The sequence below is a fragment of the Triticum urartu genome, chromosome 5 (assembly GCF_003073215.2).
Source record: "Triticum urartu cultivar G1812 chromosome 5, Tu2.1, whole genome shotgun sequence".
NCBI classification, from domain to species: domain Eukaryota; kingdom Viridiplantae; phylum Streptophyta; class Magnoliopsida; order Poales; family Poaceae; genus Triticum; species Triticum urartu.
In genome coordinates this window covers 441,607,010-441,679,098 of record NC_053026.1, presented here as the reverse complement: position 1 = coordinate 441,679,098, position 72,089 = coordinate 441,607,010, and the positions used below count along the sequence as shown (strand labels likewise).

The 72,089-nt window shown below is 44.5% G+C and overlaps 1 protein-coding gene, 2 long non-coding RNA genes and 1 pseudogene across 10 annotated transcripts; 2 read left to right on the top strand and 2 right to left on the bottom strand.

Annotated features, from left to right (window-relative positions):
• Positions 1-54,495: 54,495 nt before the first annotated feature.
• On the bottom strand, positions 54,496-60,842 carry LOC125509632. Of its 6 annotated transcripts, none has more exons than XR_007284160.1 (4): positions 60,595-60,842; positions 59,852-60,494; positions 55,095-55,169; positions 54,496-55,014 (listed from the first exon to the last, which is right to left on the bottom strand). It is a non-coding gene; the product is annotated as an uncharacterized LOC125509632 (long non-coding RNA). The 6 variants fall into 6 exon arrangements; XR_007284164.1 differs by having other exon boundaries at positions 54,496-54,966; XR_007284163.1 differs by having other exon boundaries at positions 60,362-60,494; positions 60,595-60,839.
• Positions 55,464-60,185, top strand: LOC125509631 (putative wall-associated receptor kinase-like 16). The gene is made up of 4 exons (XM_048674648.1): positions 55,464-55,945; positions 57,128-57,569; positions 57,680-57,841; positions 58,664-60,185. The coding sequence occupies exons 1-4, from the start codon at positions 55,517-55,519 to the stop codon at positions 59,839-59,841; spliced, it is 2,211 nt and encodes a 736-aa protein (XP_048530605.1). The 5' UTR covers positions 55,464-55,516; the 3' UTR covers positions 59,842-60,185.
• Positions 60,843-60,987: 145 nt separating the features above from the next.
• LOC125509633 lies at positions 60,988-65,462 on the top strand. Of its 3 annotated transcripts, XR_007284166.1 has the most exons (4): positions 60,990-61,316; positions 61,405-61,689; positions 62,259-63,535; positions 63,648-65,461. It is a non-coding gene; the product is annotated as an uncharacterized LOC125509633 (long non-coding RNA). The 3 variants fall into 3 exon arrangements; XR_007284167.1 differs by having other exon boundaries at positions 60,988-61,316; positions 61,836-65,462; XR_007284165.1 differs by having other exon boundaries at positions 62,259-65,461.
• Positions 65,463-69,055: 3,593 nt separating this feature from the next.
• On the bottom strand, positions 69,056-70,470 carry LOC125507110 (annotated as a pseudogene).
• Between the last annotated feature and the right edge of the window lie 1,619 nt (positions 70,471-72,089).

The following is a 72,089-nucleotide window of genomic DNA, read 5'->3' as shown; positions in this document are numbered from 1 at the left end:
GCTCTCAAACGACAAAAGCCGTACTCTGAATCTGAGCAGCCAACCGTTTATGGTTGTAGGGGGTGGGCTATTTATAGCCACTTGGCAACCTGACCTGATTTGTCCGAAATGACCCTGGGTCACTAAGGAACTGACACGTGTTCCAACGGTCAGATTTCAAACTCACATGGCAACTTTACTTGGGCTTCAAGCAAAGCTGACTTGCCTGACTCTAGACAAGATTCGCTCTCAAAGTCTTCACTCGAAGACATAGGTTTTGTTTAAGCATCACTTCAGTCATTCTGACTGGTTCTCTTGGACCCCACTTAACAGTACGGTGGTTCCTATGAATCAACACAGAAGAAAGAGAACTACAAAAGATCTAAGTCTTCGAGCTCCATAGGCTTCATGTGGTGTCTTCTCTTGTCATAGTCTTCAATGTGAATATCTTCATATACCACCTTTGACTTCAATGTCTTCATACATTTTTAGGGGTCATCTCTAGTAGGAAAACCGAATCAATGAGGGACTTCTACCTGTGTTATCCTGCAATTCTCACAAACACATTAGTCCCTCAACTAGGTTTGTCATCAATACTCCAAAACCAACTAGGGGTGGCACTAGATGCACTTACACCTTGTTTTCCATAAATCTTCGCCCTTATCACGGCTATATAAAGTAGGAAAACACTCCTCGGCTACTGGCCGAAGAGGTTGAAGCCGATGGTCAGTCAACAAAGTTTTGTACAATGCGGATCCGCGCATTAATGATGTAAAGTACTTGGGTACATAGAATCATTACACATAAATTGTGAGCAAAAATCAATTTTTTCTCAGCCAATCTTTTAAAGAGTCAATGGCAGAGTCTCTTTGAGACGCCCGAGCGGCTGACATAACGCTCTCATAGTTCCTTATTGGCATTAATTTCCTTTCTTTTGAGCCCCTTGAGGCCTACCTTGGCGAGCTCAGCTTTCGTTAGCTCTAACTCCTTTATGAGATCTTTATTCTCTTTCCGAGAAGTTTGTGTTACACACAAGCAATTTTTTTCAAATGGATATCGATCCTTAATTCGGCCACCAGTGCCCACATTAAGGCTCGATGGTTGCTGGGCTTCATGCTCATTATTTATAAATATTAAAAGGGGCACATCGATCCCCAGATCTGGTGTTGCCACCCGGCCAGTGTCTCGGGGGCTACTGCATTGCCTATTGCAATGCAGAAAATTCCAACTGCCAAGTGTTCGGCTTGACCGAACTATGGGAAAATGTGTCTTCGGATAACAATAGGTACTATTTGGACCTATCCGGCGTCAAGCTAAATATATGATGGTAACTTTTCAAGACCCTCTCTCAAGGGCCCGTTCGCCGATCACTATTATCTCTAATATATTACACTGCGTTTCTATTCCTACATGTGCTACTAAGCTGGGAATTGATCCTCAGGTCGATTTCGCGCATCGACCTGAGTCTCAGGGGATACTAGGATCAGCGGTTTCATGTTTTCCTTCAGGTGCATCTCGGGTTTTAGACTGACACACACCTTGAGGGCTACTAGTTATACATGTTGACAGTGAATAAATTTACACGCATCAGAAATAAAATCCGTAAACAATCAGCCCAAGCCCGAGGTGATGCACCACATTGGAGGTAGTTCGGCATAAAGCTCGGATTTGAATGGCTGACTCCATAGAGGGCATGGCCGGCATTAAGCTCGGCTAAACTCCTTCAATTCTTTTGAACCGGGATGTTCTATGACACCTCGGATATAGTCCGGCGTTGGAGCTCGGATACGGTCCGGCGTTGGAGCTTGGAAATAGTCCGGTGTGGGGGCTTGGATACAGTCAGGCGTTGGAGCTCAGAAGCGGTCCGACGTGTGTGTGCTCGGCTGCGAAAGATACCTCAAATACAGTCCGGCGTTGGAGCTCGGATGTGAGAAGACACCGCCGCACGGGAAACACTTTAAACCCAAGGTGTGGCGTAAAATATAACAAGGCATTGATAAAGGCCGAGAACTTAAAAGGGGCTCCTCGGATACCCGACGTGTAAACTTTCTGGATTCACTTCAGCGATCCTCATGATCGAAGATGAGAGGATTTGTTGAACCAATTATCAAGACCGACGATTGAAGATGAAGAACAGTTCGGAAGAATCGACGAGCGTCCCCAACTTGAAGACCGGTTCAGGGGGCTACTGACGGTGTCCTGGAATAGGGGGTACTCACCACGTCATCTCCCGATCAGTTGATTTGGGCCGAGGACCCCAGGGCCGAATACTCATGGGCCAGTTCAGACAGCCGATGACATACGCAAGGAAAATTCCACAAGACTTGGTGATTGATACGTCTCCAACGTATCTATAATTTTTGACTGCTCCATGCTATTATATTATCAACTTTGGATGTTTATGGGCTTTATTATACACTTTTATATTATTTTTGGGACTAACCTATTAACCCAGAGCCCAGTGCCGGCTTTTGTTTTTTCCTTGTTTTAGAGTATCGCAGAAAAGGGAAATCAAACGGAGTCCAATTGACCTGAAACTTCACGGAACTTATTTTTGGAAGGAAAGCAACCCAGGAGACTTGGAGTCCACGTAAGGGAAGCAACAAGGAAGCCACGAGGCAGGGGGGCGCGCCCTCCACCCTCGTGGGCCCCTCATGGCTCCCCTGACGTACTTCTTCCGCCTATATATCTCCATATACCCTAAAATGATCGGGGAGCACAATAGATCGGGAGTTACGCCGCCAGAAGCCTTCGTAGCCACCGAAAGCCAATCTAGACCCGTTCCGGCACCCTGCCGGAGGGGGAATCCCTCTCCGGTGGCCATCTTCATCATCCCGGTGCTCTCCATGACGAGGAGGGAGTAGTTCTCCCTCGGGGCTGAGGGTATGTACCAGTAGTTATGTGTTTGATCTCTCTCTCTCTCTCTCGTGTTCTTGAGGTGATACGATCTTGATGTATCGCGAGCTTTGCTATTATATTTGGATCCTATGATGTTTCTTCCCCCCTCTACTCTCTTGTAATGGATTGAGTTTTCCCTTTGAATTTATCTTATCGGATTGAGTCTTTAAAGATTTGAGAACACTTGATGTATGTCTTGCCGTGCGTCTCTGTGGTGACAATGGGACATCACGTGATTCACTTGATGTATGTTTTGGTGATCAACTTGCGGGTTCCGCCCATGAACCTATGCATAGGGGTTGGCACACGTTTTCGTCCTGATTCTCTGGTAGAAACTTTGGGGCACTCTTTGAGGTTCTATGTGTTGGTTGAATATATGAATCTGAGATTGTGTGATGCATATCGTATAATCATACCCACAGATACTGGAGGTGACATTGGAGTATCTAGGTGACATTAGGGTTTTGGTTGATCTGTGTCTTAAGGTGTTATTCTAGTATGAACTCTAGGGCTGTTTGTGACACTTATAGGAATAGCCTGATATGTCTCCAACGTATGTACTTTTCCAAACACTTTTGCCCTTGTTTTGGACTCTAACTTGCATGATTTGAATGGAACTAACCCGGACTGACGTTGTTTTCAGCAGAATTACCATGGTGTTATTTATGTGCAGGAGCAAACGTTCTTGGAATGACCTGAAACTTCACGAAGACACTTTTCAGAAAATAAGAAAAATACCTGCCAAAGATGAAGGCCAGGGCGCCCACCATCTTGCCACGAGGGTGGGGGGCGCCTGCCCCCCTAGGGTGCACCCCCTACCTCGAGGACCCCCTGTTGCGTCTCCGACTCCAACTCCACCTCCATATTTTGAGTTTTGATGAGAAAAAAATTAGGGAGAAGAATTCATCGTGTTTTACGATACGGTGCCGCCGCCAAGCCCTAAAACCTCTTGGGAGGGCTGATATGGAGTCTGTTCGGGGCTCTGGAGAGGGGAATCCGTCGCCATCGTCATCATCAACCATCCTCCATCACCAATTTCATGATGCTCACCGCCGTCCGTGAGTAATTCCATCGTAGGCTTGCTGGACGGTGATGGGTTGGATGGGATCTATCATGTAATCGAGTTAGTTTTGTTAGGGTTTGATCCCTAGTGTCCACTATGTTTTGAGATTGATGTTGCTATGACTTTGCTATGCTTAATGCTTGTCACTAGGGCCCGAGTGCCATGATTTCAGATCTGAACCTATTATGTTTTCATCAATATATGAGTGTTCTTGATCCTATCTTGCAAGTCTATAGTCACCTATTATGTGTTATGATCCGTTAACCCCGAAGTGACAATAATCGGGATACTTACCGGTGATGACCGTAGTTTGAGGAGTTCATGTATTCACTATGTGTTAATGCTTTGTTTCGGTTCTCTATTAAAAGGAGGCCTTAATATCCCTTAGTTTCCGTAAGGACCCCGCTGCCATGGGAGGGTAGGACAAAAGATGTCATGCAAGTTCTTTTCCATAAGCACGTATGACTATGTTCGGAATACATACCTACATTATATCAATGAACTGGAGCTAGTTCCGTGTCACCCTAGGTTATGACTGTTACATGATGAACCACATCCGGCATAATTATCCATCACCGATCCATTGCCTACGAGCTTTCCATATATTGTTCTTCACTTATTTACTTTTCCGTTGCTATTGCTATCATCACTACAAAATACCAAAAACATTACTTTTACTGATGTTACATTTTGCTACCGTTATCACTACTATCATATTACTTTGCTACTAAACACTTTGCTGCAGATATTAAGTTTCCAGGTGTGGTTGAATTGACAACTCAGCTGCTAATACTTGAGAATATTCTTTGGCTCCCCTTGTGTCTAATCAATAAATTTGGGTTGAATACTCTACCCTCGAAAACTGTTGTGATCCCCTGTACTTGTGGGTTATCAAGACCTTTTTCTGGCGCCGTTGCCGGGGAGCATAGCTCTATTCTTTGAGTCACTTGGGATATATATCTGCTTATCATTATGAAGAACTTGAGAGATCCAAAAACCAAGATCTATCCCTCAACTACGAGGGGAGGTAAGGAACTGCCATCTAGCTCTGCACTTGATTCACCTTCTGTTATGAGTAAGTTTGCGACACCTACACCTGCTTCTGCTATTCGTTCTGATATGTCGCATGTTATTGATGATGCCACTTCTGCTATGCATGATACTTATGATGAAACTACATGTATGCCTGATACTACTATGCCACTTAGTGATTTTCTTGATGAACAACTTGCTAGGGCTAGAGAAATTGAAAATATTGAATCTGATGATACTGATGAAAGTGATGATGAAGAACCACTTGCTATTCCTAAGGGTTATGTATTTGATCAAGATGCTTCTTTAGCCATTTTAGCTTGCAGAAATAGAACTGAACTTAAAAAATTATTAGCTAAATGGAGTAAGCAATCCCTAAATGATAGAATGAAACCTAACCCTGCTATTGTTACTTCACCTATCTTTGTTACGGATAAGGATTATGAATTATCTGTTGATCCTAATATAATTACTTTGGTTGAATCTGATCCTTTTCATGGTTATGAATCTGAAACTGTAGTGGCACATCTTACTAAATTGAATGATATAGCTACCCTGTTTCCTAAAGATGAGAGAACTCGCTACTTTTACATCCTCAAAATATTTCCGTTCTCATTAAAGGGTGATGCAAAGATATGGTTTAATTCTCTTGATCCTGGTTGTGTGCGTAGTCCCCAGGATATGATTTATTACTTCTCTGCTAAATATTTCCCTGCTCATAAGAAACAAGCTGCTTTAAGGGATATATATAATTTTGCGCAAATTGAAGAAGAGAGTCTCCCGCAAGCTTGGGGGAGGCTTCTCCAATTACTTAATGCTTTGCCTGATCATCCTCTTAAGAAAAATGAAATACTTGATATCTTTTATAATGGACTAATCGATGCCTCCAGAGATTACGTGGATAGTTGTGCTGGTTCTGTTTTCAGGGAAAGAACACCGGATGAAGCTGAAATTCTATTGAATAATATGTTGGCAAATGAAAATAATTGGACACTTCCGGAGCCTATTCCTAAACCAACTCCGAAGAAGAGGGGTATTCTATTTCTCAGTCCTGAAGATATGCAAGAGGCAAAGAAATCTATGAAAGAAAAGGGTATTAAAGCTGAAGATGTTAAGCATTTACCTCCTATTGAAGAAATACATGGTCTTAATTTACCGCCTGTTGAAGAAACATATAATCTTAATCCTTTACCTATTGAAGAAACTCATGGTCTTGATAACCCGACACAGGTAGTAAAGCTAAATTCTCTCTATAGATATGATAAAGTTGTAATCCCATTTACTAAAATTGCTAGCCCATGCTTAGATGAGTTTGATAGATTTATGGCTAAGCAAGAAGATTTTAATGCTTATTTTGGTAGACAATTAAAATACAACTCAAATATGCTTGGACACTTTGGTGATTATATGGCTAATGTTAAAGGTGAACTTAAACTTATTAGTAAACATGCTTGTATGGTTACCACTCAAGTAGAACAAGTACTTAAAGCTCAGAATGATTTGCTCAATGAATTGAACAGTAAGATAATGATAATGCTATTAGGGTTATGACTAGAGGTGGTAGAATGACTCAGGAACCTTTGTATCCTAAAGGCCATCCTAAAAGAATTGAGCAAGATTCTCAGAGAAATAATATAGAGGTACCTAGTTCTTCTAAAAGAAGAAAAAGAAAAATGATAAGACTTTGCATGCTTCTAGTGATCCTATTGCTCAACCACCTAAGAATCCAAATGCTACTTCTATTTCTCATGCTGAAACTCAATCTGGTAATGAACCTGAAACTAATGATAATGTTAATGATAATGTTCATGATGATGCCCAACCTAGTAATGATAATGACATAGAAATTGAATCTGCTGTTGATCTTGATAACCCACAATCAAAGAATCAACATTATGATAAAAAAGACTTTGTTGCTAGGAAACATGGTAAAGAAAGAGAACCATGGGTTCAGAAACCCATGCCTTTTCCTCCCAAACCATCCAAGAAAAAGGATGATGAGGATTTTGAGCGCTTTGCTGAAATGATTAGACCTGTCTTTTTGCGTATGCGATTAACTGATATGCTCAAAACCAATCATTATGCTAAGTATATGAAAGATATTATTACAAATAAAAGAAAGATACCGGAAGCTGAAATTTCCACCATGCTTGCTAATTATACTTTTAAGGGTGGAATACCAAAGAAACTTGGAGATCCAGGAGTACCCACTATACCATGCTCCATTAAAAGAAACTATGTTAAAACTGCTTTATGTGATCTTGGAGCCGGTGTTAGTGTTATGCCTCTCTCTTTATATCGTAGACTTGATTTGAATAAGTTGACACCCACTGAAATATCTTTGCAAATGGCTGATAAATCAACTGCTATACCTGTCGGTATTTGTGAGGATGCGCCTGTTGTAGTTGCACACGTTACTATTTTAACGGACTTTGTTATTCTTGATATTCCCAAGGACGATAGTATGTCTATTATTCTTGGAAGACCCTTTTTGAATACTGCAAGGGCTGTTGTTGATTGCACTAAAGGCAATGTCACTTTTCATGTTAATGGTAATGAGCATACGGTACACTTTCCGAGGAAACAACCTCAAGTTCATAGTATCAACTCAATTGGAAAGATTCCATCGATTATATTTGGAGGTTTTGAATTTCCTCTTCCTACTATCAAGAAGAAATATGATATTCTTATAATTGGGGATGTGCATATCCCCGTTGAGGTAACATAGTGTTATTCGAAATTTCTCCGGTTCCATGTCATTCAGAATGAGTTCGTTAACAAGACTTGATGAACCTTGTTAGTTGATTCCTTTTGATGATCATGAGATGGATGAAACTAGAAGGCACAACCTTCTGTACCCCACTTTTACTTTCTGCTATTTATATTAAATAAAATAAAAATAAATATTTTCCTGTCTGGTATCTGATTATCCGTGCAATATAAAAATACCTCGAAAATAAAAATTCTCCAACTGTCCTGTTTGATCTTTATGATAAATCTTATACCATGGACTTAGAGGATTTTACCACTACATGCAAACTTCCGCAATGGGGTAGTATAAGGGATCCTCGTAAATCTGAATTTAGAGATTTTCTTGCTAACATAACTGTGGGAGAATCTAGAGATATTACACAAGCTACCATAGGGAGCATTCACTTTCCTGCAATACATTATTTTGCTCTATTTATAGGTAGATGCATAAATGGTAAAGATGAGGCATGTCACATGTGTGTCCCTGACCTCAGTATTCTTAGGAGTGCTGTGTTAGGAGACAAATCATATAATTTGGGAGCCATTGTTGCACGTAGTTTGCATCTTAATAGACGTAATGGAGATTTCTTTGGTGGAATTTATGCAACCCGCGTAGCTAATTTTCTTGGTATAGATGTGCGCGAAGATGATATTGAATTACCTCCTACATATCTAGATTTTAATGCTATGGTTCACCACCAGTTTGTCGAGAGGAACGAATCACCTCTCCAGTATCGACTAATCTTTGATAGACGCCGTGCTGTCCGTATTACTCTCCCCGCTCCTGCTTTCTTTCATTATCAGGCAAGAGTAGGATATACTATTACCAGAGAGGAGGCAGATGAGTACGAGAGGAGAGAGGAGGCCGCTCATCGCCACGCTGCAGCTCAGCAGGCGATAGCTGCTGCATCACAGTATGACCCCAGCTACTATTATGGATATCCGCCAGGCCAGCCGTGACCATAGACCAACTTAGGCCAAAAGCCTAAGCTTGGGGGAGTACGTATTTCCCACCAACATTACATTTATGTTCACACACTCATTGCTAGATGTCGGTGCTCATACTTTTTCATTGTATCATCCATGCTATTTTATTTCCTTTTTTATGCTTTCTTCTTATGTGTTTAATAAACCTTAAGAAAAAAATTAGTTGTAGATTTTAATTAATTTACTTTTCATGCTTGTAGTAGTAATTAAAAACAAAACCCAAAAATATTTCATGTTCTTCTTTAGCTTGTTGGGAGCTTTCCCGTGTAAATAGTTTTATTTATTTTCTTTTCTTTGGGGGTCGATAGGAGAAGACCATGATTAAATTGTTGAAGTGTCTCCTATATGCATTATTGTTTATCTGACAAAATAGCCCATATTTCCTTGTCTTCTCCTGTTTATCGAATGATTGCAGATTCCATCTTAGTCCAATGCACGTGCACTATTATTATTATTCACACTATTCGGTCGTGCAAGTGAAAGGCAATTATGATGATATATGATGGACTGGCTGAGATGAGAAAAGCTGGTATGAACTCGACCTCTTTTGTTTTTGTAAATATGATTAGTTCATCGTTCCTGATTCAGCCTATTATGAATAAACATGTTTGCAATGACAACTAGAGATCATAGTTTCTTGTGCCATGCTTGATTAGCTATGAGTTATAATAGTTTACCTTGCATGCCAACATGCTATTAAAATGGTTATGATGTGGTATGATAGGGTGGTATCCTCCTCTGAATGATTTAAGTGACTTGACTTGGCACATGTTCACGCATGTAGTTGAAACAAAATCAACATAGCCTTCACGATATTTATGTTCATGGTGGATTATATCCTACTCATGCTTGCATTCGGTGTTGATTAATTTTAATGCATGTTCACGACTGTTGTCGCTCTCTAGCTGGTCGCTTCCCAGTCTTTTGCTAGCCTTCACCTGTACTAAGCGGGAATACTGCTTGTGCATCCAATCCCTTAAACCCCAAAGTTATTCCACATGAGTCCACTATACCTACCTATATACGGTATCTACCTGCCGTTCCAAGTAAATTTGTATGTGCCAAACTCTAAACGTTCAAATAAATATCCTGTTTTGTATGCTCGAATAGCTCATGTATCAACTAGGGCTGTCTGTATCTTCCATGTTAGGCGGGTTATTCTCAAGAGGAGTGGACTCCGCTCCTCACTCATGAGATAAATGGCTGGTCACCGGGATGCCCAGTCCCATGCTTTATGCAAACTAAATCAAAATAATTGCAAACAAAACTCCCCCCGGGACTCTTGTTAGTTGGAGGCACTCGTTGTTTCGAGCAAGCCATGGATTGATGCTTGTTGGTGGAAGGGGGAGTATAAACTTTACCATTCTGTTTGGGAACCACCTATAATGTGTGTAGCATGGAAGATATTGCCATCTCTTGGTTGTTATGTTGACAATGAAAGTATACCTCTCAAAATACTATTCACCTCTATTTCAAAACCGAGCTCTGGCACCTCTACAAATCCCTGCTTCCCTCTGCGAAGGGCCTATCTATTTACTTTTATGCTGAGTCATCATCCTCTTATTAAAAAGCACTAGTTGGAGAGCACCGCTGTTATTTGCATTCATTACTGTTAGTTTACATTGAGTATGACTTGACTGGATCTCTTTTACCATGAATTAAAATGTCTAGTCAGTCCTTGGTCTTTAAAGGTGCTCTGCATTTATGTTTTGCGGCCTCAGAAAGGGCTAGCGAGATACCATCCTGTTATATAATATTATGATTGTTTTGAGAAAGTGTTGTCATCCGAGTTTTATTATTATGGCTCGCTAGTTGATTATGCTATTGATATGAGTAAACTTGAGACCTATGCGTTATTGCAAATGTGGTTAGTTCTAATCTTTGTTGAAAACTTGAATGTTGGCTTTACATATTTACAACAACAAGAGCAAACAGAGTTTGTAAAAGTTTTTCTTTATCACTTTCAGTTTGTCAACTGAATTGCTTGAGGACAAGCAAAGGTTTAAGCTTGGGGGAGTTGATACGTCTCCAAAGTATCTACTTTTCCAAACACTTTTGCCCTTGTTTTGGACTCTAACTTGCATGATTTGAATGGAACTAACCCGGACTGACGCTGTTTTCAGCAGAATTACCATGGTGTTATTTATGTGCAGGAGCAAACGTTCTCGGAATGACCTGAAACTTCACGGAGAGACTTTTCAGAAAATAAGAAAAATACCTACCAAAGATGAAGGCCAGGGGGCCCACCGTCTTTCCACGAGGGTGGGGGGCGCCCCCTACCTCGTGGGCCCCCAATTGCGTCTCCGACTCCAACTCCACCTCCATATTTTGAGTTTCAATGAGAAAAAAATCAGGGAGAAGTCTTCATCGCGTTTTACGATACTGAACCACCGCCAAGCCCTAAAACCTCTCGGGAGGGCTGATATGGAGTCCGTTCGGGGCTCCGGAGAGGGGAATCCATCGCCATCATCATCATCAACCATCCTCCATCACCAATTTCATGATGCTCACCGCCGTGCGTGAGTAATTCCATCGTAGGCTTGCTGGACGGTGATGGGTTGGATGGGATCTATCATGTAATCGAGTTAGTTTTGTTAGGGTTTGATCCCTAGTGTCCACTATGTTTTGAGATTGATGTTGCTATGAATTTGCTATGCTTAATGCTTGTCACTAGGGCCCGAGTGCCATGATTTCAGATCTGAACCTATTATGTTTTCATCAATATATGAGTGTTCTTGATCCTATCTTGCAAGTCTATAGTCACCTATTATGTGTTATGATCCGTTAACCCCGAAGTGACAATAATTGGGATACTTACCGGTGATGACCGTAGTTTGAGGAGTTCATGTATTCACTATGTGTTAATGCTTTGTTTCGGTTCTCTATTAAAAGGAGGCCTTAATATCCCTTAGTTTCCGTAAGGACCCCGCTGCCACGGGAGGGTAGGACAAAAGATGTCATGCAAGTTCTTTTCCATAAGCACGTATGACTATGTTCGGAATACATACCTACATTATATCAATGAACTGGAGCTAGTTCTGTGTCACCCTAGGTTATGACTGTTACATGATGAACCACATCCGGCATAATTCTCCATCACCGATCCATTGCCTACGAGCTTTCCATATATTGTTCTTCGCTTATTTACTTTTCCGTTGCTATTGCTATCATCACTACAAAATACCAAAAACATTACTTTTACTGATGTTACATTTTGCTACCGTTATCACTACTATCATATTACTTTGCTACTAAACACTTTGCTGCAGATATTAAGTTTCCAGGTGTGGTTGAATTGACAACTCAGCTGCTAATACTTGAGAATATTCTTTGGCTCCCCTTGTGTCTAATCAATAAATTTGGGTTGAATACTCTACCCTCGAAAACTGTTGTGATCCCCTGTACTTGTGGGTTATCAAGACCTTTTTCTGGCACCGTTGCCGGGGAGCATAGCTCTATTCTTTGAGTCACTTGGGATATATATCTGCTTATCATTATGAAGAACTTGAGAGATCCAAAAACCAAGATCTATCCCTCAACTACGAGGGGAGGTAAGGAACTGCCATCTAGCTCTGCACTTGATTCACCTTCTGTTATGAGTAAGTTTGCGACACCTACACTTGCTTCTGCTATTCGTTCTGATATGTCGCATGTTATTGATGATGCCACTTCTGCTATGCATGATACTTATGATGAAACTATGTATGCATGATAGCTCAGCTGCTAATACTTGAGAATATTCTTTGGCTCCCCTTGTGTCAAAACAATAAATTTGGGTTGAATACTCTACCCTCGAAAACTGTTGCGATCCCCTATACTTGTGGGTTATCATAGCCCAACGGATTGATTGGAAAGAATAACTTTGAGGTGGTTTCGTACCCTACCATAATCTCTTCGTTTGTTCTCCGCTATTAGTGACTTTGGAGTGACTCTTTGTTGCATGTTGAGGGATAGTTATATGATCCAGTTATGTCATTATTGTTGAGAGAACTTGCACTAGTGAAATTATGAGCCCTAGGCCTTATTTCCTAGCATTGGAATACCGTCTATGCTCACTTTTATCATTAGTTACCTTGCTGTTTTTATATTTTCAGATTACAAAAACTATTATCTACTATCCATATACCACTTGTATCACCATCTCTTCGCCGAACTAGTGCACCTATACAATTTACCATTGTATTGGGTGTGTTGGGGACACAAGAAACTCTTTGTTATTTGGTTGCAGGGTTGCTTGAGAGAGACCATCTTCATCCTACGCCTCCTACGGATTGATAAACCTTAGGTCATCCACTTGAGGGAAATTTGCTAATGTCCTACAAACCTCTGCACTTGGAGGCCCAACAACGTCTACAAGAAGAAGGTTGTGTAGTAGACATCAAGCTCTTTTCTGGCGTCGTTGCCGGGGAGGTTAGCGCTTGAAGGTATATCTTTAGATCTTGCAATCGAGTCTTTTAGTTTCTTGTTTTATCACTAGTTTAGTTTATAAAAGAAAACTACAAAAAAATATGGAATTAAGTTTGCCTCATACGCTTCATCTTTTTAATATCTTTCGTGAGTATGATGGAAAGGAAAATTGTGCTCAAATGCTAGAAGAAGAATGCATTAGAATGTTTGGCACTAAATCTTTGAATGATGAGCATGATTGCAATGTTGTTAGTATGAATTCTATGAATATCAATGATGCTAATGATATGCAAAGCCACAAGCTTGGGGAAGCTATGTTTAATGAAGATGATATTTTTTGTCCCCCAAGTTTTGATGAGCAAATTTATTATGATGAAAGCATGCCTCCTATTTATGATAATTATATTGATGAAAGTGGATTTGGAGAGGTCATGACTTTATTTTGTGATGAATCCACTATTCTGGAAGAGGTTCCAATTGATTATGAGAACAAAGTTGCTATCTATGATGATTATTGTGATGACTTGTATGCTATAAAGAATAATGATATCCATGAAACTTGTCATCATGATTTTAGTTTTCAATTGGATTATGCCTCACATGATAATTATTTTGTTGAGTTTGCTCCCACTATTATTCATGAGAAGAAACTTGCTTATGCGGAGAGTAGTAAATTTTCTATGCTTGTAGATCATGAAAAGAATGCTTTAGGTGATGGTTATATTGTTGAATTCATTCATGATGCTACTGAAAATTATTATGAGGGGGGAACATATGCTTGTAGGAATTGCAATAATATCAAGTTTCCTCTCTATGTGCTTAAAGTTTTAAAGTTATGCTTGTTTTGCCTTCCTATGCTAGTGGATTATTGTTCCCATAAGTTGTTTGCTTACAAAATCCCTATGCATAGGAAGTGGGTTAGACTTAAATGTGCTAAGTCATATTCTTCATGATGCTCTCCTTATGTTTTAATTCTTATCTTTTATGTGAGCATCATTGAAATCATCATGCCTAGCTAGGGGCGTTAAACGATAGCGCTTGTTGGGAGGCAACCCAACTTTATTTTTGTTCCTTGCTTTTTGTTACTGTTTAGTAATAAATATTTCATATAGCCTCTTTTATGGTTGTGTTTTTGTGTTTAATTAGTGTTTGTGCCAAGTAGAACCTTTGGCAAGACTTGGGGAAAGTCTCTGCGATCATGCTGTAAAAAACAGAAACTTTAGCGCTCACGAGAATTGCTGCCAGTTTTTATTGGAGAGTAATATTTAGTTAATTATTTTTGAAGATGATTAATAGGTAAATTCCTCACGTCCATTAATTTATTTTAGAATTTTTGGGATTCCATAAGTTTGCGTTAGTTACAGATTACTACAGACTGTTCTGTTTTTGACAGATTCTGTTTTTCGTGTGTTGTTTGCTTATTTTAATGAATCTATGGCTAGTAAAAGAGTTTATAACCCATAGAGAAGTTGGAATACAGTAGGTTTAACACCAATATAAATAAAGAATGATTTCATTACAGTACCTTGAAGTGGTGTTTTGTTTTCTTTCGCTAACGGAGCTCATGAGTTTTCTACTTTAAGTTTTGTGTTGTGAAGTTCTCAAGTTTTGGGTGAAGATTCGATGGACTATGGAATAAGGAGTGGCAAGAGACTAAGCTTGGGGATGCCCAAGGCACCCCAAGGAAATATTCAAGGACAACCAAGAGCCTAAGCTTGGGGATGCCCCGGAAGGCATCCCCTCTTTCGTCTTCGTTCATCGGTAACTTTATTTGGAGCTATATTTTTATTCACCACATGATATGTGTTTTGCTTGGAGAGTCATTTTATTTTATTTAGTTTTGCTTGCTGATTGAATAAAATACCAAGATCTTAAAGTATTAAATCTCAGAGAGTCTTCATATAGTTGCATAATTGTTCGACTACTCATTGATCTTCACTTATATCATTCAGAGTAGTTTGTCATTTGCTCTAGTGCTTCACTTATATCTTTTAGAGCACAGTGGTGATTGTATTTTTTAGAAATTAATGAACTCTCATGCTTCACTTATATTATTTTGAGAGTCTTAAATATCATGGTAATTTGCTTAAATAATCCTAATATGCTAGGTATTCAAGATTAGTAAAAAATTTCCTATGAGTGTTTTGAATACTAAGAGAAGTTTTGATGCTTGATGATTGTTTTGAGATATGGAGGTAATAATATCAAAGTCGTGCTAGTTGAGTAGTTGTGAATTTGGGAAGTGCTTGTGTTGAAGTTTGCAAGTCCCGTATCATGCACGTATGGTAAACGTTATGTAACAAATTTGAAACATGAGGTGTTTTTTGATTGTCTTCCTTATGAGTGGCGGTCGGGGACGAGCGATGGTCTTTTCCTACCAATCTATCCCCCTAGGAGCATGCGCGTAGTGCCGAGGTTTTTGATGACTGGTAGATTTTTGCAATAAGTATGTGAGTTCTTTATGACTAATTATGAGTCCATGGATTATATGCACTCTCACCCTTCCATCATTGCTAGCCTCTTCGGTACCGCACATTGCCCTTTCTCACATTGAGAGTTGGTGCAAACTTCGCCGGTGCGTCCAAACCCCGTGATATGATACGCTCTTTCACACATAAACCTCCTAATATCTTCCTCAAAACAGCCATCGTACCTACCTATTATGGCATTTCCATAGCCATTCCGAGATATATTGCCATGCAACTTTCCACCGTTCCGTTTATTATGACACGCATTCATCATTGTCATATTTCTTATCATGATCATGAAGTTGACATAGTATTTGTGGCAAAAGCCACCGTTCATAATGCTTTCATACATGTCACTCTTGGTTCATTGCATATCCCAGTACACCGCCGGAGGCATTCATATAGAGTCATATTTTGTTCTAGCATCGAGTTGTAATCATTGAGTTGTAAATAGAAGTGTGATGATCATCATTTTCTAGAGCATTGTCCCAAGTGAGTCATTAAAAAAAGAGGAGAAAAGAGAAAGGCCATAAAAAAAGAGAAGGCCCCAAAAAAGAGAGAAGGGACAATGTTACTATCCTTTGCCACACATGTGCTTCAAAGTAGCACCATGATCTTCATGATAGAGTCTTTTGTTTTGTCACTTTCATATACTAGTGGGAATCTTTCATTATCTCATCCAACTCATAAAAATCATCATAAATCCCGGCTGCTCTCAAGAAATCATCACAAGGCCATTCACACGGCCGAACTTCCTGTTGGGTAATGTAGTAATTTCAAAAATTTCCTACGCACACGAAAGATCATGGTGATACATAGCAACGAGAGGAGAGAGTGTTGTCCACGTACCCTCGTAGACCGAAAGTGGAAGCGTTAGCACAACGCGGTTGATGTATTCATACGTCTTCACGATCCGACCGATCAAGTACCGAACGCACGGCACCTCTGAGTTCTGCACACGTTCAACTCGATGACATCCCTCGAACTCCGATCTAGCCGAGTGTTGAGGGAGAGTTTCGTCAGCACGACGGCATGGTGACGATGATGGTGTTCTACCGACGCGGGGCTTCGCCTAAGCACCGTTACGATATGATCGAGGTGGATTATGGTGGAGGGGGCACCGCACACGGCTAAGAGATTAAGAGATCAATTGTTGTGTCTTTGGGGTGCCCCCTGCCCCCGTATATAAAGGAGTGGAGGAGGGGGAGGGCCGTCCCTCTCTATGGCATGCCCTAGGGGAGTCCTACTCCCACCGGGAGTAGGATTCCCCCTTTCCTAGTAGAACTAGGAGCCCTTCCAAGTAGTAGGAGTAGGAGGGAAGGAAAGGGAAGGGAAAAGGAGAAGGAAGGAAGGGTACGCCCCCCTCCCTAGTCCAATTCGGACCAGCCCATGGGGAGGGGTGCGGCCAACCTTTGAGGACTTTCTCTCATTTCCCGTATGGCCCATTAAGGCCCAATACGAATTCCCGTAACTCCCAGGTACTCCCGAAAATACCCGAATCACTCGGAACCTTTCCGATGTCCGAATATAGTCGTCCAATATATCAATCTTTACGTCTCGACCATTTCGAGACTCCTCGTCATGTCCCCGATCTCATCTGGGACTCCGAACACCTTCGGTACATCAAAACACATAAACTCATAATATAACCATCATCGAACTTTAAGCGTGCGGACCCTACGGGTTCGAGAACTATGTAGACATGACCGAGACACGTCTCCAATCAATAACCAATAGCGGAACCTGGATGCTCATATTGGCTCCTACATATTCTACGAAGATCTTTATCGGTCAAACCGCATAACAACATACGTTGTTCCCTTTGTCATAGGTATGTTACTTGCCCGAGATTCGATCGTCGGTATCTCAATACCTAGTTCAATCTCATTACCGGCAAGTCTCTTTACTCGGTCCATAATACATCATCCCGCAACTAACTCATTAGTTGCAATGCTTGTAAGGCTTATAGTGATGTGCATTACCGAGTGGGCCCAGAGATACCTCTCCGACAATCGGAGTGACAAATCCTAATCTCGAAATACGCCAACCCAACAAGTACCTTCAGAGACACCTGTAGAGCACCTTTATAATCACCCAGTTACGTTGTGACGTTTGGTGGCACACAAAGTGTTCCTCCGGTAAACGGGAGTTGCATAATCTCATAGTCATAGGAACATGTATAAGTCATGAAGAAAGCAATAGCAACAAACTAAACGATCAAGTGCTAAGCTAATGGAATGGGTCAAGTCAATTACATCATTCTCCTAATGATGTGATCCCGTTAATCAAATGACAACTCATGTCTATGGTTAGGAAACATAACCATCTTTGATCAACGAGCTAGTCAAGTAGAGGCATAATAGTGACACTCTGTTTGTCTATGTATTCACACATGTATTATGTTTCCGGTTAATACAATTCTAGCATGAATAATAAACATTTATCATGATTTAAGGAAATAAATAATAACTTTGTTATTGCCTCTATGGCATATTTCCTAATGATGCTCAATATGTAAGCAGCTTCATCGAGGTCTTTCTTTAAAAAACTCCTTTCAAACACTCCTTTATGCTTTGCGGAATAATTCTATATTATTTCCGATCAACAATATGTCATTCACATATACTTATCAGAAATGTTGTAGTACTCCCACTCACTTTCTTGTAAATACAGGCTTCACCGCAAGTCTGTATAAAACTATATGCTTTGATCAACTTATCAAAGTGTATATTCCAACTCCGAGATGCTTGCACCAGTCCATAGATGGATCGCTGGAGCTTGCATATTTTGTTAGCACCTTTAGGATTGACAAAACCTTCTGGTTGCATCATATACAACTCTCCTTTAATAAATCCATTAAGGAATGCAGTTTTGTTTATCCATTTGCCAGATTTCATAAAATGCGGTAATTGCTAACATGATTCGGACAGACTTAAGCATAGATACGAGTGAGAAACTCTCATCGTAGTCAACACCTTGAACTTGTCGAAAACCTTTTGCGACAATTCTATAGCTTTGTAGATAGTAACACTACTATCAGCGTCCGTCTTCCTCTTGAAGATCCATTTATTTTCTATGGCTTGCTGATCAACAGTCAAGTCAACCAAAGTCCACACTTTGTTCTCATACATGGATCCCATCTTAGATTTTATGGCCTCAAGCCATTTCGCGGAATCTGGGCTCATCATCGCTTCCTCATAGTTCGTAGGTTCGTCATGGTCATGACCTCCAGAACAGGATTACCGTACCACTCTGGTACGGATCTCACTCTGGTTGACCTACGAGGTTTGATAGTAACTTGATCTGAATTTACATGATCATCATCATTAGCTTCCTCACTAATTGGTGTAGTAGTCACAGGAACAGATTTCTGTGATGAACTACTTTCCAATAAGAGAGCAGGTACAGTTACCTCATCAAGTTCTACTTTCCTCCCACTCACTTCTTTCGAGAGAAACTCCTTCTCTAGAAAGGATCTATTCTCAGCAACAAATTTGCCTTCGGATCTGTGATAGAAGGTGTACCCAACAATTTCATTTGGGTATCCTATGAAGATGCATTTCTCCGATTTGGTTTCAAGCTTATCAGTTTGAAACTTTTTAACATAAGCATCGCCGCCCCAAACTTTAAGAAACGACAACTTTGGTTTCTTGCCAAACCACAGTTCATAAGGCGTCGTCTCAACAGATTTCGATGGTGCCCTATTTAACGTGAATGTAGGTGTCTCTAATGCATAACCCCAAAATGATAGAGGTAAATCGGTAAGATACATCATAGATTGCACTATATCAAATAAAGTACGGTTATGACGTTCGAACATACCATTACGTTGTGGTGTTCCAGGTGGCATGAGTGTGTGAAACTATTCCACATTGTTTTAATTGAAGACCAAACTCGTAAATCAAATATTCACCTCTGCGATCAGATCGTAGAAACTTTATTTTCTTGTTATGATGATTTTCCACTTCACTCTGAAATTATTTGAACTTTTCAAATGTTTCAGACTTATGTTTCTTTAAGTAGATATACCCATATCTGCTCAAATCATCTGTGAAGGTCAGAAAATAACGATACCCGCTGCGAGCCTCAACACTCATCGGACCTCATACATCAGTATGTATTATATCCAATAAGTCAGTTGCTCGCTCCATTGTTCTAGAGAACAGAGTCTTAGTCATCTTTGCCCATGAGGCATGGTTCGCAAGCATCAACTGATTCATAATCAAGTGATTCCAAAAGCCCATCAGCATGGATTTTCTTCATGCGCTTTACACCAATATGACCTAAACGGCAGTGCCACAAATAAGTTGCACTATCATTATTAACTTTGCATCTTTTGGCTTCAATATTATGAATATGTGTATCACTACGATCGAGATTCAACAAACCATTTTCATTGGGTGTATAACCATAGAAGGTTTTATTCATGTAAATAGAATAACAATTATTCTTAACTTAAATGAATAACCGTATTGCAAAAAAACATGATCAAATCATATTCATGCTCAATGCAAACACCAAATAACACTTATTTAGGTTCAACACTAATCCCGAAAGTATAGGGAGTGTGCGATGATGATCATATCATTCTTGGAACTACTTCCAACACACATCGTCACTTCACCCTTAACTAGTCTCTGTTCATTCTGCAACTCTTGTTTCAAGTTACTACTCTTAGCAACTGAACTAGTATCAAATACCGAGGGGTTGCTATAGACACTAGTGAAGTACACATCAATAACATGTATATCCAATATACCTTTGTTCACCTCGCCATCCTTCTTATCCGCCAAATACTTGGGGCAGTTCCGCTTCTAGTGGCCAGTCCCTTTGCAGTAGAAGCACTCAGTCTCAGGCTTAGGTCCAGACTTGGGCTTCTTCACTTGAGTAGCAACTTGCTTGCCGTTCTTCTTGAAGTTCCCTTTCTTCCCTTTTCCCTTTTTGAAACTAGTGGTCTTTGTCAACCATCAACACTTGATGCTTTTCTTGATTTCTACCTTCGTCGATTTCAGCATCATGAAAAGCTTGGGAATTACTTTTGTCATCCCTTGCATATTATAGTTCATCACTAAGTTCTAGTAACTCAGTGATAGTGACTAGAGAACTTTGTCAATTACTCTCTTATCTGGAATATTAACTCCCACTTGATTCAAGCAATTGTAGTACTCAGATAATCTGAGCACATGCTCACTGGTTGAGCTATTCTCCTCCATCTTGTAGGCAAAGTACTGTCAGAGGTCTCATACCTCTTGACACGGGCATGAGTATGAAATACCAATTTCAACTCGTGGAACATCTTATATGCTCCATGGCGTTCAAAACGTCTTTGAAGCCCCGATTCTAAGACGTTAAGCATGGTGCACTAAACTATCAAGTAGTCATCATATTGAGCTAGCCAAACGTTCATAACGTCTGCATCTGCTCCTGCAATAGGTCAGTCACCTAGCGGTGCATCAAGGACATAATTCTTCTGTGCAAAAATGAGGATAAACCTCAGATCATGGACCCAGTCCGCATCATTGCTACTATCATCTTTCAACTTAGTTTTCTCTAGGAACACATATAAAACATAGGGAAGCAATAACGCGAGCTATTGAACTACAACATAGATATGCAAATACTATCAAGACTAAGTTCATGATAAATTAAAGTTCAATTAATCATATTACTTAAGAACTCCCACTTAGATAGACATCCCTCTAATCATCTAAGTGATGACGTGATCCAAATCAACTAAACCATAATGGATCATCACGTGAAATGGAGTAGCTTTCAATGGTGAACATCATTATGTTGATCATATCTACTATATGATTCACGCTCGACCTTTCGGTCTTAGTGTTCCAAGGCCATATATGCATATGCTAGGCTCGTCAAGTTTAACCTGAGTATTCTGCGTGTGCAAAACTGGCTTGCACCCATTGTAGATGGACGTAGAGCTTATCACACCCGATCATCACGTGGTGTCTAGGCACGACGAACTTTGGCAACGGTGCATACTCAGGGAGAACACTTTTATCTTGAAATTTAGTGAGAGATCATCTTATAATGCTACCGCCGAACTAAGCAAAATAAGATGTATAAAAGATAAAAATCACATGCAATCAAAATATGTGACATGATATGGCCATCATCATCTTGTGCCTTTGATCTCCATCTCCAAAGCATCGTCATGATTTCCATCGTCACCGGCATGACACCATGATCTCCATCATCTTGATCTATATCAATGTGTCGTCACATGGCCGTCTCGCCAACTATTGCTCTTGCAACTATTGCTATCGCATAATGATAAAGTAAAGCAATTATTTGGCTCTTGCATCTTATGCAATAAAGAAACAACCATAAGGCTTCTGCCAGTTGCCGATAACTTCAACAAAAACATGATAATCTTATACAACAACTTATATCTCATCACGTCCTGACCATATCACATCACAACATGCCCTGCAAAAACAAGTTAGATGTCCTCTACTTTGTTGTTGCAAGTTTTACGTGGCTGCTACGGGCTGAGCAAAAACCGTTCTTACCTACGCATCAAAACCACAACGATAGTTTGTCAAGTTGGTGCTGTTTTAACCTTCGCAAGGACCAGGCGTAGCCACACTCGGTTCAACTAAAGTTGGAGAAACTGACACCCGCCAGCCACCTGTGTGCAAAGCACGTCGGTAGAACCAGTCTCGCGTAAGCGTACGTGTAATGTCGGTCCGGGCCGCTTCATCCAACAATACCGCCGAACCAAAGTATGACATGCTGGTAAGCAATATGACTTATATCACCCACAACTCACTTGTGTTCTACTCGTGCATATAACATCAACGCATAAAACCTGGCTCGGATGCCACTATTGGGTAACATAGTAATTTCAAAAATTTCCTACGCACACGCAAGATCATGGCGATGCATAGCAACGAGAGGGGAGAGTTGTTGGGGAACGTAGCAGAATTTTAAAATTTTCTACGCATCACCAAGATCAATCTATGGAGTCATCTAGCAATGAGGGAGAGGGGAGTGCATCTACATACCCTTGTAGATCGCGAGCGGAAGCGTTCAAGAGAACGAGGTTGATGGAGTCGTACTCGTCGTGATCCAAATCACCGATGACCTAGCGCCGAACGGACGACACCTCCGCATTCAACACACATACGATTGGGAAGACGTCTCCTCCAACTTGATCCAGCAAGGGGGAAGGAGAGGTTGATGGAGATCCAGCAGCACGACGGTGTGGTGGTGGAAGCAACGGTGATCTCGGCAGGGCTTCGCCAAGCTCAGGGAGAGGGAGAAGTGTCACGAGAGGGAGAGGGAGGCGCCAGGGGCTAGGGTGCGGCTGCCCTCCCTCCCCCCACTATATATAGGACCCCTAGGGGGGGCCGGCCCTAGGAGATGCAATCTCCAAGGGGGGCGGCGGCCAAGGGGGTGGAGTGCCCCCCAAGCCAAGTGGGGCGCCCCCCACCCCTAGGGTTTCCAACCCTAGGCGCAGGGGGAGGCCCATGGGGGGTGCACCAGCCCACTAGGGGCTGGTTCCCCTCCCACTTAAGCCCATGGGCCCTCCGGGATAGGTGGCCCCACCCGGTGGACCCCCGGGACCCTTCCAGTGGTCCCGGTACAATACCGATTACCCCCGAAACTTTCCCGATGGCCGAAACTTGACTTCCTATATATAAATCTTCACCTCTAGACCATTCCGGAACTCCTCATGACGTCCGGAATCTCATCCGGGACTCCGAACAACTTTCGGGTTACCGTATACTAATATCTCAACAACCCTAGCGTCACCGAACCTTAAGTGTGTAGACCCTACGGGTTCGGGAGACACGCAGACATGGCCGAGATGACTCTCCGGTCAATAACCAACAACGGGATCTGGATACCCATGTTGGCTCCCACATGCTCCTCGATGATCTCATCGGATGAACCACGATGTCGAGGATTCAATCAATCCCGTATACAATTCCCTTTGTCAATCGGTATGTTACTTGCCCGAGACTCGATCGTCGGTATCCCAATACCTCGTTCAATCTCGTTACCGGCAAGTCACTTTACTCGTACCGTAATGCATGATCCCGTGATCAACCACTTGGTCACATTGAGCTCATTATGATGATGCATTACCGAGTGGGCCCAGAGATACCTCTCTGTCATACGGAGTGACAAATCCCAGTCTCGATTCGTGCCAACCCAACAAACACTTTCGGAGATACCCGTAGTGTACCTTTATAGTCACCCAATTACGTTGTGACGTTTGGCACACCCAAAGCACTCCTACGGTATCCGGGAGTTGCACAATCTCATGGTCTAAGGAAATGTTACTTGACATTCAGAAAAGCTATAGCAAACGAACTACACGATCTTTGAGCTATGCTTAGGATTGGGTCTTGTCCATCACATCATTCTCCTAATGATGTGATCCCGTTATCAATGACATCCAATGTCCATAGTCGGGAAACCATGACTATCTTTTGATCAACGAGCTAGTCAACTAGAGGCTCACTAGGGACGTGTTGTGGTCTATGTATTCACACATGTATTACGATTTCCGGATAACACAATTATAGCATGAACAATAGACAATTATCATGAACAAAGAAATATAATAATAACCATTTTATTATTGCCTCTAGGGCATATTTCCAATAGTCTCCCACTTGCACTAGAGTCAATAGTCTAGTTACATTGTGATGAATCGAACACCCATAGAGTTCTGGTGTTGATCATGTTTTGCTCTAGGGAGAGGTTTAGTCAACGGATCTGCCACATTCAGGTCCGTATGTACTTTACAAATATCTATGTCTCCATTTTGAACACTTTCACGAATGGAGTTGAAGCGACGCTTGCTATGCATGGTCTTCCTGTGAAACCTGGGCTCCTTGGCAAGGGCAATAGCTCCAGTGTTGTCACAGAAGAGAGTCATCGGGCCCGACGCATTGGGAATGACTCCTAGGTCGGTAATGAACTCCTTCACCCAGATTGCTTCTTGTGCTGCCTCCAAGGCTGCCATGTACTCCGCTTCACATGTAGATCCCGCCACAATGCTTCGGTTGCAACTGCACCAGCTTACTGCCCCACCATTCAAAATATACACGTATCCGGTTTGTGACTTAGAGTCATCCAGATCTGTGTCGAAGCTAGCATCGACGTAACCCTTTACGACAAGCTCTTCGTCACCTCCATAAACGAGAAACATATCCTTAGTCCTCTTCAGGTACTTCAGGATATTCTTGACCGCTGTCCAGTGTTCCATGCCAGGATTACTTTGGTACCTTCCTACCAAACTTACGGCAAGGTTTACATCAGGTCTGGTACACAGCATAGCATACATGATAGACCCTATGGCCGAGGCATAGGGGACGACACTCATCTTTTCTCTATCTTCTGCCGTGGTCGGGCATTGAGCCGTGCTCAATCTCGTACCTTGCAACACAAGCAAGAACCCCTTCTTTGACTGATCCATATTGAACTTCTTCAATATCTTGTCAAGGTACGTACTCTGTGAAAGACCAATGAGGCGTCTTGATCTATCTCTATAGATCTTGATGCCTAATATGTAAGCAGCTTCTCCAAGATCCTTCATTGAAAAACACTTGTTCAAGTAGGCCTTTATGCTTTCCAAGAATTCTATATCATTTCCCATCAACAATATGTCATCCACATACAATATGAGAAATGCTACAGAGCTCCCACTCACTTTCTTGTAAATGCAGGCTTCTCCATAAGTCTGCGTAAACCCAAATGCTTTGATCATCTCATCGAAACGAATGTTCCAACTCCGAGATGCTTGCACCAGCCCATAGATCGAGCGTTGGAGCTTGCACACCTTGTCAGCATTCTTAGGATCGACAAAACCTTCCGGCTGCATCATATACAATTCTTCCTTAAGGAAACCATTAAGGAATGCTGTTTTGACGTCCATTTGCCATATCTCATAATCATAGAATGCGGCAATTGCTAACATGATTTGAACGGACTTCAGCTTCGCTACGGGTGAGAAAGTCTCATCGTAGTCAACCCCTTGAACTTGTCGATAACCCTTAGAGACAAGCCAAGCTTTATAGATGGTTACATTACCATCCGCGTCTGTCTTCTTCTTAAAGATCCATTTATTTTCTATGGATCGCTGATCATCGGGCAAGTCAGTCAAAGTCCATACTTCGTTTTCATACATGGATCCTATCTCAGATTCCATGGCTTCCAGCCATTTGTCGGAATCTGGGCCCGCCATTGCTTCCTCATAGTTCGAAGGTTCACCATTGTCTAACAACATGGTTTCCAGGACAGGGTTGCCGTACCACTCTGGTGCGGAACGTGTCCTGGTGGACCTACGAAGTTCAGTAGCAACTTTATCTGAAGTTTCATGATCATCATCATTAACTTCCTCTCTAGTCGGTGCAGGCACCTCAGGAACATTTTCTTGAGCTGCGCCACTTACTGGTTCAAGAGGTAATACTTCATCGAGTTCTAATTTCCTCCCACTTACTTCTTTTGAGAGAAACTCTTCTCTAGAAAGGATCCATTCTTGGCAACAAAGATCTTGCCTTCGGATCTGAGGTAGAAGGTATACCCAATTGTTTCTTTAGGGTATCCTATGAAGACGCATTTTTCCGACTTGGGTTCGAGATTTTCAGGTTGAAGTTTCTTGACATAAGCATCACATCCCCAAACTTTTAGAAACGACAGCTTAGGTTTCTTCCCAAACCATAATTCATACGGTGTCATCTCAACGGATTTCGACGGAGCCCTATTTAAAGTGAATGCGGCGGTCTCTAAAGCATAGCCCCAAAATGACAGCGGTAGATCAGTAAGAGACATCATAGATTGCACCATATCCAATAGAGTGCGACTACGACGTTCGGACACACCATTACGCGGAGGTGTTCCAGGCGGCGTGAGTTGTGAAACTATTCCACATTTCCTTAAGTGTGTGCCAAATTCATGACTCAAGTATTCTCCCCCACGATCTGATCGCAAGAACTTGATTTTTCTGTCACGTTGATTCTCAACCTCACTCTGAAATTCCTTGAACTTTTCAAAGGTCTCATACTTGTGTTTCATTAAGTAGACATACCCATATCTACTCAAGTCATCAGTGAGGGTGAGAACATAACGATAGCCACCGCGAGCCTCAACACTCATTGGACCGCACACATCAGTATGTATGATTTCCAATAAGTTGGTTGCTCGCTCCATTGTTCCTGAGAACGGAGTCTTGGTCATTTTACCCATGAGGCATGGTTCGCACGTGTCAAATGATTCGTAATCAAGAGACTCCAAAAGTCCATCTGCATGGAGCTTCTTCATGCGTTTGACACCTATGTGACCAAGGCGGCAATGCCACAAGTATGTGGGACTATCATTATCAACCTTACATCTTTTGGTATTCACACTATGAATATGTGTAACATTACGCTCGAGATTCATTAAGAATAAACCATTCACCAGCGGAGCATGACCATAAAACATATCTCTCATATAAATAGAACAACCATTATTCTCATATTTAAATGAGTAGCCATCTCGAATTAAACGAGATCCTGATACAATGTTCATGCTCAAAGCTGGCACTAAATAACAATTATTGAGGTTTAAAACTAATCCCGTAGGTAAATGTAGAGGTAGCGTGCCGACGGCGATCACATCGACCTTGGAACCATTCCCGACGCGCATCGTCACCTCATCCATCGCCAGTCTCCGCTTATTCCGCAGCTCCTGCTTTGTGGTACAAATGTGAGCAACCGCACCGGTATCAAATACCCAGGAGCTACTACGAGTACTGGTAAGGTACACATCAATTACATGTATATCACATATACCTTTAGTGTTGCCGGCCTTCTTGTCCGCTAAGTATTTGGGGCAGTTTCGCTTCCAGTGACCACTTCCCTTGCAATAAAAACACTCAGTCTCAGGCTTGGGTCCATTCTTTGCCTTCTTCCCGGCAGCTTGCTTACCGGGCACGGCAACTCCCTTGCCGTCCTTCTTGAAGTTCTTTTTACCCTTGCCTTTCTTGAACTTAGTGGTTTTATTCACCATCAACACTTGATGTTCCTTTTTGATTTACACCTCTGCTGATTTCAGCATTGAATATACCTCAGGAATGGTCTTTTCCATCCCCTGCATATTGAAGTTCATCACAAAGCTCTTGTAGCTCGATGGAAGCGACTGAAGGATTCTGTCAATGACCGCGTCATCCAGGAGATTAACTCCCAGCTGAGTCAAGCGGTTATGCAACCCAGACATTTTGAGTATGTGCTCACTGACAGAACTGTTTTCCTCCATCTTACAACTGAAGAACTTGTCGGAGACTTCATATCTCTCGACCCGGGCATGAGCTTGGAAAACCATTTTCAGCTCTTCGAACATCTCATATGCTCCGTGTCGCTCAAAACGCTTTTGGAGCCCTGGTTCTAAGTTGTAAAGCATGCCGCACTGAACGAGGGAGTAATCATCAGGACGTGATTGCCAAGCGTTCATAACGTCTTGGTTCTCTGGGATGGGTGCGTCACCTAGCGGTGCTTCTAGGACATAATCTTTCTTGGCAGCTATGAGGATGATCCTCAGGTTCCGGACCCAGTCCATATAGTTGCTGCCATCATCTTTCAGCTTGGTTTTCTCTAGGAACGCGTTGAAGTTGAGGGCAACATTAGTGTGGGCCATTTGATCTACAAGACATAGTGTAAAGATTTTAGACTAAGTTCATGATAATTAAGTTCATCTAATCAAATCATGGTGATACATAGCAACAAGAGGGGAGAGTGTTGTCCACGTACCCTCGTAGACCGAAAGCGGAAGCGTTAGCACAACGCAGTTGATGTAGTCGTACGTCTTCATGATCCGACCGATCAAGTACCGAACGCACGGCACCTCCGAGTTCTGCACACGTTCAACTCGATGACGTCCATCGAACTCCGATCCAGCCGGGTGTTGAGGGAGAGTTTCGTCAGTACGACGGCGTAGTGACGATGATGATGTTCTACCGACGCAGGGCTTCGCCTAAGCACCACTACGATATGATCGAGGTGGATTATGGTGGAGGGGGGCAACGCACACGGCTAAGAGATCAAGAGATCAATTGTTGTGTCTTTGGGGTGCCACCTGCCCCCGTATATAAAGGAGTGGAGGAGGGGGAGGGCCGGCCCTCTCTATGGCGCGCCCTAGGGGAGTCCTACTCCCACCGGGAGTAGGATTCCCCCTTTCCTAGTAGAACTAGGAGCCCTTCCAAGTAGTAGGAGTAGGAGGGAAGGAAAGGGAAGGGAAAGGGAGAAGGAAGGAAGGGTACGCCCTCCCTCCCTAGTCCAATTCGGACCAGCCCATGGGGAGGGGTGCGGCCAACCTTTGAGGCCTTTCTCTCATTTCCCGTATGGCCCATTAAGGCCCAATACGAATTCCCGCAACTCCCTAGTACTCCCGAAAATACCCAAATCACTCGGAACCTTTCCGATGTCCGAATATAGTCGTCCAATATATCGATCTTTACGTCTCGACCATTTCGAGACTCCTCGTCATGTCCTCGATCTCATCCAGGACTCCGAACTCCTTCGGTACATCAAAACACATAAACTCATAATATAACCGTCATCGAACTTTAAGCATGCGGACCCTACGGGTTCGAGAACTATGTAGACATGCCCGAGACACGTCTCCGGTCAATAACCATTAGCGGAACCTGGATGCTCATATTGGCTCCTACATATTCTACGAAGATCTTTATCGGTCAAACCGCATAACAACATACGTTGTTCCCTTTGTCATAGGTATGTTACTTGCCCGAGATTCGATCATCGGTATCTCAATACCTAGTTCAGGGCCAGTTCTTTTGGCGGCTTAAAAAATAAGCCGCCGCCTCCCTAGCTTTTGTCATAAGCCCCCTCCCTTATTTATTGGGGCTTCTGAACTAGTTATGGGATTACTAATCTAGAAGCCTCCATGAATTTTGGGAGCGGCTTATTTTTTAAGCTGGGGAGAGGCAGCTTATTTTTTAAGCCACCCAAAAGAACTGGCCCTCAATCTCATTACCGGCAAGTCTCTTTAATCATTCCGTAATACATCATCCCGCAACTAACTCATTAGTTGCAATGCTTGTAAGGCTTATAGTGATGTGCATTACCGAGTGGGCCCAGAGATACCTCTCCGACAATAGGAGTGACAAATCCTAATCTCAAAATACGCCAACCCAACAAGTACCTTCGGAGACACCTGTATAGCACCTTTATAATCACCCAGTTACGTTGTGACGTTTGGTGGCACACAAAGTGTTCCTCCGGTAAACGGGAGTTGCATAATCTCATAGTCATAGGAACATGTATAAGTCATGAAGAAAGCAATAGCAACAAACTAAACGATCAAGTGTTAAGCTAACGGAATGGGTCAAGTCAATCACATCATTCTCCTAATGATGTGATCCTGTTAATCAAATGACAACTCATGTCTATGGTTAGGAAACATAACCATCTTTGATCAACGAGCTAGTCAAGTAGAGGCATACTAGTGGCACTCTGTTTGTCTATGTATTCACACATGTATTATGTTTCCGGTTAATACAATTCTAGCATGAATAATAAACATTTATCATGATATAAGGAAATAAATAATAACTTTATTATTGCCTCTAGGGCATATTTCCTTCACTTCCGCGGTGCGAGGGAGATTATATTTGCGCCTCTTATCCTCCTCACTTTGCTTATCCTTCGAGCTTCGGCTCGAGGAGCCCCTCAAAAATCTCTTCATCTTTTTCTGAAAATTTCAGAAATTTCTAGTAACTTCAAAATAAAAGTGAACCAAACTCAACAAAATTGATAGCAACTACTCCCACAAGTGCCTAGAGACTATATCATGCATTAGAACTACTTGGGACCAAATAAATTTGACATGCAAGCTCAAGAACAGAGTCACCTAGGCAGCAAAAATTTGTAATAAATAAAGCACTAGAACAAAAACTAGTTGGACCATTGGAGGAGTCACATACCAAAGAACAATCCCCCAAAGCAGTTTTGTGAATGGAGCTTTGAGCAAGGAGATCGAAAATGGCAGCAAGATGAGCAAGAACTCGGGTTTGAGCTGGCTAGTGATTTTTTTGGGAGGAAGAAGGAGTGTGTGGTGGCTGGAATAAGTGGAGGGGACCCACGTGGGGTCCATGAGGCAGGGGGAGCACCCTCCACCCTCGTGGACACATGGCTGCTCCCCCTGCTATGTTTTCAGTGCGAGATATTCTCAAATATTCTTGAAAAAACATATTTAAATTTCAGGGCATTTGGAGAACTTCTATTTTTGGGGTATTTTTCATTGCATGGATAATTCAGAAAACAGACAGAAAATACTATTTTTGCTTTATTTAATATAAAATAACAAAAATTAAAAAGAGGGTACAAAGAGTTGTGTTTCCTAACTTCATCCATCTCATGCTCATCAAAAGGAATCCACTAACAAGGTTGTTCAAGTCTTGTTAACAAACTCATTCCGAATAACATGGAACCGAAGAAATTTCGAATAACACTATGTTACCTCAACGGGGGCATGTCCCCAACAATAAGAATATCATATTTCTTCTTGATAGTAGGAAGAGGAAATTCAAAACCTCCAATAGTAACTGTTGGAATTTTTCCAATAGAATTGATACTGTGGACTTGAGGTTGTTTCCTCGGAAAGTGTACCATATGCTCATTACCATTAACATGAAAAGTGACATTGCCTTTGGTGCAATCAATAACAGCCCCTGCAGTATTCAAAAAGGGTCTTCCAAGAATAATAGACATACTATCGTCCTCGGGAATATCAAGAATAACAAAGTCTGTTAAAATAGTAACATTTACAACCACAACATGCACATCCTCACAAATACCGATAGGTATAGCAGTTGATTTGTCAGCCATTTGCAAAGATATTTTAGTAGGTGTCAACTTATTCAAACCAAGTCTACGATATAAAGAGAGAGGCATAACACTAACACCGGCTCCAAGATCACATAAAGCAGTTTTAACATAGTTTCTTTTAATGGAGCATGGTATAGTTGGTACTCCTGGATCTCCAAGTTTCTTTGGTATTCCACCCTTAAAAGTATAATTAGCAAGCATGGTGGAAATTTCAGCTTTCGGTATCTTTCTTTTATTAGTAACAATATCCTTCATATACTTAGCATAAGGATTCATTTTAAGAATATCAGTCAAACGCATACGCAAAAACATAGGTCTAATCATTTCAGCAAAGCGCTCAAAATCCTCATCATCCTTTTTCTTGGATGGCTTAGGAGGAAAAGGCATGGGTTTCTGAACCCATGGTTCTCTTTCTTTACCATGCTTCCTAGCAGCAAAGTCTCTCTTATCATAACATTGATTCTTTGATTGTGGGTTATCAAGATCAATAGCAGGTTCAATCTCTACATCATTATCATTACTAGGTTGAGCATCAACATGAACATCATCATTAACATTATCACTAGGTTCATGTTCATTACCAGGTTGTGTTTCAGCATCGGGAATAGAAATATCATTGGGATTCTCAGGTGTGTCAATAACAGGTTCACTAGAAGCATGCCAAGTCCTATCATTTTTCTTTTTCTTCCTTTTAGAAGGACTAGATGCATCTATATTAGTTCTCTGAGAATCTTGCTCAATTCTCTTAGGATGGCCCTCAGGATACAAGGGTTCCCGAGTCATTTTACCACCTCTAGTCACAACTCTAACAACATTATTATTTTTCTTACTATTTAATTCATTGAGCAAGTCATTTTGAGCTTTAAGTACTTGTTCTACTTGAGTGGTAACCATAGAAGCATGTTATCTAATAAGTTTAAGTTCACCTTTAACACTAGCCATATAATCACTCAAGTGTTCAATCATATAAGCATTGTGTTTCAATTGTCTCCCAACATAAGCATTGAAGTCTTCTTGTTTAACCATAAAATTATCAAACTCATCTAAGCATTGGCTAGCAAACTTAGTAGGAGGGATTTCAGCTTTATCATATCTATAGAGAGAATTTACCTTTACTACCTACGTCGGGTTATCAAGACCATGTGTTTCTTCAACAGGCGGCAAATTAAGACTGTGTATTTCTTCAATAGGTGGTAAATTCTTAACATCTTCAGCTTTAATACATTTTTCTTTCATAGATTTCTTTGCCTCTTGCATATCTTCAGGACTAAGAAATAGAATACCCCTTTTCTTCGGAGTTGGCTTAGGAGTTGGTTCAAGAAGTGTCCAATTATTTTCATTAGTCAGCATATTATTCAATAGAATTTCAGCTTGATCAATAGTTCTTTCCCTGAAAACACAACCAGCACAACTATCCAGGTAATCTCTGGAAGCATCGATTAGTCCATTATAGAAGATATCAAGTATTTCATTTTTCTTGAGAGGATGATCAGGCAAAGCATTAAGTAATCGGAGAAGCCTCCCCCAAGCTTGTGGGAGACTCTCTTCTTCAATTTGCACAAAATTTTATATTTCCTTTAAAGCAGCTTGTTTCTTATGATCGGGGAAATATTTAGTAGATAAGTAATAAATCATATCCTGGGGACTACACACATAACCAGGACAAAGAGAATTAAACCATATCTTAGCATCATCCTTTAATGAGAACAGGAATAATTTAAGGATATAATAGTAGCGAGTTTTCTCATCATTAATCAACAGAGTAGCTATATCATTTAATTTAGTAAGATGTGCCACAACAATTTCAGATTCATAGCCATAAAAAGGATCAGATTCAACCAAAGTAATTAACTCAGGATCAACAGAGAAATCATAATCCTTATCAGTAACAAAGATAGGTGAAGTAGCATAAGCAGGATCATATTTCATTCTAGCATTCAGAGATTTTTCTTTAAGCTTAGCTAATAATTTCTTAAGATCAGATCTATCATTGCAGGCAAGAAAGTCTCTAGTAGTTTCTTCATCCATAACATAACCCTCAGGAACAACAGGCAATTCATATCTAGGGGGAGAATCTTCATCATCACTTTCATCAATATTATCAGTTTCAATAATTTCATTCTCTCTAGCCCTAGCAAGTTGTTCATCAAGAAATTCACCTAGTGGCATAGTAGTATCAAGCATAGAAGTAGTTTCATCATAAGTATCATGCATAGCAGAAGTGGCATCATCAATAACATGTGACATATCAGAATTAATAGCAGAAGCAGGTTTAGGTGTCGCGAGCTTACTCAAAACAGAAGGTGAATCAAGTGCATAGCTAGATGGCAGTTCCTTACCTCCCCTCGTAGTTGAGGGAAAAATCTTGGTTCTTTGATATTTCAAGTTCTTCATAATGATAAGCAGATATAAATCCCAAGTGACTCAAAGAATAGAGCTATGCTCCCCGGCAACGGCGCCAGAAAATAGTCTTGATAACCCACAAGCATAGGGGATCGCAACAGTTTTCGAGAGTAGAGTATTCAATCCAAATTTATTGATTCGACACAAGGGGAGCCAAAGAATATTCTCAAGTATTAGCAGTTGAGTTGTCAATTCAACCACACCTGGATAACTTAATATCTACAGCAAAGTATTTAGTAGCAAGGTAATATGATAGTAGTGGTAACGGTAGCAAAAGTAATATTTTTGGTGTTTTATAATGATTGTAACAATAGCAACGGAAAAGTAAATAAGCAAAGAACAATATATGGAAAGCTCGTAGGCAATGGATCGGTGATAGAGAATTATGCTGGATGCGATCGATCATGTAACAGTCATAACCTAGGGTGACACAGAACTAGCTCCAGTTCATCAATGTAATGTAGGCATGTATTCCGAATATAGTCATACGTGCTTATGGAAAAGAACATGCATGACACCTTTTGTCCTACCCTCCCGTGGCAGCGGGGTCCTATTGGAAACTAAGGGATATTAAGGCCTCCTTTTAATAGAATACCGGACCAAAGCATTAACACATAGTGAATACATGAACTCCTCAAACTACGTTCATCACCGGGAGTGGTCCCGATTATTGTCACTTCGGGGTTGCCGGATCATAACACATAGTATGTGACTATAGACTTGCAAGATGGGATCAAGAACTTAGATATATTCATGAAAACATAATAGGTTCAGATCTGGAATCATGGCACTCGGGCCCTAGTGACAAGCATTAAGCATAGCAAAGTCATAACAACATCAATCTCAGAACATAGTGGATACTAGGGATCAAACCCTAACAAAACTAACTCGATTACATGATAAATCTCATCCAACCCATCACCGCCCAGCAAGCCTACGATGGAATTACTCACGCACGGCGGTGAGCATCATGAAATTGGTGATGGAGGAAGATTGATGATGACGATGGCGACGGATTCCCCTCTCCGGAGCCCCGAACGGACTCCAGATTAGCCCTCCCGAGAGAGTTTAGGACATGGCGGCGGCTCTGTATCGTAAAACGTGATGAATCCTTCTCTCTGATTTTTTTCTCCCCGAAATGAATGTATGGAGTCAAGGTTGAGGTCGGTGGAGCATCAGGGGGCCCACGAGGCAGGGGGCGCGCCCCCACCCTCGTGGACAGGGTGTGGGCCCCCTGACATGGATCTTTCTTCCAGTATTTTTTATATTCCAAAAATAATCTCTGTTGATTTTCAGGTCATTCCGAGAACTTTTATTTCTGCACAAAATAACACCATGGCAATTCTGCTGAAAACAGCGTCAGTCCGGGTTAGTTCCATTCAAATCATGCAAGTTAGAGTCCAAAACAAGGGCAAAAGTGTTTGGAAAAGTAGATACGACGGAGACGTATCAAGCACATCATGATAAGCCTTGCAAGCAATGTGACTAATCAGTTAATTACAGGATGATGCATTACGGAATGAGTAAAGCGACTTGCCGGTAACGAGATTCAACTAGGTATGAAGATACCGACGATCGAATCTCGGGCAAGTAACATTCTGATGACAAAGGGAATGACGTATGTTGTCATTACGGTTTGACCGATAAAGATCTTCATATAATATGTAGGAACCAATATGAGCATCCAGGTTCTGCTGTTGGTTATTGACCGGACAGGTGTCTCGGTCATGTCTACATAGTTCTCGAACCCGTAGGGTCCGCACTCTTAACGTTTGATGACGATTTGTATTAAGAGTTACATGTTTTGGTGACCAAAGATTGTTTGGAGTCCCGGATGAGATCACGTACATGATGAGGAGTCTCGAAATGGTCGAGAGGTAAAGATTGATATATTGAACGATAGTATTCGGACACCGGAAGTGTTTCGAAATGTATCGGGTACGTATCGAAGTATCGGTAGGTTACCGGAACCCCCCGGGGGAAGATATGGGCCACATGGGCCATAGGAGGGAGGCAAGCCAGCCCATAAGGGTGGCGCCCCCCCCCCCAAGGGAGGAGTCCGAATTGGACTAAGGGAGGGGGCGTGGCCCCCCTTTCCTTCTCCTTCTCCCTCCCCTTCCCCATTTCCCCCTCCGATAAAAGGAAGGGGGCCAAATTGGACTAGGAGCCCAAGTGGGACTCCTCCCACTTGGGGCGCCCCTAGGCCGGCCTCCTCCCCTCTCCCTCCTTTGTGTACGGGGGAGGGGGGATCCTCCAACACACAACAATTGTTCCTAGCCATGTGCGGCGCCCTCCTCCATTGTTTACTCCTCCGGTCATATCGTCGTAGTGCTTAGGCGAAGCCCTGCGCAGATCACTTCACCATCACCGTCACCATGCCATGGTGCTAACGAAACTCTCCCTCAACACTTTGTTGGATCAAGAGTTCAAGGAACGTCATCGAGCTGAACGTGTGCAGAACTCGGAGGTGTCGTACATTCGGTACTTGATCGGTTGAATCAAGAAGACGTTAGACTACATCAACTGCGTTAAACTAACACTTCCGCTTTCGGTCTACAAGGGTACGTGGACACACTCTCCCCCTCTCGTTGCTATAAATCTCCTACGTAGATCTTGCATGATCGTATGAATTTTTTTGAAATTACGCTACGTTCCCCAACAGGTAAGAAGTATGACGATCACTGCCCACAACTCCTTGTGTTGTACTCGTGCATATCATCTACGCATAGACCTGGCTCAGATGCCACTATTGGGGAATGTAGCATGCAATTTCAAAAAAAATCCTACGCTCACGCAAGATCTATCTAGGAGATGCATAGCAACGAGAGGGGGAGAGTGTGTCTATGTACCCTCGTAGACCGAAAGCAGAAGCGTTTGACAACGCAGTTGATGTAGTTAAACTTCTTATCGTTCCGACCAATCAAGCACCGAACTTACGGCACCTCCAAGTTCTGCACACATTCAGCTCGATGACGTCCCTCGAATTCTTGATCCAGCAAAGTGTCGAGGAAGTAGATGAGTTCTGACAGCACGATGACGTGGTGACGGTGATGGTGAAGTGATCTGTGCAGGCACTACTAGGAAAAGGGCTATAGATGGAATGGACACTAATGGCGCACCTGTCATGTGGTGCGCCACTACTATATAGTAGTGGCGCACCATGTGCTGGTGCGCCATTAGTGTGGAAGACACTAATGGCGCACCTGTCACATGGTGCGCCACTAGTAACAAAATGTTTTTTTCATTTTTTCAAACATACTAATGGCGCGCCATTAGTAGTTAGAACTACTAATGGCGCACCAGCCGTAGAGTGCACCACTACTGTATTTTTTTACTTTTTTGCAAAACTACTAATGGCGCACCGTTGAATAGTGCGCCATTACTAGTTTAAACTAGCAATGGCGCACTATGCCACAGTGCGCCATTAGTATAAAAATTATTTGATGATATTTTCAATTAAAAATAAAAAACAAATTTGATGATATTTTCAAAAAAAATTGATGATATTTGATGATATTTTCTGTTCTAGTCCTCATGAAAATAACAAATTTGATAAAAAACAAATTATTAGATGCAACAAGAAATAATGAAAAAAAATGTTACTAATGGCACACCAGAGGAGGGTGCGCCATTGCTGTCAGAACAAAAGTTACTAATGGCGCACCAGTGGAGGGTGCGCCATTGCTATCAGAAAAAAAAACTACTAATGGCGCACCAGAGGGTGGTGCGCCATTGCTATAGTGTCTAGCTGGATACCCCTTCGCCCGATCCCCCCTTCCCTCTCCCTCGCCAGATCCCGCTTCCCTCCCCCGCCACGCCCGCTCCGACGACCCCCGGCCCGCTCCAACGACCCCCGCGCCCGCTCCACACCCGCTTCGGCTCCCCCACCTGCCGCCATGACTGCTAGCCCGACGCCGCGGCGCACCCAGCCATCCGAAGCCTCTGCTGCCCCGCAGCCGGCACAGGAGCCCAGCATCGCCTCCCTCCGCCGCCCCTACTGCGCCGCCGCCCGTCCTCCTCCGCCCGTAAGCCACCCTCCTCCTCCGCCCGTCCTCCTCCGCCCGTAAGCCCCCCTCCACTCCAAACCCCTGACCCCTTCTTGTCTCGTCTCTACAGGTAGACCGCGCCGGCAAGCGACCAGGACGATGCCCGGAGAGGAGAGGAGGGCCTTCTCCTCACCGTGTAGCCGCCGACCTTGTCCTGCTCGAGGAGGAGGAGCAGGAGGGGCGCACCCAGCCACCACAGTCGCCGCAATCCAGGGCTTCTTCCACCTAGACCTCTAAATCCACGGCGCCATCGTTCATCCACCCAAGGTGAAGGTGCCCCCAACTCCCCTCCGTCCCCTCTCCCCTCCTTGTTTCATTCGATCTAGCAGCCATGGATTTGGGTTCCTCAAGGCTACCTAATTACTCTACCATGTGTTCCTACTACTAGCTCTAGCCATGGATTAGGGGCTAGTGTAGATGCAAAATAAGGTCAAATCCCTCTCGAATTTAGGTCAAATTAGGTTCAAATCCCTCTGAAATTAGTATGTAAAGCTCACTGTTCTGAAGTTCTGATCAGTTCAGTACCTTAGTAAGAAATAACACAAGCTTGCTGCTAGTTCAGTACCTTTTGCTGCTAGTTCAGTACCTTAGTAAGAAATAACACAAGCTTGCTGCTAGTTCAGTACCTTTTGCTGCTAGTTCCTCAAGGAGTTCTGCTCAAAATTAGCTCAACAAGTTGCATCTGGCTTTTAGAAAGTTGTTTTGGCTTAAGAGGATAAGTTGTTGTATATACTGTCATAAAGTTCAGCAAGAACAGGGCATCAACAGTGCTACTCTAGTATCTAGTCGGGGAGGGACAAAATGGACAGGGCATCATTGTAGCTGTACTGCACAACAAACTATTAGTCTTACGATTAACACTCCTCATATGAGATGAGAGGATTTTTTTTAAATGGCTTTTCCCTCTAGCTAGCTTTAATGGCATCACTGTAGCTGCCAATTCAGATAAACCTGAATTGACTTTTCCAGTGATGTATTTGTCCCCTCGGATTATTGTAAATTATATGTAGTGAAGCATGCAAATTGGATTTGCTATAGTCAACCTATTAATATTTGTCAGTTTTGAAAATTCAGTTTATTCGGTTACTGAAAATTCAGTTAATTCAGTTAGGCACACAAATTTCAGAACTTTTGTGTGCCCTAGTACTTGGTGTTTGTAGAAAATCCAGTTAATCCGTCGAGGTGAGCACTGATGCTACAAAAATAGAAGACATGTATGAGTTTGGAGAAAGTGCCAATTTGATTTTCAGTTGCTAGCTACATGTGATTTATTGTTTCAATTTGGATTCCAGAAATGTTACTGTGTGTTACTATGACCCAACTTTATCTGTACCATAGCATGCTACTATCAGTTATTTTTGAACATCAAATTCAGTCTGTATCTTGTGTTCTTTTTTTGTTCAAAATTTCTCAAACTCTGAATAAATAAAATTATTTGGAAAGAAGCACATGAGTATCAACAATAATTGTTTCTTTCTGCTTGAATGAATGGAGTACAATACAAGTTCAGGAACAAGGGACATTTTTTGCAATTGTGAACTCTCAATGCTCAAGTCTGGAAGTGTTTACAAATTCAAAGAGTTCACATGACTACTGGTCAAATACTCTAGTGTATTTAGTGTAAATCTAGTCTGAAACTAGTAGAGCTCTTGTTGATTTGCAAATTCAGTTTAAATAAAAATTTGGTACATGACTACTGATCATGTATGAAAGATGTCGCTACTGGATGAGCACAAGAACTAATTAGTAGATTTTGATTTTGAATGATTTTGAATTTTTATGACTAGTGATCAGGTTTCAAATGATTTTGAATTTTTATGATTTTTATGCACATAGGTGAAGCCACTGACTACACTTCAGGTTCTACTCCTAGAACACTTCAGGAATTTTACTTCATAATTGGAGTATTTTGATGATATTGGGGGGTTTTGTCTCCGACCATCGTGTCGTGATGATATTGTGGGGTGTTGTGGGGTTGCAACTGGGTGGGGGTGGGGTAATGAATTTGCAAGTACCCCGAGAGGCCCTTGAGTTTGCCGGAATGTCGATTAACTTCCACTCCGGCAAATTCGGGTACTCCATATGTCCTATTTTCAGCAAAGGTCATGCCGAAATTTTCCGTGAATTTTAGCATGACTTTGCTAAAAATAGGACATATGGGGTACTTGCGACTAATGGATGGGCCGGGGTATCTTAGTACTTAGTTAAGTAGGATCAACTGCCCCGCCATTCTTGCTGCATTAAACCATAGGTGGCAATAGAGCCAAGTGATTAGGCCCAACTTAGAATTGTCCTTAGCATCGATAAACCCTAGATGATAAACCCAACATAGGTGGCAATAGAGCCAAGTGGTTAGTGCCAAGTGATTAGGCCCAACCTAGGGTGCCTCGGCATCGATAAACCCTAAATGATGAAAACTTAACTTGGCTTCTATAGGGTGCCTCGGTGTCGATGAGAACCTAAATGATGTACGCTTAGGCTTTTAGGGTGCCTCGGCGTCGACAAACCCTAAATGATAAAAGCTTAGCTTTTAGGATGCCTCGGTGTCGACAAACCCTAAATGATGAGACCATGATCTTGTTCCTTGACAATAACCAACTTTTTGACCAAACTTTTTTCCTATTTAGAGCGAAACATGGCCCACAACGATGAGGTCGGCGGTTCAGGCGGCAAGAAATTCTGGGAGCTGTCCCAGGAGTTGGAGGAAGAACCTCACCGCTATGAGGACGCCGCGGAAGACACCGATCCTGACTACACAACCCCTAGTGGCGTCGGGGATGACACCACTGATGATGGCTCCGCGGATGCCACCACTGATGATGGCGGCGCACGCACAGATGGCAGCCAACCGAAGAGGCAATGGAAGGACCGGCGCCCGAACGTGCTCGGCACCGTCAGGGAGGAATTTACTGAAGTGAACTCCGACGGGCATCCGACGGCACCCAAACACGTAGTCAAGGGGTACTCGGTTCAGCTCGGGTGCATTCTCCGGAGCACCGCCTCGATCAACACCGAGAACCTAAGGCATAAGGACCGAGAGAATTTGCGTAGCCTCCTCTTCACGAAGCTGCACGAACGATACAAGTTCCCCGATGAGTTCACAAACACACGCCTCTCGGGGAATAAAGTGAACGGTGCCGCCCTCACGAGGATGAGCATGGCCCTGTCTACTTGGAAAAGCACGGTGAAGGCAATGATTGACAAAGGTGATTGTTATGAGAAGATCAAGGCGAAATATCCTTTGATTAGCGAAGATGACTACAAGGAGTTCAAGATCAAGTGTAAGAGCCCCGCAACCTCTGAATCAAGTCAGTGGGGGAAAGATATGCGGCAGTTGAACTTAGGGGTCCACCAACTCGGTCCCGGCGGTTACAGAGTGGCGGAGCCTATATGGGACAAGGAGGACGCGGAGCGTGTCGAGCAAGGCATACCGCCCGCTTCGAGAAATACCGTGACAAGCAGACCAGGAACTTTCTCAGGGCCCGGTACAAGGAGGACCCGGTAACAAAGGAGCTTACCACGGATCCGAAGACCAAGGCGCTTGAGCTTGTTCTGGTAAGGAATACACCCCCGCGTAATTAGCTCCATATGGTTGCATTCTAATTAATCCCCAATATTTCTAAATGGTTCACGTTCCTTCCGCAGGACAAAGAAAGCAGTAGCGCAGGGTCGTCTCAGAGCTCCCCTTTCGACACCCCTTTGAATAGGGCGTTGAATGTAATGAAAAACAAGGATCCGCTCAGTAAGCCAACGTCAGCTGGTCGTGTGGCCGGCAAAGGCTTGTACACAAAATGGTCGTCATACTATATCGGTGGTGGGCGAAAGGAGAAAAAGACCAGCTCGGAAAGCCAGTCACGCGAGGTTGAAGCACTCAAGGCGCAAGTGGCGCGGATTCCGGAGATGGTCCAAGAGCAAGTGCAACAACAACTGGGATCGACGCTCACCGGCATTATGCCTACCTTGATTCATGGGATAACGACGTGGATTGCGGGTGGCCAACAGGGGCCGCCCCCGATTCCCAGCTTCACGGCCAGCAACTCGCACAACGCGTAGGCAGCGCCATTGGTGTCTCCGGCGGCGGGGGTATTGGTGTCTACGGCGGCGGCGCCATTGGTGTCTCCGGCGGTGGCGGTATTGGTGTCTCCGACACCGGCATTGGAGCTTAATGCACCCGGGTGTACGCCGGCCGACACCTCGCCAGCAAGCGGCCCCTCCGTCAGTTGCACGCCCGCCGTTGGCAGTGCCTCGACATTAGCCGAGCTCGACGGCATCACGGTAACTAAGCCTCTCGGCCGAGGACTTCATCTCCTTGCCTTTGACTGGGCATCCCTGACGCCCTACATGTTTTCGCAGGGCGCCACCGATGTTCCTTGCACTCTCCTGCACTTCGTGGGCGGCGAGTTGGTCGATGTCGCCAAGGGCAGAATCGTTCAACCGGGCAACCCCGTGTTCCACGGTAATCCGATGCCACCCACAATGTATAGGGTTGAAGTGGTTCGGGTGCTGCCAGGCTGCGACAAGCTGTTACCTCCGATTCGACCCGCTGGGGCCGATGAAGAAGATGAGATGACCCTCAGCGCCTGCGTAAGCTGGCCCCTGCTTTGGCCGAAGAGCCAAATTCGTTTGGGGGCGGGGGACACCACCCCACAGACAAGACCGCCAGTCGTGTCGGCGCCAAGCCATGGCAAGAACGCCGCAACACTACCGGACATGCCGGACATTCCTATGGCACAGGATCCGGACATGCATATGGCACAGGATCCGGACGATGACGACAACGACGATGGTACATTTACCAACGTCGATAAGTACTTTGCCGAACATGGGTACGGTGACGAGTTCTGCGGGCCTCCTTCTCAAGAACCCAAACAAGACGACCGCGATCTAGCTGGTACGGCGGAGAAACCCAATTGCAATAGGCGCCGTCTGGCGTTCAGTTCTCAGGAGACGCCTCCAGCTGCCGCCTTCACTGAGCCTCAGATAGCGGAGGTGCCAAATATTATCAGCCCCAACACGCTCAAGAAGGCGGTCTGTGAGCAGAACTCGGTCCCATTACAGCAGATCAAGAAGAAGGGCCGGAAACGGCAGACTAAAAAGGGCGGCAGTGCGAGCCAGCCGGCACCGAGTACGATCCGTGCTCAGGACGGGCCACCTTCACCTAAGGATATCTTGAGGAGGGTGCATGTGGCGGGTAGGGCGATGCTACCAACAAATATGCTCAATGCTGCAACCGGTGCTATGCGGAGTCTGCACAACAGTGTTCTTTCTTTGGAGAAGCGGCGTCTCAGAGAGAATGATGTGGCATACCCGGTTTTCGTGGCCAAGGTGCCAGAGGGCAAGGGCTTTGTGGATGGCGACATCAGGGGTACGATCGTCCTGCGGTTTGATGACATCTTTGCTATGTTTAACCTTCACCCGCTGCACTACACCTTCGTTCGGCTGTTTTCGCTGAGTATGGAGATGCGGATCATTAGAGACAAGACCCCAGACATCGTGATCGTCGACCCCTTCTACATGCGTGCCAAGCTCTTGAGAAGCGCTGGGGACCGCCAAGTCGCGAGTTCACACCTCGAAGACGTCATTCTGGCAAACCCAGATAAGGATAACTTCCTTGTGGCTTACTTTCCCGAGTAAGTCATCCCTTAACCGCCCCGTAACATATGATTTCTTAGATTTCGATCGTTCTTCTTTTTCTAACATTCCGTGTTTTGTGCAGTGACACACATTGCACACTCATCCTCTTAAGCCCGAAATATTCCATGGCCACGTATTTTGACCCGAACCGTAACTCCAAGATAGACTACACAAATATCAAGAAAGTTCTTGATGATGTTCTCCCCGGCTACGCCAAATCTGGAGGCACCTTCACCAGGGCAGTTCGTAAGTACGGCAAGCACGTGTTCACCCACAATACGACGTTCTGCTGCGTCAAGCAGCCGCCTGGCGGTCAAAAGGATGCCTACTACGCCCTCCATCACATGCGGGCGATCGTAAGGGACCATCATCACCTTCTGCTACCAAATAATCTCAAATATTGGGCCGCGAGCTTGTCGGCAATCCAGGACGCGGACATCAGACAAGAATTCTTTCGCATCCAGTCGGAGTTTGCGGACATCATCCATCAAGATGTCCTTCATACCTCGGGGCCGTTCTTCCTCAGATATCAACCGTCCAACATTGAGATAGATGGAATGCTACAAATGCAGGCTGACAACGCCCGCGATTTCATGACCATCACGACAGACGGCGGCTTCATCCATGCTCATGTCCATGAGTCGAGTCGAAAGTAGTGATGTGTAGTTCTGAAACATTGATTGGCTCATGTTGTAATTAAACTTTAATGAATTGTATGTCTCTTTGGTTTGGACAGTCGTTCAACTTAGATGTAATCGATGCTATTTATTAGTAGGACCATGAATCGTGCTATTAATGTCTTGCTTTTCTCTTCCGATCCTTTTGTTGCATACTTATATATTGCTTATGTATGTATTGTCTGTTGTTTGGCTTGTGCATAGAGATGTCGTCGTATGTCGTGTACAAGGGTAAGGTTCCCGGAGTCTACGACGACTGGGAGGAGTGTCGGAGACAGGTTCACCGTTTCAGCGGTAACAGTTACAAAGGGTACACCACTAGGGCGGAGGCGGAATCTAGATACGCCCGCTATCTAGCGGGAGAGAGGAGGGAGCGTTGGAGGAACCAGATGAAGACCAGTTTCATCGCGATGATGCTCATCGTGATGACCGCAACTCTCTTCTATGTGATGGTAGTTTAGATGATCGATATTGACTTGTAATGTGAAGACAAACTCGATACTCGCGGTCTCGAGACTTGTAATGTTTTATCTTTGTTCGGTCTTTTGAATTCGGAGACTAATATGATGAATTGTATTCGGAGACTAATCTTCTATTGTATTCGATGAATCTGTTGTTGATGTGTGCTACTGTCTATATTCTGTCAAACAATATATTTTGTAACCTGTGCAAAAATCAGAAAAGTAAAAGAAAACCTAATATTCATACTAATGGCGCATCACTACAGAGTGCGCCATTAGTGTGCCAAAGCACATGGTTAAATATGGCCCCTGGGAGGCATACTAATGGCGCATGGTGTTATATACTAATGGCGCACTGGTATACTAATGGCGCACCAGTGGTGCGCCATTAGTAATAAATACTAGTGGCGTGATACTAATGGCACACCAGTGATGTGCCATTAGTAGGCAAAACTGGTGCGCCATTAATAGGCCTTTTCCTAGTAGTGAGGGCTTCACCTAAGCACCGCGAGAATATGACCGAGGGTGTAATATGTGGAGGGGGCGCCGCACACGACTAACAGATGTTGTTGTGTGTTCTAGGCGCCCCCTCCCCATGTATATATAGGTGGGAGGGGGAGGGGAACAGCCTTGAGGCACCCCAAGTAGGAGGAATCCTACTTGGGGGCCTAGTCCAATTTGCCGCCCCCCACCTTACCATATTTTCCGGAGGGGCGAGGAAGGAGGAGGGAGGAGGGAAGGAAGGGGGAGGCCGAATCCCTTCCCTTCCTTCTCTCTTCCCATCTATACTTCCTCCTTTGGTTCGGCCCATATGGGGGGCGCATCAGCCCCTGCTGGCTGCTGCGTTTCCCCTCTTGGCCCATTAGGCCCATATCTTTTTGCCGGGGGTGCCCGGAACTCCTTCCGGTGACCCGATATGTACCCGGTACCCTCCGGAACACTTCCGGTGTATGAATACTGTCGTCCTATATATCAATCTTTACCTCTCGACCATTTCGGGACTCCTCGTCATGTCTGTAATCTCATCCGGGACTCCGAACAACATTCGGTCACCAAATCACATAACTCATATAATACAAAATCGTCATCGAACGTTAATCGTGTGGACCCTACAGATTCGAGAACTATGTAGACATGACCGAGACACCTCTCCGGTCAATAACCAATAGTGAAACCTGGATGCTCATATTGGCTCCTACATATTCTACAAAGATCTTTATCGGTCGAACCGTTATGATAACATACATAATTCCCTTTGTCTATCGGTATGTTACTTGCCCGAGATTCGATCGTCGCTATCTTCATACCTAGTTCAATCTCATTACCGGCAAGTCTCTTTACTCGTTCTGTAATACATCATCCCGCAAATAACTCATTAGTCACTTTGCTGGCAAGGCTTCTTATGATGTGTATTACCGAGAGGACCCAGAGATACCTCTCCAATACTTGGAGTGACAAATTCTTATCTCGATCTATGCCAACCCAACAAACACCTTCGGAGATACCTGTAGAGAATCTTTATAATCACCTAGTTACATTGTGACATTTGATAGCACACAAGGTATTCCTTCGGTATCCGGGAGTTGCATAACCTCATAGTCGAAGGAATATGTATTTGACATGAAGAAAGCAATAACAATAAAACTGAACGATCAATACGCTAAGCTAACGGATGGGTCTTGTCCATCACATCATTCTCCTAATGATGTGATCCTGTTATCAAATGACAACTCATGTCCATGGTTAGGAAACCTTAACCATCTTTGATCAATGAGCTAGTCAAGTAGAGGCTCACTACGGACACAGTATTTGTCTATGCATTCACACATGTATTTAGGTTTTCGATCAATACAATTCTAGCATGAATAATAAACATTTATTATGAATAAGGAAATATAAAAAACAACTTTATTATTGCCTCTAGGGCATATTTCCTTCAATGCCCCCACGTCGTCGGATAAGGGGCCACCCATTTCTAATGTCAGAGCGCTAGCTGCAGCTCCTTGAGCAGATCCGGGCAATGCGCGAAGCCCGGATAGCCAATGGGCTACCTCTGAATGCAGTGGATTGGGAGGAGGAGGAGGAGAATGAGCCAGGGGAGGATGTGGGGGACGTCGGGGATGCGGATCTGCAGGCGGAGCAGCAGGCCATCCTCGATTCCACTACTCGGAGTCGGATGCGGAGGCGAGACGCCGTCGCCGGCAGGAGATGGACGTGCAACACACCGCGGAGGAGGAGAATATGTTCGCCTACATGGATGAGGTCGAGTAGGAGGAGGAGGAGCAGGAGCAGGAGCCCTCCTACGCGCCCGTCCACCTGGCGCCCGGCACCGACGTCGTGGACATCTCTGACGACGAAGATTAGGTAGGATAGTATGTAGTATGTAGTACGTAGAATTTATTTTGCATGCTTTGTATGGATCTAGAGGTTCAAATATGAGAGATTCGAATGTAGTGGAGCTAATTTGAGTCGTGACCGGTCACTGTACGCGACACGCTCGGTCGCGTCTGCAGGCGTTTGAGGGGCCGGATTTGTCAAGTCCGACTGTAGATGCTCTAAGGGCACCACATGATGTATGTGGTAAGCAACCTCAAAACAAACAAACAAAATTAAAGCAAAGTAAGAGCATCTCCAACGCAAACCCCTAAAATGGACACGGTATTTGTCTGCCGATGCATCCATACACTTCCATGAATAGTGATATGACTCTCATATCACAGGCCATCCAATTGTGTCCGCATACATTTCAAAGCGAATTTGAGGCGCCTTTGTAGTCGGTGGGAACGTCTCCTCTCATTGAACAAACATTGCGGGAAAGTCTAAAATAAATTCAAAAAAGTGAAGCATCAATGCCAAATGTATGACTTGAAGCCTAGTGGGCCGGTTCCAGCACATGAAACCTAACCATCTAGCTACGCTCAGCTTGCATTTTCTGCACAGTTTATTTGTTCTTTTTCACATGACACAAGAATACATGTGTTTGCACCAAACTCAGTGGGAGAAACAAAAATCCAATATGGAAGTTTGGTGTTTTTCATGATTTTTGACAGTTTCATTCTTGGGAGCATATGTGCCAGAGCTCAACTTGAGGTTAAATGCTTGGCTTGCTCTGGAAACATCGAGTGGCTAAGTATCTATGAACAACCAAAATACTCGACAATGACAAGTGAGCATGGAACGGAGCGTGTACGTCGTGCACATGCAAAACATCTCTCGGCATAGTACGGCGAGGCCGACCATGCCTCCTCCAACACTGTTCACTCTTCGGGTGCTGCTGATCGATGGGAAGCGGCTGCGGCTGGTCGCCAAGAGCCCAGATCCGGTGGGGTTTGGGTGGAGAAGCCCAAGGCCACGTCTGGATCTGGAGGAGGGGACAACACCGACAAGCAGTTGGGGGAGATGCCGCAGCGCCGCGTGCTGGGCAACCAAAACACCCAAGTGAACCCACCCATGAACCCTAATGCTTGTCTAATTTGCAAATCTCCTGAGCATATCCCTGCCAGATGCCCGCAAGCATATTGTGAGAGATGCAGTAAATTAGGTCACCTTGCTTCTGTTTGTGCTGAATTTCTTCCTTGGGACTGCATTGCGCCGATGTGTGCCTTTTCTGCCAAGGGGCAAGGGTTTTATTACATTCATGATTCGTGTACTGCTAGGCAGATGAAAGAGCGTGAAACTAGTGTGGTGATCACTATTGTTGAGGGGCACACTTCTACTAAGGATATGGAATTTGATCTGTCTCAATACATTGCTACTGGTTGGAGATGTACTGCTAGATCTATTGGACCTGGAGTTTTTATTGTTAGATTTCCTAATCGTCGGGATGTTTCCAAAGCTTTCTATACTGGTAGAATGACCTTGAAATCCACGGGTACTGTGGTGAAAATTGATCCTTGGACCTCGGCTCTTGGAGCCAAAGGGGTTATGGAGAAAGCCTGTATTAAAGTCAGTAATGTCCCCTTGGAGAAAAGGAATGAAAGAAACTTGGCATATGTCTCCTCTCTGGTTGGTGTTCCCTTGGAAATTGATGGGGCTACGATTCATCATCCTGAATATGTGCGTGTGAAAATTGGATGCAGGAATGTGGATGAGATCCCACATGTCGCCGAGGCAGTGCTGGGTGACCACTTCTTCGATTTTTATTATGAGTTGGATCAGGTGTTGGTCAGGGACCCAGATCGTGGGAAAGCAACTGTGACAGTTCCTCCTGAGTCTGGAAATCATATGTTTAAGAAGATGAAAATGCAAGCTTCCAATGGGAAAAATGAGGTGGGATCTTCCTCCAATGCTGCTGGTACAGTCATTGGTTCTCAGTGTAAAGGCCAGGGAAAACAGCAAGACTCTCCTGAAGACGAGGGCTCGGACGAGTCGCTTGATAACACTCTCCTGATTGACACTCTGGCCATGGAACACGACGAGGCAGAAAGAAAGAAAGGAAAAAGTGATCTACCCTTTGGCAAACAGGCTTTTTGTGAAAATGTAAGCACTTCCCCCCTGGTAAAATCGATAGAGTCTCCTGAAAGTTGTGCAGCTTTATGTAGTATGAATAAATCTTATGCTGACATGGTTAAATGCGGTGCCCTCATGAAACCCCTGCAGGAGTGTGGAGTCCTTGAGGGGGAGGGGCCGAGCAAATACATTGTACAGTCCCCTGATCGTCGATGGGCAACGAGAATGAGGTGATCCCCACCCCACCCCTTGTTACGGAAGAGAATCTACGCTTCAGTTTGCGCAACGCCCAGACTAACCTGATGCGAATTGATGAAAAGGCAGCAGCGGTGGCCAAGAAGCGCAATTTGGAAGGTAATAATAACACTAGTAATACCTTTGAAGTTCTTTCTGATCCAGAACTAATTTTACGGGCTGTCAAAATGGGCGTTGATATTCCTGACACAGATTTTGCGAATATAGATATCCTTCGTGAACTGGAGAAATCTAGAGTTAATGCTTTGAACACTAATAATGAAAATGTCCAAGAGGATAACAAGAGCAACAGTCTTTTCTTAGTTAATGCCAAAGGGGACAAAACTCCTTTATGTATGGAATGGGGGATGAGAGGAATCCTGACTCTGATACAAACGATTTTACCTTGGTGAGATCCAGGAAGAAAAAATGCAGGAGACCGGTGGTGAATGTTAATAGACCGGTCACTAGAAGTCAGAAAAATAGGGATATGCCATTGGCCAAAGTGGGTAACCTTGTCCAGCTTCCTAACAAGGTTACCAGGGGAAAAAATACTATGGTTGTTAAATGAGTGGGATATTTTGGAATTGTAGGGGGGCAAGGAAAAAGGGAATGTCCACCTGCCTCTCAGATCTTATTAAGGACTACTCCCTTGACTTCCTGGCGTTGCAAGAAACGATTAAAAAGAATTTCCATAAAAGTTACTTTAGAAAGATTGACCCCTGTGACCTGTTTGATTGGTGCTGGGTTCCCTCGATAGGCAAATCCGGAGGTATCCTTTGCGGTGTTAAAAAGGAAAAATATGAGGTTGTTTCCTGGAAAGTGGGTAAGTTTATCTTACAAGCCACTATGCACGATGTAGAGAGAGATATGATTTGGGCGCTTGTGGTTGTTTATGGAGCGGCCCGAGATGAATTGAAGGAGGATTTCCTGGTTGAGATGGCTTCCTTCTATTCTCATATTGATATCCCGTATATAATAGGTGGTGATTTCAATATCTTGAGGGGAGGTGATGACAAGAATAAAAACATGAGATATAGTTCCTATATTGATAAGTTCAACTCGGTGATTAATGCATTTAGCCTTAGAGAGATCCACTTATCTGGGGGCAAATACACCTGGTCAAACCACCAGGCTCACCCTACCCTTGAGAAGCTAGACAGGGTTCTTATGAGCTATTCCTGGGAAGATTTATTCCCCTTGGTATCGGTTCGAAAACTAGTCAGAGACATTTCTGATCACAATCCCCTTCTTCTCTCCTTGAAAGATGGTAAACCAGAACCCCCTAGGAAAAAAGAGTTTCGCTTTGATCTTATTTGGCTGAGCAATGAATTGTTTCTGCCTAAGGCCAGAGAAATTTGGGAGCAGCCTGTTGAATCGAATGACCCCATTGACATCCTTAATATCAAGTTGAAACGGTTCAAAAAATATTTTAAAGGATGGGGATCCCATGTTTTTGGTCACGAGAGAAAAAGGAAGAAAGAGATTCCCATAGAGCTTGAAGAGATCGAAAAGTTAGAGGAAGATGGAATTATTAATGCAAAAAATTGCTGCCGAAGAGCTTCGCTCTTGGCTGAGCTCAATAGCATCCTAACTAATGAGGAGTTGTTTAGACTCCAACAATCTAGAGAGAGATGGCTTTTGAAAGGGGACCAAAACACTGCGTACTATCATCGCATTGCGAATGGTAGAAAACGTAAGAACACTATCCAGTCATTCATTGATGGGGATAATGTGATCGAGGGCACAAAAGATTTACTTGACCATGCTACCTCATACTATAAGGAGTTGTTTGGGGACGCCCCAGGCAATCTTTTCCACCTCTCTCCTGATACCTGGGGTGAGCATGAAAAATTGAATGATCAAGATAATAAAATCTGATCCGCCCCTTTTCTGAGGAAGAGGTCAAGACAGCTTTATTTGGTATGGAGAGCAATAGAGATCCTGGGCGTGATAACATACCAGCTGAGTTCTATAAAGCTTGCTGGGATTTTGTTAAGATAGATATCATGCGCATTTTTGAGGCCTTCCATAACGGAACTTTGGACGTTGCCTGGCTGAATTATGGTGTGATTACACTGATTCCCAAAATGACAGGGGCTAAGAAAATCCAGCAATTCCGCCCCATCTGCCTTCTTCGTTGCCCCTATAAACTAATTACAAAGGTATTAGATAATCGGGTAGCTATCTATGCAGATAAGCTGATCAACAGACACCAAAATGCCTTCATTAAAAACAGAAACATCATGGATGGGACCTTGTCCTTGCATGAGGTGTTGCATCATACGCACAGCAAAAAGAATATTGGAGTGGTTTTAAAGCTTGATTTCGAAAAAGCTTATGACAAAATCAATTGGGATTTCCTTTTGGAATGTCATAGGATGAGGGGATTTAACGATAAATGGTGCGGTTGGATTAAAAATATTCTGAATAATGGCACGGTGAGCATCAAACTGAATAATGAGACTGGGCCTTACTTTGTGAGCCGAAAAGTGGTTCGCCAGGGCGATCCCCACTCGCCCTTCCTGTTTAACTTAGCGGTTGAGTGTCTCTCGAAGATGATTTTCAATGCTCAAAAAGAGAAAATGATCACTGGCTTAGCCCCAGACCTTATTGATGGGGGTGTTGCCGTTTTGCAATATGCAGATGACACAGTGTTATGTTTTGAACATGACACCTCTGCTGCAATAAATCTCAAACTGCTCCTTTATATGTTTGAACTCATGTCAGGTCTGAAAATTAACTATCTCAAAAGTGAAATCCTGTGTGGGGGGTGACAATAGTATCCTTTCTTACTATGCGGATCTTTTTAATTGCCAAATTGGTCACTTTCCTGTGCGTTACTTAGGAGTGCCAGTTAGTTTCTCGTCCCTTAGATGCCTTGAGTGGATCTTTGTTGATGAGAAATTTGACAAATGTTGTGAAGCCTGGATAGGCAATGCTGCTTCATCAGGTGGCAGGCTTACACTGCTAAATTCCTCCTTGTCTAGTATAGTCTTTTACTATATGGCTATGTTCCTTCTCCCTAAAACCCTCATTGAAAAACTTGACAAGAGGAGACGTCGGTTTTTCTAGCAAAGTTGGGAGGGACGAAAAAGATACCACCTGGTTCGTTGGAGCAGAGTGTGTCGCTCCAAGGACAAGGGTGGTTTGGGTGTGAAGGATTTACGTAAACAGAATATCAGCCTCCTAGTGAAATGGTGGTGGAAACTGGATACTCAAAATGGACTTTGGCAGGATATCGTTAAGGCCAAATACCTGAAAAGGGATACGGTTGCTACGGTGAAAAGCAAGTTCAATGATTCTCCCATCTGGAAAGATATTACGAAAGTGAAAGATTACTATATGCGGGGGAGAATAGTCCAGATCAACTCGGGGAATATAGCCCAAGTCTGGGAGGACTCTTTGAATGGAATGCCCCCTATGTGTGTTCAGTATCCACAGCTGTTTAGCATTTGTAAAATGCCTAAGATTACGGTTGGCGAGCTGGGAGGAGTGGAGGCTGGTGATATGTTTCGCAGGAGGCTAAACCCCCCGCTCGAAAACATGTGGAATGAGATGCGCACAACTGTGCTGAATGCTATCTCTTCAACTAAACCAGACCAGGTTGGCTGGGCTCCTGGACCTAAACACCGCTTTACTACTAAAACCATGTACAAGTTGCTTGAAAGCAACCTGGCATGGTGTGATTACCAGTGGATTTGGAAAGCCAAAATCCCCCTTAAGATCAAAATTTTTATGTGGCAGCTGTTTCAGGACGCGGTCCTGACGAGGGATGTTATGAAACGTCGAAATTGGCCTGGTAATGAGAAGTGTTCGTTTTGTGCTGCCCGTGAGACGGTGCAACATCTCTTCTTCCTTTGCCCAGTTGCCAGGGTGATCTGGCGATCGGTGGGAGCAGTCCTGGGCACTAAATTATGCCCCAATAACATTTGGCAATATTACACTTGGTGCTATATATATCTCCCTGATGGTGCTAAATTCTATACCTTCGGCCTTGCTGCCATCTGCTGGGCAGTGTGGAACTATCGAAACAGAGCAACCTTTGAGTTTAAGCTTCCTAAAACTCCTTTTGAGATTGTGTTCTCTGCTTGTGTCTTCATCACCTACTGGGCAGGTCTTTTGAAGGGGGCAGACCGTGAGGCGATGGAGCGTGGGTCGCAGATGCTGAGGAGCAGTACAAGCAATATGATGATGATCTGCGCCGCTGCGACAGAAGATTCGGCGACAACTTGATGAATCGCGTCTCCAACTCCCTGCTTTTCTCCCCTGGTCCAGGAGGACAGGGCTGCTTTTGTGCTTTACTCCTGCGCGAGGATATGGCCCTGATGGGTCGTGTATTTTGCATAGTATTCTGCCAGTGTGCGTTGGTTGTTGAGAACTGTAGGTGTCGTCGGGTTTTCGCCCCACAGCAGGTATCTCGTAGGCGAGTTCCTGTGGTGGGTTTCCCGGCGATGCTTTGAACTCGCTTTTCCCTTTCCCGTCTCCTGTTCTAGTGTCCTAATGACTGCTATATTTCCGTTATTCGATTAATGGAAAGGGGTAATGCCCAGTTCAAAAAAAATGTACTATCATCGGAATTCCAAGGGTCCCACGAAGACAGCCAAGTCCCAAGTCTTCTTGTCCCTCCAAACAATGAGTGTACTAAACGTGTTAGAAGGTCTGGGGTCGTCAACTATTTGAACTGACCGAGAAATGTCTTTTTAACAGGAAGTGAATCGTTTTGTTTGCGCCACTAGTGATCAAAACTGTTTTCGTTGGAGAACAAACTGGATATTAGTACTTTCGATGATCATTTTCCCTTTAAAAAGCTTTTTTTTTTATTATTATTATTATGCTCATTTACAAGGTGGCCTTAAAATTTAAATGTAGCAGAGTTGCTGAAAGATACAAAGACAGACTTCAACACTACCGTGGGTACGACGGCATAGTGAAAACGACCAAAAACAAAAAGCTATTCTTCACAGTCTCACAAGCATTTCGCTGAACACTATTTTGTGTGCTTGGAGAAATCCACGGGCGCCAAGCTGTCCAAATTGCATAATAACAATATACTTGGAAGTGTGGCTAATTAGTAGATTAGCAAACATATTCATCAACAATCTAGCATGTCAACGAAACCTATATTGTCATTGTAAAAAGAATATATCTCGTCATGCAACCCTTGAAATATGGTTTCGTCCTGCTTTATATATAAAGCCACATGGCTGAATGATACAATGTGTTGAAAAAACCTCTTACAAAGCCGATCAAAATAAAAACCGATAAACAAAGAAAGCAACGGAAAACAATGAGCAAGAGATGCACTATTGGACGCCACCATCCGGGAGGATGAGCACTGGAGGGGCTGAACCACACACAAAAAAAAAAGCACCAGGGAAGCCAACCAAGAATGAACTCGCGTCTCGTAGAGGAACCACCGGACTTCGCCGCACTGCCCACGCCAAACTGTTACCGAAGAGGCTCTCCGCCCTCTTGCTCCATGACGTGGAGCGTCGACCATGTCAGCGAGCAGAAAGATCCCAAAATACTGGCGATGAGACTGCCACACACGAAGATGCTTCAAACAATGATCCAAGCCTCCCGAAGACGTCGCCGTGCCGTAACCGGAAGGAACCTGAGCTCCCCGACAACGTCCCCAAGAGGGTGACCACACAACACGTCACTGCTGTTGCCGAATCCAGAGGAGAAAAGAACGGAGGTTACAAACATACAGGAAAATGGCAATAACAACAGATTACATACCTAATCAGGTTCCGGTTCAGGCTCGTTTCCATCTTCAACCACACAAGCGGTCATGGAAGCTGCTTGCTGAAGGCCCTACCGGATGAGGAAGGCCAAATCAGACTCAGACATGGATTGATGTCTCAAATATGCCAGGAAGTAAGATGGCCATATTAGGCAGGGGTGATAATGCAGCTATTACGCTTTGCCTGTGTCACTTCATCACTTAACCATAGTCAACTGGTATAGTTGCTCTCTAGTCTCCACGCAAAAAGAAAAAGAAAAAGGAAAAGGAAATAAGAGGTGGTAGTCAATCAGGCAGCCAATAACGAGAAAGAACTACTGTTGCTTTGTTCATTCATCTATTTATAGCCCACGGTAGCGCCATGGTACAGCAAGGAGCTCAGGGGCAAACAGCCACACACCCACTAGTTCACGCAAGGATGAAGCCGGGTTGTTCTCGGCTTCTTTTTATCTGCCTTTCGGCGATATGGGCGCTGGCCACGGCCGATGTACCGGCAGGCCAGCGTCCCGGCTGCCCGGCCAAGTGCGGCGACGTCGCAATCCCGTTCCCGTTTGGCATCGGCAAGCACTGCGCGTTGCACAACGGCTTTAACCTCAACTGCACGAGCATCAACGGCACCATGAAGCCCTTTAAATGGAACATCGAGGTGACCAAGATCTCCATACCCAGCAGCAAGGTCTGGATGACGACGAGGATGTCCTGGCAGTGCTATTTCCCGGCCACTCGCACGACGAATTACTCTGATTCATGGTTGAGCTTCACCAACTCGCCCTTCTCGATATCAGAAGTGGATAACAAAATTATCGTCATCGGGTGCAATGCTGTCGCTTATATGAGGAGCTCTACTGTGAGTAATTTCAGCATTTTTATTATACTGATCCATGTGAAAGTATTTGGGAAGAAAAACCGTTCCTTCTATAAATTTTCGGCCAGTAAAACCTCTTCGCCTCCATTTTCATTATGAAGATGAAACCTACATCTGTTTTTCAGTTCAGTACACATCTCGTTATTAATTACAGAGAACCAGGCAAAGGACATGCTACATAACAAAATGATGAACCAGTCACGCGTTGTCGTCTGATAGTTAATAGTTAATCTTGTGAGCATGTATGCATTCTTCCTACCTCTTCCCACCAGTGCATTCTTCTGAGCTTTCTATGACATCAAAGCTCTGCTGGATTCGGCTTGAAAGATACCTTTAATTTTCAGCTTGCACTTCTACCCCCCAGCCCCTGGTAGTGCTAGAGGTTAAATTCTCTCACCCTCCTTACAAACAGAGCCCCAACTTTTTCCAGCAAGTCTATCTATATGCCTCTTTGCAAGGGACCTTCCAGTTCCCTATGTAGGCCATGATCATGTCCCAAACTGTTCCATATTATTATTATTATCACTATTCTTTCGAGGGGACAAACTGTTCCATATTAACCCACACTTTTTTGTTCACACAATTTCGTTCCTGCTATTCCATAATCCTCACATCGTTGCATTAGTTACAAGTTACAGTATTAATGGCACCTTCCCAAAAACTTTGCAAAGATTCAGAAATAACCAACTTTCTAACCTTCAGAATTGGTGCTGATTCCTCCCATACAAGTTGAAGTTTGGCCACAACACAGTAGAGAAGATATTGTTACGATTCATGCGCTGTGAGCATTGCATTGAATAAATCCGCTAGGTTCCATATAATTATTTTGAGGATCTGACACAGAAATGTGTGAGTTCTAGGTGCTATCTTAAGTTTCCAAATAGCATAGAGAAAGTCTTTTTTTGTTGGTAGGGTGCATAGAGGAAGTTGATTTGTCGTAGAAAAAAACTCTTACCATTAACCAGTGTGAACAGATCTGCAAGACTTTTCTACAAATAATAGGTTATAAAATAATATCTCCTTAAAATAAAAATCATGTAATTTCCTCATTTAAATCGTTACTCTGGTTAAAGACATCCCATATAAACCCCCTCCCCCCCAACACACACACACAGAGAAAAAGGACATCTCATATAAGTTTTGTTTGGTTTGTTTTGTGTGCAGTACGTAATAGGTTGCTATTCCACATGCACGAATGTCACCCTCGAGAATGGCAAATGCTCTGGCGCTGGCTGTTGTCAAGCCGATGTCCCAAAGGGCATACAGTATTATCGTGGCTATTTCAACGAAAACTACAACACTACTCAAATATGGCAAGCCAATCCTTGCAATTACATGGCACTGATGGATAAGGCAGCTTTCAGTTTCAACACCAGCTATGTCAAATCCAAAGTGTTCTATGAGACATACAAGGGGGGAGTCCCTCTTGTCGCGAACTGGGTAATAAGACCGTGGACTTGCAAGGCAGCTAAAAAGAACATGAGTACCTATGCGTGCCTCAGCAGCCATAGTGCGTGTGTTGATTCCACCACCAACGATCCAGGTTACCATTGCAAGTGCTCCAATGGGTACAAAGGCAACCCTTACATCACGGCTGGATGCCAAGGTACCTCCCGTTTTCCTGCCTTCTACCTCACTTACATTTTTCACCATCTCATGTAGATCATGAGTATACACATTGTATAACTACTTGAACTAAAAACATTTCTTTCCCAGATATTGACGAGTGCCGTGAAAAATCTAATCCTTGCGGCCCAGGGATCTGCAAGAATACGCAGGGGAAATACAGTTGCTCATGCCACCCTGGGAACTATATGGCAAATGGTGTCTGCGTACCAATTCCAAAGTCTCCCCATTTTCCTGCGGTGCCAGTCATAGGTGTGTTCTTCTCTTTGCTGAGTGAGCATAGACATCATCACTACTAAAAAGGGAAAGCTCAACCCCCCCAACCACCCACCCAAAATGACTATTGATTTGGCAGTTTTTTTCTCAAATATGTTCAATATTCCCCTCCAAAGCTATACTACTTATATTTATGTCTTTACCCCCTACCTTTCTTGGATGTTGGATTTCATGACTTTGACAATGGTTTTGCCCGCAAGGCATTATCCAAGTTCTAGGAAGATCGGATATTGGTTACGACTGCCTCCGACGCTTGTTCTTCATCGAAGACCATGGTGGTGGCAGTGGTTGTCTAGCTCACTGAGCTTGCGCCCCGCCATCAGTGGTCAGGTACTGATTTTTTTTTTCAAAAATGAGGTTGACCCCGGAGTGGTCAGGTATTGATAGGTGATTGTGCATCAGGCAACGAAAAGCGGTGTCTGCTGCTGCCACATGTCATTTTGTGTGTGCAGTATTTGGATGACATGGATGTCACACTGGCAGAACAACCATCCAGGTTGTCAAGACCGATGTCGTCCAAAACTGGTCTCAGTAGTGAAATGAACTAGCCACTATCGTTTGAAGGAGAAACTGATCCAATGATAGTTTTAAAGGGAAAGTGAATCAAATAAATAGTTTGAACGACCAAGAAATTCTTAGTTTGGAGTTTGGACCATGGCATAAAACATAACTCCAACAACAGTACTAGATTTCAGTGGGCCACTGTGTTTGATTTCAAAAGAACAAAACAAGACACTAGTCGCCGAAATTTAGTTTGAAAAGGTACTCATAACTATATTTGGATTGATAATCATGCAGGTGCAAGTGTTGGGCTCGTCATCATTGTGATTGTTATTGCCTTTGCATGCTTCATCCAAGAGAGACGGAAGCTACAGAACATGAAACAGAACTACTTCCGGCAGCATGGTGGCCTCATACTATTTGAAGAGATGAAGTCGAAGCAAGGCCTTACATTCAAAATCTTCTCAGAGGAAGAACTGCAACAAGCCACGAACAAGTTCAGTGAACAACAAGTCTTAGGTCATGGGGGGCATGGGACTGTGTATAAGGGACTTTTCAACCGCAACGTGGAGGTGGCGGTCAAGAGATGCATGACCATCAACGAGCAACACAAGAAGGAGTTCGGTAAGGAGATGCTAATCCTATCCCAAATCAACCACAAAAACATTGTGAAACTTCTGGGATGCTGCCTCGAAGTGGAAGTCCCCATGTTGGTTTATGAGTTCGTCCCAAACGGCACTCTTTTCCATCTCATCCACGGCAACCATGGCCGACGTATCCCCTTAGCCACTCGCTTGGGGATCGCTCATGAGTCCGCGGACGCGCTCTCCTACCTTCACTCATCCACTTCGACACCAATCCTTCATGGTGATGTCAAGTCCTCCAATATCCTCCTTGATGGCGACTACAAGGCTAAAGTCTCCGACTTCGGTGCCTCTATCCTGGCACCAACCGATGAGTCACAATTTGTCACACTTGTACAAGGGACGTGCGGGTACCTTGACCCGGAGTACATGCAAACATGCCAGTTGACAGACAAGAGTGACGTGTACAGCTTTGGTGTCGTTCTTCTGGAGCTGCTCACGGGGAAGAAGCCCTTTAGTCTTGATGCCTCTGACCAAGAGAAGAGCCTATCAATGATGTTTATGTCTGCAGTGAAGGAGAATAAGCTTCAGGAGATCTTGGATGATGGGATCAAGCAAGACAACATGGAGGTTCTTGAAGAGATCGCGGAGCTAGCGAAGCAATGCTTGGAGATGTGTGGTACGAATAGGCCATCAATGAAGGAAGTTGCGGAGAAGCTTGATAGGTTGAGGAAGGTGATGCAACATCCCTGGGTGCAACTGCAGCAAGACCCTGAAGAGAATGAAAGTTTACTTGGGCAGCGATCGGCAATGGTCAACTCGACGGTTGTTAGTGCTGAATATTTTAGCATCGAGAAGGAAGCAGTGACGAGTCTGGGATCTGGCCGATGAGTAATCGTACCTTAGACCTGTCCTGGTGCAAGTATCATAAAGGGTATCAATGCAGTGCCACCTAAGGAAAACGATGATGCGGCATTGCAATTAAGAATGTGAGAGAAGATTGTAGCATCATATTGTGGAACAGTATAACACATTAAACGAGAAAAATTTATAAGAAATAGATCATATCCACAACTTTATGTTTGGAATTGGATTCTACAAATGGATAAATGAAATGATAATATGATGCTATGCAGTGTGAATACAGTAACTAAAGTAGTATCATGCACTGTGATATATATTATGCAGTGCGAGTGATCTTATTGTAATATAATCAATCAGTCTGTCTATCTTTATTATCTGTTTCTCATAAACTGTCGATCGTAATATCATCGTATATTATCATGGAGACGGATGGTAAATGTTTGACTTACCTTTTAAATTCAATGTAAAGGAACTAAATATTTTTGCATTACGAGTACCGAGTTTTTATCAAGATAGGTCAAATATTGTTATCAATGCAATATTATACCAATCGAAAATTCGAAATCCCGTCGAGATCCAAGCCCTGAGATGGGACGAGGGGAGGAGGCGCGAGCCGAACCCAACCTGCGTGATCTGCGTGAAGAGGTGGAATGAGATCGCCGCCACACGTTCTTGCCTACCTGCGCACGCACGCAAATCGTTTCAAATTTCCATGACGTCAGAGGACGGGAGGAACCGAACCTATGGGAAGAGGGCGAGAAGGCGCTTGAGCGCATCGACCTTGTCGGCGTCGAAGCGGGAGACGGGGAGCGTCAGGAGCCCAGCAGGTAGAGGTGCTCGTCCGTGTCCATCCGCCCCCACCACTCACGAAGCCGTGGCGCCGCTCGCCTGCGGCCCGCACATCCTCGATTCTCCCCGGCCGTGGCGGCGAGGATCGTGGCGGCCGTCGTGTTCCGCTTCGGACCGTTGGAGATAAGAGACTTTTTTTTTAGGACTGTTGGAGATAAGAGACGGGCACACACGGGAAGCGAAGACGTACACTTCATTATCCGCTTTCCGATCGGCGCTATCCACAATCTGGGCCGGTTTTTGAGAGGGCCTGGGCTTGCATCCCGTGGGCCCAACCACGCGACTGTGTATGTGGGCGACAGATGGGCACTGGAGTCTGTCGGTCGAGCCATTCCTCTTCTGCACTCCCCCGCCGATCTGCAGCTTCTCTCCCCCAAATCCCTCTCCGGACCGCAGCATCCTCGCCGCCGTGACCTTCCACGGAGATGAGGCGCCTTTCTCCGCCTCCCGTCTAATCCCATCCCGCCACCGACGGTAGTGAGGGCGCCGGCGGCCACCGTGGGAGGAGGAGGCGTGTGGGGGATCGCGCATCGGAACGTCTCCGGCGGCCAATAGCAGAATTTTGTTCAAGAATGAACATCAGACCACTCACCATCATCTTGCCATGCTAGTTGGTTGATAAAACTAGAAGTGCACAACGCCCTTATGAGCAAGTATAGTTGAAAATATTTGCGTCATATCTCATGCATGTTTCATTTTTGTTACATTTTACTTGCTGAATGCACAAATGATTCTCTGCAGCTGTCGGAATGCAGAGCTTTTTTGGCCAGAATCAGCTGCGAGTGGGAAGAAGAAAGCTAGTGATAATGAAAGTTTTCGATGGTCTCTGAGGACGATTCTTGCGCGATTTCAGGGGAAATCGAGAGCCTGAGGTTTCAGCTGGATGACAAGGTGAAACAACTACACTACTGGAAAATTGAAGTTGGGAGTTAAACTGACTCTCAAAGTCTCAAGCCCAAGGAGATGAAATGCTTGAACACGCAAACCCAGGAGCTCAAAGTCTGGAACAAGGGCTTGGAAAAGAATGTAAGCTTTCTTGCATGTCTCCAATACAGTAATGAAAATAAATTCATTTATTTATGCCCGCAAACTCACGGAAAAATATATGTACGCAGTAAACTACAGATTATAGAGTCATATATTTGTGTTGATTCAGTTTTTCTACCCTTTAGGTCGTAGAGGTTAGAAGATAGTGAAGGGTTACAAAAGGATTTTTGTGGTTGAGATCTGAATGGCCATTTTTTCTTTTTTGCCATCATGCCATGATTATTTGCGTCCATATGTAATATGTTCAAACCATGATGCCATTTTGTAAAGTCGTAGATGCCACAGAGCTGATGTACCTTCTTCTAATTTTACACTTTAGGATTGGACATTCTCTTACCAGTCATGCTATCAAATGTGTTGTCTGCCAACTGTTTAAACTTTACATTCTCTATTAATCAATCTCCGAGCAGTCATGAAGTTCCATACATTAGTTTACTCAAATTTAGCATGGATATGCATCTGCATCTTTCACTTGTTTCCATAGTAATTCCATACATTTCTTATTTGCATGCTCTTGATGATGAGCTCGCTCTTGATGATGAGCTCAGTTGCAGAACTTAGTAAAAGCGGGGTCCCAAGGATCAAAGCATAGGTGAAAGATGTTAGGAAGGGGGGAATTCACATCAACTACCAAGAGAAAAGACTTGCAGGTTTTCATCACGTGTCTGCCTATTAAAGTTGTGTATATTTTTTAAAATTTAAATCTTCCAATATGCATATGCTGAAAATCATGAATGTTTTCATAATTTTTGAATTACTTTCTGTTGACTCAGAACGAAATAAGAGAAATTAGCTCTTAAGAGTAAAATGTATTTGTCTTTTAATGTGGTTGGCTGTAGTTGTTCTTGCTAAGGGAAAATTTAGTTTGTATGCCCACCTTATAGTGTCTACTTCATACTGCAGATATAGGAACTAGTAAAAGCAGTGTGAGATTCAGTTCCAAATCCAAAGCCTTGTACCCCTTCCTTAAAAAATCTACTGCTTATATATAGTTAAAGGTTGATCTTAAATGCAGATGGTGACAAACTATGCTAAATGGTTGATCAAGAAATGGGAAGATTAGGCATCCAATAGCAATAGCAATAGCAATAGCACAGAGATAGGTTCTAAAAAAAAAGCACGGAGATAGAGCTGACTAGAGGAAACAATTCCAAAAGTTGGCAATAGATGTTGCATCCGGTACTTGTTTCTGAAGTTACTAAAGGGAGGGAAAAGAATTGTGTAGAAACATATTTGGGCAAGGAGGGTGTAGCGCACGAATAATCTGCCACCTACCGTTGCGCCTCTCCTCGCCGCCACTGGCCACCGCAAGCGAGGAAGGCAATGCCGGCGGCCCCGCACTCCTCCTGGATGAGCGGCTGCCATCGGTAACTGCATGTGAGGAAGGTGACACGGCTGCGAATCGGTAGTTTTATTTGCGAGCCAGACTCGCTAGAGCCACGCGTGCCTCTTCGCTGCACGCTTCGGAGAGCGCGGGAGACGGACCGGATGTCTCATAACTCCCTTCCCTCTCTCGTGTCACCGTCCACTCCTCCATTCACACCACTCTCTCACTCTCCTCACCGCTCCTTACTCTCCTCCGATGGCTCGCCCGCCGCCGCGCCGCCCGCTGACCCCATCATCGCCGGAAACAACAATATCCAAGACCGGTGGGTGGCCGGCCTCGTGAATTCAGGCATTGACCTGATGGCAGCCATCCGCGCTCCGTCGCCCTTTTGCACCAGGCCCCATCATCGGGCTGATGAGGTGTCGGCTGCTTCGGCTATGCCGCTGTATCCGGACCTGGTGGTCCTGGGTTCGGTTGCGCCGCTCGAGGAGACATCAGGTGCACCGCTGTTCAGAACCCCAGTGGGTGGAGGGTTTTTTTTAACCCCCATTCGAGTGTTGCCAATGCTTTGTTACTAACACAAGTCATCTTACGTGACAAGATCATGAAGATGGAGTGGGACGTAGCCGGTGGAGGAGCGCATGCCGTGGCTGGCACCGAGGGCGCCGAGGACCTGATCCTAACAAATTGCTTGCTCAAAAGGGTGAACCTGCCTGGCAGGATCGCTGCCATGAGCCAACCACCTTCACGGGGACGGTCTCTGAGCACCGGCCACGAAGAGGGGGCATGAGAGCCGTTGCGTTTCTACGTTCAGATCAAGGACATGGAGGATCTCACCATGCTCATCATCCCGCCCAAGTTCACGGAGGTGATGAAGTAGCGGCTGGTGATCAAGGCCCCGCGCGTCGTTACACTGTCGGCCAACAAGTGGTGCGAGTTCTGGGTTCAGGTCCAGAACTTCTTGGGTCAGATGGTCCTTAACCGAGGCTGGCAGTACTTCTGCCGCCGCCACAGGATCGTCCCCGGCGACCTCCTCGTCTTGTGAATCTCCGGGCTTGGCCTCAAGGTGCAGATCTACAACCACGACAACTCGATCATGTGCAGGGGTGCGCTGCAACAGGCACAACTGCATTGGCAACATTTCTCTCGCGCTCTAGAAGTCTTAAGTATAAACATGTTAGTAGTTTGTGTTGATGATGTGAACTAGTGCTGCAAACTTGTTTATATTTTGCCAGGATCAACACGTGATGTGAAGTAGGGGGCATGGGATGCCCCTGTTGTCTTAAACCTTAAACCCTACTATTAGTATGCATGGTTATCAGTGGTTGTTTATCTGTTGTTGTGTTGTTAATTAGGTAGTTTGTTCTTATGCTATGCTTGTTGTTGTGCTACAAATGTGATGGTAAGGTCACCGAATTTAAAAGGGATGAGCAGAACACCAACGTGCACGCAGCCAAACAGGTATGATGTGCATCTGCCGACTTCTGAAGCACATATGTGTGCAACCAAACAGCTAGCCCTAAAATCACCACTGATGCAATATGAACGACCAAACAACATGCAGATATTGATTTTTAACCTGTTTTTACTCAGCCAGGCTGAACTAAGACAAATATGCAATGCTGGTAATATTTGACATGACAACCAGACACGCGCTTAGCAACTCAGCTCATTCACTAGGAGGGATCCTGGACGCGTGGAGGTGGAACCACTGCAAAGCTAGCAGTATCTAGGCACCTGCGTGAAAACGTTGCCCAGCATCACAGTCAAACGATTTTGATGTGTTGCCTTGATATTCCATGAGTTAAAAGCACTGGGAGTCCTACAACTTGCATCAAATGTGATGGTTTGGTTCAAGAACTTGCATTTTGACCCTATCCAGTCCTTGAACTTGCATCAAATGTGCAAATTTGGTCCTGACCAATCACAAAGTGACAAGTGGACGCCTGGTGCCGACCGGTCAGCACGTGGCATTTTGCAAAAAGGCCCCTGCCTTTGGTTTGAATCTACCCGCAGGACACGGTTCCATTCCAAGCAAGGATTCCTCACCATCACTTTGCAAAAAGTATAGGTCACAGCGCACGTAGTATCCAACATTTGAAGCAGAAAAACAAACGTACCAGGGCGGTCACCCCCTTTTACACAAAACTTTTGGCGAGAAAAAAAGACAAAGGGAGGGATCAATGTAAGTAGAAATCGTCTCAGTTTGGACTCGATAGAAGAGGAAAACGAGCAGAGGAGACGCAACAGCACTAAGGCCAACTCCACCGCACGACCCCATTTTGTCTGGGTGTGTCCGTTTGAGGTAAAACGGATATACCAGACGACCCAGCGGCAGAACTCATTTTATCTTTTTGTCCGTTTCGTGTCCGTTTCGCCTCATCTCTGGATCAAAGTTGGTCTCGTTTTAAGGCCAAAGCGGACACAGACGGACGCTTTCTGGCCACTCCTCGTCCGCCTCGGTTCGCTTACATGTGCAGTGTGGCCCGCATGTCATACAAATAAAAAGGGACCACCAACCCACCCACCCACCCACTGTTGCATGCGCCGGCGAGCAAGCGAGGCGGGCGGGCTCGGCGAGCGGGCGCGCAAGCGGCGACGGCGGCGAGCGGGGCGAGGCCGGCGCGCGCAGGGGCGTGCGGGGCGAGGCGAGCGTGCGGGGCGCGGCGCGGCGGCTGCGCGCGAGCACGACACGAGGGCGGCTGCTGCCGCTGCCCGAGGGCGAGCGCGGCGCGAGGCAAGGGCGGGCAGTGCGAGGCGGGCGCGGGTGGGGCGGGGCGAGGCGTGGCGGGGCGCGGCGCGGGCGGGGCGCGGCGGCAGGGGTGGCGGGGCGCGGCCGGCGGCTGGCGCGGTGTGGCGAGGCGGGGCGTGGCGAGGCCGGGCGCCGCGTGGGCGGGGCAGACGCGGCCAGCGGGCGCGCGCGGCGTGGCTAAGTGGGGCGCGACACGGGCGGGGCGTGGCGAGGCCGGGCGCCGCGCGGGCGCGGCTGGGCGCGACCGGGGTGCGGCGGCTTCAGGGGTGGCGGGGCGCGGCGGGGGCGCGACGACGGGCGCGCGGGGCGGGGCAGGGCGCGACCGGGGCGGCGGCGGCAGGAGGCGCACGCAGCGACGGCAGGCTGGGACGAGCGGCGTCAGGTGCTGCAGCGGGCTGGCGCGGTGAGCAGCGCGAGCTGGCTGCTGCAGGGTGCGGGCGCGCGGTGGCGAGCGGGCGAGGAGTTGAAGGGCACGCGGGCTGGCGCGGTGAGCAGCGCGAGCTGGCTGCTGCAGGGTGCGGGCGCGCGGTGGCGAGCGGGCGAGGAGGTGAAGGGCACGCGGATAATTTGGGTTCGGTCGCTGCGCTGGGCGTCTCCAACAACAAACGGACATTCATGTCTGTTTTGCTACCTATTGCCACCTTAAACGGACGAAATACGGACAAAGTGAACGATCCGTTTGGGGTCGTACGGTGGAGTTGGCCTAACCGTGCAGTCAAAAAAGCATGCTGGTCCGCTCCTACTAGCAACAGTACCCCCGAAGACCATTCAAACAAAAGAACGGCCTGACGACCGACCTCGCAGACAGCAGGATCGTGCTTGGGTCCAGCATGCATGATTTAGCAATGGGCAACGCTTGTCATGGCCTGATCATCAAGCCTATCTTGTCTAATCAAGTGTCAACATCGAGCAACGCATATACGTAACTCCGACTAGACAGCTATCATCGACAATCAGATTACCGCCGTCCTTGAAGCAGTACAAGTCCATCGACGGCGAAAAGCCGCGGACGCCTCAATTATTGCGGCGATGAGCCATGTGACGCGGTTAATTCTGCTCCTGTTGCAACACTTTCCATGTGAGGCGGAGCCGCGGCGATGAGCCATGTAACACTTTCGAACGAGCAGCAGCAACGGATTCTCAGTGGCAAAATGGAAAGGCCAAAGGCAGGATAATGAAGAAAGAAAGAACAATCGGCATCGGCCTCTAGTCTATGCAGGTGTCGGCTAGCGAACAATAATTGGGGGAAATATATCTTGCAAGTACAGTACTACCACTAACTCGTACGGTTTTGGAGGCATGTTTCGTGAACTAATTAACAATCATACAACTCCCGATAGATAGATACAGACAGACAAGCACATCAACCATTAACCATCAATCATTAATCATACTTCGGCAGTAATCGGACTGTTACATCAACCATTAACCATATTCCAACCTCATTCCTAGCATCAAAGGGGGCACTCACTGAGAGCGGCGTTGCAGAGGCCGAGCGTCAGGTAGCTCGATATCCCCTTCGTGGGATTGGACTTCATGATTCCATCCTGTCAGACATTTCCAAGGTATACTAGCCAATATACTTCTGCGTGAATAGTACAAACGTATGGGAGTTGCACAGGTTAAATAGATGGTGCATGTCCGCGTTTTCAAAATGGCACAAGATAAGCCTGCCGCGTGTGCAGAGTTGCAGTGCAATAATTGTTCAACTGGCCCAACGAAAAAGTAGCTTAAAAAGTATCATTTTTATATGCGGCAATTTTCTGTACATGTACAGTCAACGCATCTCTTTTTATATATATAAACTAATACTCAAATTAGTGTGTAATTAGCTACTGATTTATAGCAAACAATTAACTGCCTCTTTTTTTAAGGAGCTTTCTTAAGATGGGCCCCTCTTACCCCTTAAGAGGCAAGAGAAATATTTGATTTGAACCCTCCATTCATCAAGGAAATGTTTGACCAACACAAAAAATTATAGTATGGCAATTAATTTTTTAAAAAGAATTTCTTAAGTATTTCCCACATCTCCTTTTAATATAATAAAAGTTTAGATGCGAGCCTCGTACATATATGTTGTATCTACCATAAGAAGACAAATAATTCTCGTGTTGTAAAATATAATACATATCCATGTGATCATAAAAAATAATACACACAGTACAAAAAGCATTATTATAATTCATCTAGATTCCATCCTAATAATCTTCAGTATGTGTATTCGTATCATTCTGAGAGAGCTGGTAAAGAAAATAGATGTACACATGTAATGCTAGGAACCTGTATGATTGTTTCTTGTGTGAGAAATAAACAAAGCATTCTCCGTTATACAATTTCTTATCTAACAAAAAAATGTGCAAGAACACTACTACACATGGTTGCTTTGTTTACAGGAAAATTAGGATGGTATTTTTACTGCTTTTTGCTATGATTTTGTCAACTAGTATCCATTTTTGGTGTTTTGCAAAAACAAATCTATGCATTTCCTATTGTTTAGGTCCCAAACGACAAAATAAAACATCCATAGACATATATGATAGAACATGACAAACATTTACTTCCTTTGTTATACATGATGATAAGGTACGTCCAGCAAAACAATAAAAGGAAAGGAATAAATTATAATAATTTATTTCCATAATTATACCGCAACAATGTCCATACTACGCCATGATTAATGATCTATTACTTCATGTTACCTGCTAAGAGGTACTCCCTCAAATTTTTTTATTGTGCATATTAGATTTTACTGTAATCAAACTTTATGAAGTTTGATCAAGTTTGTAGAAAACATATGAACATTTACAAGGACAAATCTATATGATGTGAAAATATATTCAATTATGAATCCATTGTATTGATTCGGTGATGTATATGTTAATACTTTTTCCACAAACTTGTTGAAAATTTATAAAGTTTGACTTAGATATGGAGAGAGTGCTAGTTATACCAGCCATTAGATAATTAAAATTCAACTGTCTATATTGCTTTGGACCATCTTGAAATTTCTCTAGAAAATGTTGTGCGGCACTTCGGGTGCTAATAACACATATTCATTGCCGATGGTTCTACATGTAACCTCCTCCATAATTCTTAGTGGGACCTGTAAACCCATCAAATCACTAGTACCCCAGACGCCCCACACACAGTTGCCCATGTTGGAGGTATAAATGCTGCTCCGCCCATGTACCGTGTTGTCCATCCACTTGGGGCCTGCTGAGGAATACGGTGAAATACGGCAGCGTGTTCGGTGGTGGCTAATCAAATACCGAGGGCGTGATACCGAGCTGCCTGCAGACCGGCCTCCGCAACGTTGCAACAGCCAAAACTTTCAACGGGTGAATCGATTCAGGTGGAGCCGTCGTCGTGCTTCGTGGGACGACCGCCGTCGCGCTCTAGACGGAGCGCCGGGCCGGGGTCCAGTGCGGCAGCGCGGGGCTGAAGTGGCTGGACACCACGCGCGAGTCCAGCAGCTCGATGATCGGCGGGAACGTCACGCACCGGGGCGCCTTGTACTGGTTGATGCTGGCGCCCCGGGAGACGGCGTAGTCCATGAGCTCCTCGAACGTGCTGGCCCGGACGACCCGGATCTCGAGCGGCCCGATGGAGCCGTCCACCACCCTGCTCTGCCTGTACACCGTGTTCAGCGCCTCCTCCATCTCCAGGCAGCAGGCGTCCAGCGTGGCCTTGTCCACCGCCGTCGCGCCGGCGCCCGTGCTCAGCAGCTCCCAGTAGACCACGTAGTGGCCGGGGATGCTCTTGGTGCACGCCTGGCTGGTGTACTCCGCGTCTCCGCCACGGACGCGCCGTGCGGGCGGAGCAGCGCCGACGCGCGCTCCACGGCGCGCTGCAGCTCCGCCTCGTCGGTCTTGCCGGACTCGATGGAGAGCAGCACGTTCTTGCGGCGGACGAACTGGAACTGCGGCGCTGCGTTGTGGAACCCCGTCACGCGGAGGACGTCGCCGACGCGGTACCGGTTCAGCCCGGCGTAGGTGGTGATCACCAGCTCGTACTACCGCCCGGCCTCCACGCAGGCAAGGTCCACCAGGTTGCCCGCGTCCACGCACGACGCCGCGCCGGTCGCCTCGTCCACGGGGAGGAACTCGAAGTACCCCATGTTGGGCATGATGGTGTAGGACACCTCCGAAGGGTCGCAGAGCGGGCGGAGGTTGAGCCCGAAGTAGCACTCCGACGACGCGTACATCGTGCACGCCAGGGGCAGGTCGCCGCTGTAGTACTTGAGGGTCCCGATGTACTGCGCCATGGCGCCGGTGACGATGACGTCGAGATACTTCGTGTTGGGCCAAATGCGCCTGACGATGCCGGCCCAGTCGTCGTTGCAGCACTCGTCCCGGACGAACTGGGCGAGCTCGGGGTCCGGCCGGAGGATGCCCGCGACCGCCTCGCGCACGCACGCGTCGGTGACGCGTGGGCTGAGCGCGCCGGCCTCGATGTCGGCGGCGAGCTCCTTCCAGTTGAGCTAGAGGAAACGGATCGCGCGCAGGAGGCCGGAGGCGAACACGGCGCCGACGCGGAGCACCTCGTGGCGAACTTTGGCATGTCCTACGGGTAGATTCGAACCAAAGGTAGGGGCCTCTTTGCAAAATGCCGAGCGCTGACCGGGCCGGGACCCAGGCGTCCATTTGTCGCTCTGTGATTGGTCAGGACCAAATTTGCACATTTGATGCAAGTTTAAGGACTAGGTAGGGTCAAAATGCAAGTTCTAAGACTAAACCATCACATTCGGCACAAGTTATAGGACTCGTGATGCTTTAAACTCCTTATAAAAAGCATAGTTGGTGATGATGGTGTGCGTGCCATCCTGCAATATAGGCCGTCCGATCTATCTAACGGATAGGAAGGAAACTATGACAATTTACCCGCACTCCTCTCCACATTTGCAGATAAGGTCTTCCCTCGTGCATATGACACTAGTCTAAGTTACTACCTTCATAATGCAAAATAATATGATAGTAGTGTCATAGATGGCTTTATTTATTAGCTTGTAGACTCATCTTGTCTTGAGAAGCGCTATGTTACCGTAACATATTATGTTACCACCTCACATTAAATACTTGCCACATAAGTAAAAGAATTGGAGTGCGCTATGTTACTAGCTAAGTTACTCCCACTATGACTAGCCTAACTTTATTACTCTGTGCAATTAGCGATGGCGGCTCACTAGATAAAGTACTCCATGTAGTAACAAGAAATTTAAGCGGATGTACTAGTACTCCCTCTGGCTATTTTTACTTCGCGTATTAGATTTGTGTCAAGTCAAATTTTATAAAGTTTGACCAATTTATATAAAAGAATATCAATGTCCACAATACCAAATATATATACTATGAAACTATATTTCTTAATGAATCTAACAATACTGATTTGGCATTGTGAATATTGATACTTTTTTCTATAAGTTAGGTCAAAGTAGAGATACTTTAACTTTGGACAAAAATTATATGCAGACTAAAAAGGACCGGAGGGAGTACTAGAACTTCTCCACATTATTTCTCTTTTTATATAGCGGCGGCAGCTTACTAGTTAAGGTTCGCCTCTTCCCGATGCGGCTGTGGGGCTCGTGCACTTGGCAGATAGTGGGTACTGAAAATAGAGTCCATGTTCACATATAAGGCTGGTCATAGTGGGGAGTAACATATACTAGTATCATGCATATGATACTAGTGTATGATACTACCTCCATTATGCATAGTAACATAAACCAGTACTCTCTCCTTCCATCTATATAGGGCCTAATGCGTTTTTCAAGACCACCTTTGACTATTGATAAAATTAATACTACATGACATGCATAATGTGAAAATTATATCATTGAAAGCTCCTTTCACATACGAATTTGATGATGTGCTTTGTATAAGTTGCATGTCATATATTATTGCTCTAACATTTGGTCAAAGTTAGCCTCAAAAAACGCATTAGGCCCTATATAGATGGAAGGAGGGAGTATCATAGATGATCACATTTATTGCCATGCATGACACAAAGTAGCATAGCATTTAACATGATATGGTATCTACCTATGTTACTCTAACCCTCTCTCTCTTCTTTAATTATGTGCCACATAAGCATGTTTGCTAGTCCCAAGTGCATGTTACCGGTTATGTTACCCCCACTGTGGCCAGCCTAAAGCACTTGAGTAGCTAGCAACTGGCGCACAGGTCCTGACCTTTTACTCGGTTTTCGGTCTGCTCGGGTACCTGAGGGATAAACCCGAATTCATCGAACTTAGATGGTGTTTGGTTCTCTAGTCCTAAGACTTTTTCTAGTTCCTAGGACTTT

Excerpts from the sequence above, each read along its gene's own strand:
- LOC125509631 (XM_048674648.1), top strand. The coding sequence starts at position 55,517 with ATGAAGCCGGGTTGTTCTCGGCTTCTTTTTATCTGCCTTTCGGCGATA. Across the intron at positions 55,946-57,127 it reads CTTATATGAGGAGCTCTACT|TACGTAATAGGTTGCTATTC; the intron begins GTGAGTAATTTC and ends TTTTGTGTGCAG. Across the intron at positions 57,842-58,663 it reads TCCTGCGGTGCCAGTCATAG|GTGCAAGTGTTGGGCTCGTC; the intron begins GTGTGTTCTTCT and ends ATAATCATGCAG.